Here is a 72,089-nt window from a genome sequence, read left to right on the forward strand (position 1 = left end):
TAGAGTACACTTGTCTGCAGATGATGTTCGTGTTCATTTATATAGGAAGGGTTTTGAACCAAGTTATTGGATTTGGACATGTCACGGTGAGCTTCCACCTTCAATACAACCACACATGAATGAGGGCCCTAGTGAAAATAACCAATATGAACAAATGGTTTTTGATGCATCTGGTCCATCATTTTTTCCATTAAATGTCGAAAATGACCAAGATGAAGAACCACATAGTAGTGCAAAAAACTTCTACGAATTGTTAGATGCTGCGAGACAACCTTTATCAATGAATGTTAATGAAGAAATAGAGCTGGCATATACATTGAGGATGATGAATATCAAGACAACTTTTAATATACCACAGCTAGCAATGGATCAGATATTTCAGTATATTAACCATTTGATGGGTCCCGATAATCGAGTACCTACCAGGTATTATGATGCAAAAAAGTTACTTACAAAGCTTGGTCTTGGACATGAGAAGATTGATTGTTGTGTAAACAATTGTATGTTGTACTATAAGTCTGAAATAAATGACAAGCACTGTAAGTTTTGTGGTGAGACAAGATTTAAACCTTGCCCATCTGGATCTACTCGTGCAAAAGAGGTGCCTCGCAAAAGAATGCATTACCTTCCTCTCATTCCTCGATTGCAACGTTTGTATGCATCACATAGCTCTGCTTCACACATGCGATGACATTATGAAAATCGTCGCGAACCTGGTATTATGTGTCATCCCTCTGATGGTGAAGCATGGAAGCACTTTGATAGAAGGTTCCCTGATTTCTCAGTAGATCCCCGAAATGTAAGACTGGGCTTATGTTCTGATGGATTTACTCCTTTTGGTTTCAATGCAAAGCCGTACTCTTGTTGGCCTGTTATGGTTGTTCCGTATAATCTCCCACCTTCAATGTGTATGACTACACCATACACATTCTTAACCTGTATTATTCCTGGACCGAAGAATCCAAAGGCCAATATTGATGTCTATCTTCAGCCTTTAATTGATGAACTTCAATTGTTATGGGAAACAGGTGTCTTAACTTATGATGCATCACTTAAACAAAATTTTATGATGCGCGCTGCGTTAATGTGGACCATCAATGACTTTCCTGCATACGGTATGTTATCTGGATGGCAGACAGCCGGAAAACTAGCATGTCCTTATTGTCTTCATTATTCTAAATCATTTTATCTGAAGAATGGTCATAAAACATGTTGGTTTGATTGTCATCGTCAATTCCTTCCAATGAATCACTCCTGGAGGAAGAATCGAGATACCTTCGTCAAACAACGAGCTGAGAAATCAAGACCTCAACCAATTTGGACAGGAGATGAGTTGTTTCATAGTTTGGAAATTATCCCAAGGATTATTGATGGTCCAATTGGTCGCATTGAGGGGTTTGGACAAGCACACAACTGGAAAAAAAAAAAGCATATTTTGGGATTTGCCTTATTGGAAGGATAATTTGTTACGTCACAATCTTGATGTGATGCATATAGAGAAAAATGTGTTTGATAACATTTTCCACACAGTTATGGATGTCAAAGGCACAGCTAAAAATAAAGACACGCCTAATGCACGTCTCGATATGAAGGACGTGTGTAATAGGCCCGAACTTGAGTTGGTGGAAAAGAATGGACGTTATCTTATGCCCAAGGCAAGTTACAGTTTGAATCGTACTAATCAATTAGCTGTCTATGAGTGGTTACGAACTTTGAAGTTACCTGATGGGTTTTCTTCTAATTTGGCTACATGTGTTGATTCCACATCTTCTAAATTAATAGGGATGAAAAGTCATGATTGTCATATTTTTATGCAGTTTCTTATGCCTGTAGCCTTCATGTTTTTACCAAGCTGTCACTGGAAGCCTTTGACTGAGTTAAGTGCGTTTTTCAGAAATCTTTGCTCTACATCCCTACGTGTAGACAAAATACAGGAAATGGAAAACTCAATTGTTTTAACATTGTGTAAGTTAGAACGATTTTTCCCTCCAGCACTGTTTGATTGCATGGAACACTTGCCTGTCCATCTTCCCTATGAAGCACGTTTAGGTGGCCCAGTACAATATCGTTGGATGTATCCATTTGAACGCTTCCTCAATAACTTGAAGTCCAAAATGAAAAATAAGAGATATGTTGAAGGTTCAATTGCCGATGCATATATGCTTGAAGAGGCAACACACTTTGCATCATTTTATTTTGAAGATGATGTGCAAAGTAGAAGAACAAGGATAGGTCGGAACCTAAATGATGGCGGCATTGATCAGAACTTGCCAGTTACTTTGTCAATATTCAATCGACCTGGTCGGTCGATGGGCAGGAGAAAGACAAGATATTTGAGTGTAGAAGAACGTTTCACCGCTCATCAATATGTGTTACTGAATTGTGAGGAGGTTCAACCGATTTTAAGGTATGTGTACTCCACTTTTTCCCATTTTGATTTCAAATGTGTGTGTGTGTATATATATATATATATATATATATATATATATATATATATATATATATATATATCTAATATCAGTATTGTAGGATGTATGAAAATGGTTTACGACGTTACAATCCTGGTTGTACTGATGAAGATGTAGACAATGAAGTTGAAAGAAATTTTGCACATTGGTTTAAAGAATATGTAAGAAGTTAATTCACTTTGTCATTTTTGATTCATTATTATCTATATTTTTTTGTTATGTGACATTTTCTTTGTATTTATTATTAGGTATATTGTCCAACGAACAATGTGTGTAACCAATCACTCATTGATTTGGCATCTGGGCCGATAATGGAGGTTAACACATACACTGGGTATGTCGTTAATGGTTTTAAGTTTCAGACTGAAGAATATTGCCGTAGAAAGTCGACTGCTAACTACGGAGTGTCAATCAAGGGAACAGGTTTAACACAATTTGAATCAAATTTTTTTGGCAAATTGCAAGAGGTTGTTGAGGTTGAGTACCCCAATGTTCCAATAAAAAAGGTTGTTATCTTCAAGTGTGAGTGGTTTGACCCAACACCCAATATTGGATCAATATTCAATTCTGAATATGGCATCGCTGAGGTGCATTGCAATAAACGATATAGGAAATATGATCCTTTTATCATTGCACAAAGCGCATGTCAGGTGTGTTATATTCCATACCCACGGGGTATACGGGAGAAAATAAATTGGTGGGTAGTCTTGAATGTACGCCCAAGAGGAACTATTGATAGTGCCTATAGCTCTAGTTACACATATCAACAAGATAACATATCGTTGCCTACATATGGGGGTGATCAAAGTATTCAAGATGACGTGCAAGAGTTAGTGCACGAACCATTACAAATGAATGAAGTGGAATTACCTCACATCGGAAATCAATGGTCCAACCAAGGTGTCCAAATTGAAGATTCAGAAGAAGAAGATACTGAAGAAATTGAAGAAGATGACAGTGATGATTCTGATGAAGATGATAGTGGAGATATTGGTGATGAAGATGATAATGAGGAATCAGAGAATGATGAGGGTGATTTTTAATTTAGAGTTGAAATTTAAATTATTTTAATGTTTATTTTAATTTTAATTAGTGTTTAAGAAAAATTTAAGTAATTGTAAAAAAAAAAAAGAATTAGCCCAAAAAAAAAATAAAAATGGCGGAAATCTAAAATTTTGGAAAATTTCATTAAGTCTGATCTCTCCCTCCACTACTTAGATTTCCCTCTCCCTCCACCACTTCACTTCTCCATCTTCTCTCTCCCACTTCACGCGTACTTCCTCCTTCACACGACCCACTTCCTCCTTCACCGCCTACTTCCTCCTTCACACCTCCAGCACCGGCAGTAGCACAACAATGGCAGTCGACAGTCCCTAATCTCGTATTCTGAAACCCCAGGTACTTTCTAATTCAATGTTTGAGTAACACAGTCCCTAATCGAATTTAGGGTTTTTTTTAATGGATTCTGAAATATTATATTTCTTGTTCGAATTTAGGTCCTTATGTTCTTGATGTTGTTGCTGCTTATCAAGCTTCATTGGACCATCCCTAAAAAAAGCTGTAAGCATTCTTTTCATTCCTCTAAAATTGAAATTTCTGGATGAAATTGTTTTGTATTGAAGGTTAATGGAAGAAACTATGTGAAACCAGAACTCAAAATTTCTGGTTTGTGAAATTTCTATTCTAAATTTTTGAATATAGATTATGTTCTAAATTGCTGATTTTTAATTCTATTTCTTGTTCGAATTTAGGTCCTCATGTTCTTGGTGTTGTTGTTGCTTATCAAGCTTCCATTTGACCATCCCTAAATGACTTGTCATGTGTCCTCACTCCTAGGAAAAACAATGCAGTAGACTAAGCAAGATTAACTTCACGGGAAAAAAACTGTAAGCATTCTATTCATTCCTTTAAAATTGAAATTTCTGGATGAAATTGTTTTGTATTGAAGGTTAATGGAAGAAACTATGTGAATATAGATTATGTTCTAAATTTCTGGTTTGTGCTTTGTTGTATAATTTATGGGGACTTGAGAATGTATTATGTGTAACCAACCCAATGATGGGCTGCTACTCTGGGCAGTCTCTGAGGGTTTACACTTTGTTTGGGTACTGGCAGCATAGATGAGGCTTTGAGCTGATATGCTGTGCAAATGTTGTTGGCAGATCTGCACTTTAGTGCAGGGATGAAGCCTTTCTTTGCAGGTGTTGTTGAATGGAGCTGAAGTAAATTGCAGGCTGGATGCTCATCTGTAATCTCAAAAAAACTGCAGATGTGTAGATAATTTGAGAGTCTGCAGAGCAAAGGATCATTTTGAGTTCTGGTTTCACAAATCAGAACTCAAAAGATCATTTTGAGTTCTGATATGTGAAACCAGAACTCAAAAAATTATTTTGAGTTCTGGTTTCACATACCAGAACTCAAAACATCATTTTGAGTTCTGGTTTGTGAAACCAAAACTCAAAAAATTATTTTGAGTTCTGGTTTCACATACCAGAACTCAAAACATCATTTTGAGTTCTGGTTTGTGAAACCAGAACTCAAAAGATCATTTTGAGTTTTGGTTTGTGAAACCAGAACTCAAAAGATCATTTTGAGTTTTGGTTTCACAAATCAGAACTCAAAATGATCATTTACAAACACAAAATTTAGAAATGGCATTTTACACTACTAACTTTCTTTGAATTTTAAGCAGAAAATGTCTCAACGTGCAAGGCAAAATAGTACAACGTTGATGTCCCAACCACCAATATCTAACTCTGAAAGTCCACCATCAAATACTCTCCCACAGTCCAGCCGAAATAGTGATTCGGAGCAAACTATATCAGCCTTACCAAATGATGTTCCATCACCTCCAACTTCACCAAGCAACAGGCCCATAGTACGCCCCATTGGGAATAATTTGTAAGTCTTATATTGATAACTATAATAATTATAATGTGTTTAACATTTATCTCTAACATTTATAATTTGTTATAGGTTTGAGCCATGGCGTGCGAATAAAGTTATCGATTATGTAACTAAAATATTTCCAGATGCTATAAAATCATACAATGATGCTCCTACACATATGAAGGACGTATGGTTTAATGAATTCAGGGTAACTTATTTTATAACTGCTATTAGTAAATTACTTTATAATTACCATAGGGAACTACTAATATATACATTTGATAATTTATACCTTTACTAATTACTTTATACCTACTTTATGCTCCAGATGCTATAACTATTACTTTATACATTTACTAATTATAATTTGATTTTTTTTAATCTTATCAAAGAAAAAGTATAAGTGGAATCCAGAAGATGAGGCAGTAATTCAGAGTATATTCCACAAAAAGGCTGCTAGAAGATTATCTGACACGTTGGGGCAGGTTCGCATCAATTTGGCAAGAGGCCATGCACCACCAAATTGGATGAATGATCAGGTTTTGGCCCAATACCGCAGCATTTGGAATACAGAGGAGTTTAAGAAGACTGCTGCGAAGAACAAAAGAAATAGAAATTCAGATTGCGGGGGATTGGGACCATCACTGCACACTGCAGGTTCAATCTCCATTTCTGAGCATAGGAGAAGAATAGTAAGTCATTTACTACTATTTAAATACAATTTATAGTTAAACAACAACATTAATATTTGGTTTATTGTCTTGGATAGAAAGAAAAGTCTGGAGAAGAGCCCTCTCATGCAGTGTTGTTCCAAGCAACTCACAAACGCAAAAAGACAAATGAGTTTGTTTGCAAAAAGGCTGATCATGTAAATGTAAGATACTAAAACTTTTCCTAGAATTAAAAGTGTAGGCCTAGTAAAGCAGTTTTACTTGTTTTAAAAAGTATATTCCATAATATACTTGTGCCAACATCCAAATATAGTAGTAAGAATACCCCATATCCTGATATTTAGAATGCAGATTATATTAGAGCAGAAACTATACGGACTTGAGAACTAATTAAAAGTATGCTTAGTTTAGACATGTTAGAGGATGGAACATGCAGATTATATTAGAGCAGAAACATCATTTTGAGTTCTGGTTTGTGAAACCAGAACTCAAAAAAATTATTTTGAGTTCTGGTTTCACATACCAGAACTCAAAACATCATTTTGAGTGCTGGTTTGTGAAACCAGAACTCAAAAAATTATTTGAGTTCTGGTTTCACAAACCAGAACTCAAAATATCATTTTCATTGTAATTAATACATGATTGTCATAACATTTATTAGATTTTGAGATGATAAAATGATTGTGTTTGGTAAAAATTGTTAAATATAGGAGGCTGCAATTCAAAAACAACAAACTCAACCTGAGCTTGGAGAGTCAAATGCATGGTTCTTGGCAGCCGGTGGCCTCAAGAAAAGAGGATCTGTTTATGGATTTGGATCAGATACACCGCGCTACTTCCCTGAGGCTGTGACGCAAAATAATTCAAAATCCGGACAATCATTGGCACATGCAGTTTATGAGGATCAAATCAAGGAACTAAAAGAAGAGAACAAGCAAATGAAGGAAAAAATGGCATGGTTAGAAGCGGAATTTGCTGCAATTCGTGGTGCAAATCAACCTTCTTTTCAGTCTACTAATCCCGCTGTTAGCCATGAAAATAGTGGTGTTGGATTAGATGATCTTGAGCAATAGATCCAACATTCTAACTTTTTTTTTTGGTGATGGGTTAGATGATCTTGAGCAATAGATCCAAGATTCTAACTTTTTTTTTGTGATGGGTTAGATGATCTTCAACAATAGATCCAAGCTTCTAACTTTTTTGTGATTTAGGAAATATTTTGATTGTATTAGCACATTTTGAATGATGGTGGATATTAGAATTGCAACATTATGTATAATTAAATTTGATATTGAAATGTATAATATTTGTGTTATGAAATTACTAGTTTTAAAATTGGTAAAGCAGTGTATAATTTGTAGGAAAAGTAGCAATAGAAATTGTAAATTACAAAATATATATATATATATATATTTATTTATTTATTAGTTTCCGACCACCATGGGTCGGAAATCTGGAACGAACGAAATCTTGGTGGTGGAATTTCCGACCACATGGTGGTCGGAAATATGGATCCGTCCAAGTATCAAACCCGTCGTTTGTTTCCGACGATTAAAAAAATGTGCTCGTTGTTTCCGACCACTCTCTATTGTGGTCGGAATTAGCGACGGGCCTTTTTCCGGATCCCCATTTTGGTCAGAAAAGTGGTCGGAAACACGGTTTCCGACCCAATTTAGGCTGTTTCCGACCACTTTTGGGTGGTCGAAAATCTGATGATTTCCAGCAGTGCATATTACATTCTTATCCGAATTTAATGATTCGGGTCCATCCCGGATGAATTAAATCCATCAGAAAAGATAATCTGTTGGTCATGTCATACATAGAGTGATAAGATACAACACCAGTAAGGCCATTACGTTTGAGTGGGCATCAGTATTGAATTCAATATCCATATCCCATGATACAACAGATTAAAAGATTGTATCAACAAGACATATATTATGCAGTATAATATACCAATGATGGTAATAATTACAGCAATAATTACATCATCATAATGTTGATAAAGTTATACACCATCACTGTATAATAACTTAATATCCCATCTTAATTATTACATGATAGTGTAATACATTGATGACCAATTATTTATGCCATTAATTCAATTGGTATATCCTTGGCGCTGGGTTCAATAACAGAATAAACATGGGTATCATAACAGCAAATTCGCATTCCCCTATATTTGCATTCCCCTATTCCTAATATAGGGGAATGCTACTGTGCTAGTCATGTGCACTAGGATTGGTGATGTAGTGTATATTTTGGTGTGGTGAGTGCACAAAACATTGGGAGTTTACTCAAATGACTCTCATAGGCAACACTCATACCATTACACTAATAATGGTCAAATAAGCTAAAATATCTAATGGGAATTCATATCAATCAGTGAATAATAATTGTCCATGGTTACCCTTGTTGAAATGATCCATAACATAAAGTGTGTCATATTTTACTGGTGCACGGGACTATTTCGTCACTCTCACTACTGTAATTTATCCAGGTACTTATTGTGATGTTCCCGCCCATGGTGTGGCGGGTTTCAAAAATCATCATTATGTTCCGCAACTGGATTTATGGATTTAGCATTAATGCGTTAGGCAATTCAGTCAGGCGAAGAACACAAACCCTATGACTTCGAATTTTGGAAACTGTGTACGTTGGTCAACCAACCAAATAAACCCTCGCGTGATGTTAGGCTGCCACCAGAGGTTCGAGTAATGCTTCTGATTCTTCCACGTGTTCATGGTGACAGATCTAACAATCAGAATGGGTTCCAAGCCTAGTATTTGGTCAGCTTTGTAGTGTTGTGAGTGCCTAAATGTGTTATAAGTGCAAGTAGCTGATGCACCTTTACAAGTAAAAAGTGCAGGTAAAATCTCTTACAAGTGCATGTAATTTTACCGTGTTAACATTCATGCATCTAGGTGCAACTACTTATAACTATATGAGCACCTAGTTATAACCAATTTACACAAAGTCCCAACTCATTTGTAGCATCTATAAACTAAGATCACTATTGGTGATAACTTAGTTGTTATACTCCACTCATGATACAACGTTTCCGTTGGAACAAGCCCTCTGTAGGTCATCATAGTTTGTCAATGACGATATATGATTAGTTGTTTTTGTCAATGACGATATATGATTATTAGTTGTTTTTCTCAATCGCGATATATGATTAGTCATTTATCTCAACGATGATACATGATTAGTCGTCAATGACGATACATGATTAGTCGTTTTGATTCCTTATTGTAAGTATAGCTGTATATGGAGGCAATGGAGATATTAAAATAATGACTCTGTTTGGTAAAACAGTTAACCTATAAGCTAATTTTAGCTTATTTGACCATTATTAGTTTTGACCAGTATGATATGAAATTTTCCTGACCACTAAACATATTTTTGCGTACATTACTAAACATCATATCTTGGAATATATATATATATATATATATATATATATATATATATATATATATATATAGAGAGAGAGAGAGAGAGAGAGAGTTAATACCCAAAATCGTCCTCCACTATAGTGGTTTTTCTCAATTTCGTCCTAAACGACTTTGGTGACCTAATATCGTCCCAGACTTTTGTGTTTCGCTCAATTTAGTCCTCCATTTGTTATTTCGTCAAATTGGTGTTAAATAAAGGGACAATTCAGTAATGTCAATATTGATCTCTCTTTACTTTCAACTTGTGAAATGCGAAATTCCTCTTTCTTGTACGAATTACACCCAGAATTACTCCCGGACCTGCAAATCAAATTTTATATTTGCAGTTTTAGGAGTAATTCTGGGAGTAATTCTTAAAAAAAAAAAAAAGGATTTCGCAGTTCACATGTCTATGAGTAAAGAGATGTCAATATTAAAATTACTGAATTGTCTATTTATTTAACACTAAATGGACAGAATAACAAATGAGGGACTAAATTGAGCAAAAACACAAAAGTCTGGGACTAAATTGAGCGAAACACAAAAGTCTGGGACGATATTAGGTCACCAAAGTCGTTTAGGACGAAATTGAAAAAAACCACTATAGTCGAGGACGATTTTGGGTATTAACTCTCTCTCTCTCTCTCTCTATCTATCTATATATATATATATATATATATATATATATATATATATATATATATATATATATTTCCATCCTCAAGCATATATGTGCGCCCAACATAATCATTTGTGTAAGTATTTAAAGTCAAAGTCAAACCATGGGAACATGGGAGCATACTATGCAGTGATAGCAGCGACCCAAATTCAACAAAGTTGTCAGCAAATCAGTAGACAAAATTGTTGAAAGAAGTTAGGCAGCCACAATTGTTAACAAAGGAATTTATAATTTAGTCCCTAAACTTTTGGCTAGCTACAAAACAACCCCTAATCCTCTACTATAAATAGGGAGTTCATTCTGTCATTTTCATCATCCCATCTCATCCCATCTTGTATCCAATTAGATAGTTTAGCATAGAAATTGCTAGTAGAAAGAAATAGAGAGTATATTGTAACTCCTATTATTTTTCTTTTGCCAATACAAAAATCCTTCTTCAATATTGTCTTATTGTGTGTATGAAAGTTACCATTGTAATTAGGTGTTGTGAACCGTATCGATCCTTGCTCCGCACGCTAGTGCCTTAGTTGCGGACTTATGCGGAACGATGGTGCCTAAGTTGCGGACTTGTGCGGACGATGGTGCCCACTTTCCGAATACTTGAGTTTAGGATCCTTAGTGAGGCTTTTATTATAATCGCTTTACATGGGCGCGCTGGAGATGACCAAGAGTAACGTAGGAACCGCCACCGTCCGGCTAGGATTCTCCAAGGCCGCCGCGGCAAAGCTGAGCGCCGCCATGGCGGCGCAGTTAGTGTGGACCCCCATAAACGTAGTGAGCCAGAGGCTAATGGTTCAGGGTAGTAGTAGTAGTGTGGGGTTGAAGAGCTACAATGGCGGAATAGATGCGTTTAGGAAGATAATTTGCAGCTATGGAGTTAGGGGATTGTACAGAAGGTTTGGGATTTCGATTCTAACTTACGCTCCTTCAAACGCAGTGTGGTGGGCTTCATACTCTGTGGCTCACAGGCTCATCTGCGGCTGCATTGGTTGCCATGGTTGCAAGAAGGAGGACGACGGCAGCCGTTTTCGGCCGGATGGGAAGGCCGTGGTGGCCGTCCAAGGGCTGAGCGCCACCTTGGCCAGCGACGTCTCAGCCTTGGTCACAATGCCACTCGACACAATCAAGATCAGACTGCAAGTGTTGGACAGCGAAGGGACCAAGACGGTTAGGAACTTGGTTAAGGAAGGTGGATTCACGGCATGTTACAGAGGATTGGGTCCGAGGTGGGCTTCCATGTCCATATCTACTACAACCATGTTCACAACCTACGAGTTTCTCAAGCTAGCGCCTGTCTACCAAGAATCAGCTAGGGGATTAGTCAGGATGTCCAAACGCCTGTCTACCAAGAATCAGAGCATCTGTTTATCCAGAATCAGCCAGGAAATTAGTCACGGTACGGTGTTTGAGCGCCTCTCTCCCAAGAATTAGCCAGGAAATTAGTCATTGTGTGGGAGCGAGACTTTAGGCGTCTAATCTTATGAAAAATATAATCCTAAAGTCTCTCTAGTGAAAAATAACTGAGAGAGAAACACGACAAAGCACATCAATAATTAGAGAGAAGCTTGAACTAACGTTTACTACTAGAAATTATGGAATTTTCAACCACCTGAAAATGATAAGTCGAAAGCCTTGTTCCGACTACTTTTGGTATCCGGAAAAACCTTTATTGTTATTTCTGACCACTTTTTGGTATCAACTTGATTTAAGATCACTTCCAGTTGGTCGGAAATTCCATAATTTCCAGTAGTGGTTACTGCTGATTGATACCTTGGTAGAAGTGGTTATGCGCCCCCATATAGATCAGTATATGCATTCCCAAATATTTTGTGTAGGTATGACCATTTAATCCGTGAGCGAGGTAGACATCATGGATAGGTGACAATAGTAAAGGGCTCAAGTATCATAGACTTTAAGATTTGTTTACCAATCTTTTTTTCTAATGCGCGTGGTTATTTTGATGAATGAGGCAATGAGCATCACTCAATTTGACTCATGTATTTATTAATAATGCTGCATTTGGAACATCGAAATTGTTTAGGAAAAGATGGAAATCAATTCTTTGTCTCTGTTAGTTGGGTAAAATAGTAAGGAGAAAGCTTATTGTGTTGAAAATTAAAAAGAAAATCAATTTTCCCATAAATGGGTGTAGAAATTTAGGTTTAAAATCCAAATCCACAAGCCTCAACATTGGCGACTGCTCAAATTTCCCATTCCTTTACATATATTTATTCAGTCTCTCTATCTCTTGAGTATCAAGTGTTCTTCTAGAAGAGGGGGAAGGGGAAAAGAAACATAAATGAGAGCATATATAGCTGAAAATTAAATCAAGAAAATTAAGTAATAATTCCTCGGTGGGTACGGTATTGCTATTTAATTTTATACAACTGGTGGAATATTAGAAAAGGTCTTGAGTACGTGTTTCTTGGATTTTCAGACTTATACCTCCTTGTTGGAGAAAAAAGATAAACAATCGATCTACAACTGAATTGCATATTTGCATTGCATGTTATAGTCTTCCCTCATGCCTTAGTAATTTGTCTCAATATTTTATGATTTTGCTGTTGTCTTCAACTTATGAGTTGCAGAATATTAATTTGATTAATGGGCTAGTTGGTTTCTATTTGATGGTACCTTATTTTCCCACATGGGACATTGGATGAAGCTCCACCAAAAGTTCCAGTGAAACATTACTTATAAAATAATTACCTCTTTGATAATTGTGTACATTGGACAACTACTCTAAACTCTAAATTTTTACTTTGAATCTATGATTATATTTGAACTCTTCTCCCTAAAGGTTGAATCTCCAACCCTATATTTAAGAACAATTAAAGGCATTTTAAAAATAAAATGTATTTGTAAGTACATCAATCTTACATCCAACGTATTATCTTCATATTTGTGCTTTTAACTCGTTATTGCCTTATCCCTGAAAAATCGTACATATATAGATTTGACTTGGTTCCCCTTTAATTTGCCGTTGGCCATGAGGCATTATATTGTGGGTGTAATAAATCCAACATCATCAAAATTGTACCGTGAATCTTGAATTCAATTATACCTTTAAATGTTTTACTTGTTTTATAAGAGATATTACATTATCAATTAATTAGATTATTTAATGAACATAAATAATGAAATATAAAAGCATAAAAATAAAACAAGTACTCAGAGATTGATCACGCAGTTCGGAGCGCTTCTCCTACGTTTGCGGGGCAACTCACGTCTGCCCATCCACTATAGATGTTCACCAAGAAGTATTACAAGAGGTAAATACAAATGGCCCTCAGCCTTTACCACTACAACACCTTCCTAACATCTACTCAGGATTGTACGTGCATGCCTTCATTGACCTCAATTGTTATGCTACTGATCCTGATGCAGTCGAACTGACCCACTACGATCAACACTTCCTTAACAATAGTATAAAGTAATTTGTTGAAGTAGTGATTCTGGAAACTTTCTCTCAAAAATAATAATATTCTAATTCGTGTGAAATAAAGAGGTAAGCATCCCATCCTTTTATATTGAAATTCACTCAACCAATTCCCCAATATGTGCTATCCATACGCCTTTACCAACTCAAAGCCATACTATAGAATAAATTACCACCACAATAAATAAACCATCCTTTGGCTAAATATCAGACCCATACTTTCGACTTCCATTTAATTATTTGCGCCTAATTATTGCTATTGCTGTAGAATGCGTGTGATAGGAGACGGTCCATAGGTTAATTTCCAAAATAAATTTTAATTATTTTATCAATTAAATTAGCCAACATAAAAGGTTTAATGTGTATCATTTGTACACTTACAATCATATCCCTAAAGAACACCCACAACTGTACTAGTATATATTTAGAGTATGTATGTTGTGTAATAACACACAAATCACACAAGAAAGGTAAATCATACTAACAAAACTTTGTGCGAGATCTAACTGTAAAATTTATTCATTTGTGCAGCTGGAGATGACCAAGACCAACATAATCATTTGGTGGTTGCACCGCAACTTAAGGAATACAACTGGGAGCTTAATTTCATGGTTAGATTATGTAATTCATCAATTTGACGTGCCGATTACACATTATGGACGCAACGGGATAGAGGTAATAATTTTTATAAGATGATGTGATAGTGTGACTAATTTTTTTAAAGAGAAGAGATAATTGTATGAGTGGATAGTAATAAATAGTACGTAAATCATGCATAGCTTTTGGTACGTAGTTGTATTGTATTTAAATATTGGGGACTATGCATGCAACGATATTCCCGCCCATACAAATATTAATAACGATTGATGATGAGGGTATAGACTCCGTCCTAAGGTGTAATTATACCTCTCCACATTTGCATAATTAAACTATAACATGTATGTTGGTCAGTGTATAACATATTTTTACGTGTATACACAGAAATATAATAGTGATGCGGCACGTCCACACTGTCATATATAGCAGTGGATACCGGCCTATATTTGGGCGACATATCAAGATGGCACTGTGAATACTTCCAATAACATAATCTAACATTCAATAGGAGTACTATATATACTTAATTGATGACATACGTTGGATCAGATAATTGGGAATGTTAATAACGATTGATGATTTGATCCATGTGCAGTGGTATATATTACTCCTTGGGTAAGGGTTACCAGGATGAATTCACCACACCACGATGCATGTATTATCTTGTCCCAAATCCCAATTCAATGTAACAATTAGTTAATCTGAATTAATTAATAGATATATAGTTAATCCCTTTGCAATGTAATTGAGTGGGAATACCGGCCAACAGTACAGTTGATACTCTATGGATGGGTTGAATATAATGGCTTAACATACACATAATACAATTAGTGTATCAACTACAAGCTAAGATGGTGAGGTAATGTATATTTTGGGTGTGATGAGTTATATCGTATCTAGGATAACTAACGATATTTTCAGATGAATAGAAAACCTTCATTTCGACAAGGGTAATCATGGACAAATAAACTAATGGCAATAGATATTTTGTATTTACATGAGCTTATCATTGACGTTCGTTGGTCACTCAATTACACTACCTCAGGGTAATTAATTACACTCTCATCAAGTAATACCACCGATCAAATTGATCATCCCCAAGTCCTGACCACCACAGTAGCCCATGCAATTAATTACGCGCTTATACTATGATCAAACATGCATATATCTGAAATTGCCAATTATGCGGTACGGTGAATATATATCACATGACAAACCAATAAGTATTTGCCGGGACCACCGTGTAATTGGGTATAGACTCCTATTGTTGCCGATGAATCAATTAAGTTGGAATTATCGTGTAGTGATTCAACTGAATGTTCGGTTAATTTGCAAATGACGTTATTGGTGCCATTTTTGCGTTTCTGCCTTAGCTTGTATATCATATTGGTGCCTATAGTGTCGTCATTTGCATTAGAAGATGCACCTTCACTATTATATACCTTTAATAACTTGTACCGCATTAAACTATTGACTTTTATTTATTTGCACAATTATATACCAAATCAACACTAGGCTTATTAATTTCATTCTTTGTATGCTTGAATTGAAATTATCTCATATGTGAATCTATCCCGCATTTAGTACTTTCCGGTTGTATAGAGCACTACAATAACTTACAATACAATTAATAAAATATAAAATTTAAGGCAAATGAAATGTAATTAGCTCAACAACTGTGAAACATCTACCGGCCATGTAATCCATCACGGTTGATTCAATCAATTTGATTATCTTTCTTCATTCCAACATATCTTTTGGTCTCTTACGTCTATTCACATAAGAAAAATTAAAATAAATATTTATAATATATCTATTTACCAATGTTTCAATGATATTCGTAATTTCATCACATAGTGGATTTCCAGTAGAATTAAAGCAGTAAATTTCATCCCAAGGACAAATATAATCACCATACCAACAACGTAACAGATCAGATCGAGGATGCGCATGAACAGTTTGTAGCTATATGGAATGGTTTTCTCTCGTGCTTTAGACTTAAGGCATGAAGAGACACTTATAGGACTTTTTGATGAAACAAAAGCAGTATGAGAACATCATCTTTGAAACTCACTTTTTAATGCTCCAATAAGCTATTACTAATCTTTCTCTTGATTTATAGATAAGCTAATCATGTAGCTCACTTAGGTCTCGTAAATTCGTAATAGAACTTGAGAACCAGAAAAACAAAGGAAATGCTTGATCACAAACTTTCACAATCATTATTCTCATAATGATTACAATAATTTAAATTATTGTGTAACTGATCAAGAATTCATTATATTAATAAATATGATCTGATATTTACAACATCTGGAAACATATTACGATGTCCCATTACTGATCAACTAAAGAAAATTTTCAATAAACCTTTTGGACTTTAACTCCTGAGAAGTTAATTCACAACAAGTAAACTCACGGGAAGTTAATTCACGAGAAGTCAACTCATCAGTAGAAGTAAATTCAAGAGAAGTAACCCAAGAGAAGTAAATTAAAGAGAAATTAATCTGTTTAACTTCTCTAAACAACTTCTCTCAATTTCTCTACATCATCCAACTTCTCTTAACTTATCTAAAACATGAAAATTTTGCAACATTCTTGATTAATCAAAACATTCAATTCCTATCAAACATAAATAATATTTTCAACTTCAATTCACAACACTAATATAAAATATTATTTATGCTTCCGGTAGACATGTCTGAATTAATATATTTAACATTTACTATATAAATATCCAACATTAACTATCAACTTACACTTTTAGTTATGATAAAACACATTTAATTTGATATCAAAATTAGTCCCAAATCTTCATGCCATCCCATAAAAGCACACTACGTTCCACGTGTTAGTTTGAGCTGATCAACTATGAACAACATAGGCTGATTTATATTCTTTTGATCATTTTCTGGCTAGGGTCACAGGATGAGATTTATGTAATGCACACTCTCAAATAGTGACTGGGGGTGTCGCCACTCAAAAAAAGCATTAAAACAAAAGTAGAGCAAATAAAGCTTTTTTTTTTTTTTTGAAAGCCAGAGCAAATAAAGTTGAATGGATGGGATCAATGAATTGAAGTAACATAGTAGAACAATATTATATTTAGAATTATAATAGTTATAGTAAGAGAGTCTTTGCATAACAGAACTCCAATTCAATCTTAAATTATTACAGCTTATGGTAGTTCTTTATTCTATAAAAACGAAATCGCAGTTTAGCATTGAAATTAAAGTTGGGCAAGATAAAGGAGATGCATGCCACATGTCTTCATGATAGGTTTCAATTGGTTGGTATTTTAGTTGCATCCTTGCGGCGGCACGTCCACGGCTGGCGAACAGTTAAAGAATCCGTGTGGCTGTAGCACCCAAAAATATCTAATTAGAATCTTGTTGTTATAGGTTTAAATTAAGCTTGTGTATGTTATTCCCTTATAATAAAAAAAGAAAAATAAATATATTAAGCTTGTGTTGGACGGAGGCCCGTGATGACACGCCAAGTCCAGCACTAGGTGATTAGGAAATGATTGATCAATTGTTATATCATGGATCAGAGTTCATATTACATTGTGAATCCTGATACAAAAATTTTGTATCTTCAGTTAACATTTTCTGTACATGTAAACAAATAACTTGATAATTACTGACACATAATATGATAGCTATATGTATAGAAACTATCAACTGCATGTATAGAATGTGTATGTCAACTATAGATACAGAATTTGACTTGATAATTGCTGACACATAATATGATAGCTACATGTACAGAAACTATCAGTTGTGTATACAGAATGTATCAACTATAGATACATAATCTGAAAGTTATTTTTGGACCAGGGTCTACAATGCAAGGTAGACCCTGGTCCATGATATAATTTGACATTATTGATTGGAAGTCTGAATTAAGAGTCAAGTTTAGCACCATGCAATTGTTATACCATGGACCAGGGTTCATATTGCTTTGTGAACCCTGGTCCAAAAATTATGTATCAAAAATTAACCCATTATATATCTGCAGTTAACAATTTCTATACCTATAAACAAATTGAATGCACATAACATGGTAATTACATACACATAACATCATCACTACAAACACATCAATTGTTAACTGCAGGTACAAAATATGTTAACTGCAAACATATAAGATGTTGGTTAACATGTTATGTCTCTGCATTTAACATATTCTGTATCTATAGTTAACCGTTTATGTGTCTATAATTATAATGTTATGACTGCCTTCAATTTGTTTATAGGTATAGAATGATTAACTGCATGTACAGAATGTGTCAACTGCATATAAAAAAATCTTAATGTTATTTTTGGACGAGCGTATCCTCTAAAAAGTGCGACAATATATATAAGCAATGTAACAATCCATTTAAGTGAAGAAAAATTTTGCACTAAAAGGAGAGACGAAAACGAACATAATGTTGGATTCTGTTGAGCGAAAGCAGCAACTTTGAGGATGGTTTTTAACGAAGATGGGAACGGAATATGGTTTCTGTGTCGTGTTCTTAGAACACTACCTTAAAAACCTTTACGACCAGGGAATCGCAAGTTTTCGACAGGTTCAACACAGAACTGCAGAGCTCAGGAGTGGTTGCGGGAATTTTCGTTAGTTGCTTCTGGAATGATGGGGAAGGGTGGTTTATATACTGGAAGCTATAACCGCCCATCCCCTCTCATCCATAGAACTATCGCGCAAAGAGGGGAGTGTGGACAAGCCTAGCGCCTTGTGCGCTCACGTTCTGTAGAATAGAAAGAAGAGCGGACAAGGTGACTAGTTATTCCACGAAAATAGGGGTTAAAAATATAGAGGGGGTGCAAAACTTTGACCACACCGCGACGCGCGTGCGAACCGAGCCGGGCGGGCGGCGGCGGCGGCGCGCGCGTGGTTTCCCCCTATTTCCCTCCATAACACTTCAATCCTTGTAAAAGGAGTTGGTGTTTAAAAGGTGAGAAAAGATGGGCTAGCTTTCCAATGTGGGATACTTGTCAAAAGACAATTACAAAGCTTTTGCCTCATAAATGTTCCCAACAATCCCCCACACATTTCATGGGGCAAAGCTATACCCAAGAATACCTGAGCTATCACAAGAGCTAATTTACATGTCAGTGTTCGGAACTTGAACTGCCATGAAGTGACATTTAAGTAACTTGTCATCCGAGAGTGAATTGGATCTTGAACTCGTCGGTTTACTGAGTTTTGAACTTATATGCACTTGTTAACTCTTTAAAGAGTCCCTGTTTGTCTAGCTCAACCTAGACATCAACTCTGTCAAGTCTATCTCGATATAGACCACCCATAACGGGCTACAGAGTACTTACTGTTTTTATAGTTTTTCCTTGTAGTAAGTTTTTCAGTGAGTTTATTTGTCCTCAACGTGGTCCATCACTAATTGCTTACATCATTGGGTTTCAAACCCATCTCCCTTGAAGTATCAAGGATGGCTTTCTTGTTTAAGCCTTTTGTGAAAGGATATGCTATATTCCTTTCAAATCTCACAAACTCCATTGTGATCACCCCATTTAATATTAGTTGCCTTACAGACTCATGTCTGACTCTTATGTGTCTTCTCTTTCCATTATAGACACTATTTTGTGCAACACAAATGGCGGTTTGTGAATCACAATGCATAAGAACAGCCGGTGCTGGACACCCCCACAACGGCACGTCTTCTAGTAGGTTTCTCAGCCACTCGGCTTCTTGGCTTGCCAGGTCCAGAGCTATGAATTCGGCTTCCATAGTTGACCTAGCAATGCACGATTGTTTGGTTGATTTCCATGAGATGGCTGCTCCACACATAGTGAACACATATCCACTAGTTGAGCTTACATCATCACTATCATTTATCCAGTTTGCATCACAGAACCCTTCTAGCACTGCTGGATGTCTTTTATAATTAAGACCCCAGTCCACGGTGCCTCTCAGGTATCGTAGTACTCTTCTCAAAGCATCCCAATGCGAAGTACTAGGGCTATGAGTATAGCGACTGAGTTTGTTCACTGCAAACGCAATATCAGGTCTAGTGTAATTCATTAAAAACATTAGACTCCCAATTATTTTTGCGTACTCATCTTGAGACACACTATCTTCTACATTTTTCGATAGTTTGATACTTGGATCAAAGGGGGTTTTAGCCGGAGTTACCTCATAACTGTCAAACTTCTTCAAAAGTTTCTCAGTATAATGGCTTTGTGACAGCAAATAGCCATTATCAGTCTTTGTGACTTTTATTCCCACAATTGCATCGGCTTCCCCTAAGTCCTTCATATCAAACTTGTTAGAAAGGGTTCTTTTAGTCTCATTTATAGCCTCAAGACTTGAGCTAAAGATCAGCATGTCATCTACATATAGACATATTATCACTGTGCTTGATTCTATCTCTTTAGAGTATAGGCACGCATCTGATCTATTAGTACAATAACCCAAATCTAGCAACGTTTTATGAAATTTTTCATACCATTGTTTCGGGGCTTGTTTTAAGCCGTATAGAGACTTCTTAAGTCTGCATACTTTCCCTTCTTGTCCTGGATCAACACAGCCAGGAGGTTGTTCCATGTAGATTTCTTCTTCCAGTTCACCATTTAAAAAGGCTGTCTTTACATCCATTTGATGAACTATCAACCTGTGAGAAGAAGCCAGAGCAAATAGAACACGAATGGTTGCTATTTTTGTTACTGGTGAGTATGTATAGAAATAATCCTCACCGAATTTTTGTGTATAGCCTTTGGCGACTAGTCTGGCTTTGAATCGTTCAATTGACCCATCTGGTCTCAACTTTCTTTTGAAAATCCATTTACAGCCAATTGGTTTACACCCTTTAGGTCTATTAACCAGTTCCCAAGTGTGGTTAGACTGGATGGAGTCCAACTCACTTTTAACTGCTTCTTTCCACAATGTGGAATCTACTGAGCGCATTGCTTCTTCGAAGCTCTTGGGCTCTTCTTCTAGGACTAATTGACATATGAGTTGATCGCAAAGTTCATTTAGATCTTTCAACTCAGTTACATATGTTAAGAAGTCAGAGCCAAAGTTCTTCTCAACTCTAGGCCTTTTGCTTCTCCTTGGCTCCTCAGAGTTAGTTGGAAAACTGGGAAAGATATTCTGCGTATCTTGAACTCTAACAACAGGTGAATCATTAGCATTCTTTAACGGAAATACGTGTTCAAAGAATATGGCATCTCTAGATTCACACATAGCACGGTTTTCCAAACACATAAATCTGTATGCTGCACTATTCTCGGCATACCCTACAAACACGGCATCTAACGTTTTAGGTCCCAAGTTTGGCCTTTTGAAGGATGGTAATCCTACTTTGGCCAAACATCCCCATACCTTTAGGTATTTGAGATTTGGAGCGTGCCCTTTCCAAAGCTCGTAAGGAGTTTTTTCGAATCCTTTGTGCGGGACCCTGTTTAGGATATGGTTTGCTGTTAGAACAGCTTCTCCCCACAAGGAGTCTGGTGCACCAGAACTGATTAACATTGCGTTTATCATTTCTTTGAGTGTTCTGTTTTTTCTCTCAGCAATGGCATTCTGTTGCGGAGTATAAGGGGCAGTTATTTCATGAATAATGCCCGAGGATTCACACAGAGATCTCAAAGAATTAGATTCATATTCTCCCCCTCTATCGGATCGAAGCCGTTTAATTTTCTTGTCTAACTGATTTTCTACTTCAGTTTTAAAGACTATAAACTTCCCTTCGGCTTCATCTTTTGTTCTTAGTAAATATACTTTTGAGAATCGGGAGAAGTCATCAATGAATGTAATATAATATCGTTTTCCACCTCTACTTTCAGTAGTTTTAAAGTCAGCTAAATCAGTATGAATTAATTCTAATACAGATGTAACACGAGAATTCACATTTGAAAACGATTTCCTGGCAAACTTTGCTTCAGCACAGATTTCACATTGTGTACATGCATCATTAGATATATTTGGCAACAAATTCATGCTTCTCATTCTGTTTAAACATTTTGTGCCAACATGTCCTAACCTACCATGCCACATATCTAAAGAAACAGTAATGTAAGCAGAAGAAGATGCATTCTTATTAACGTTTTGAACATGCGAAGCTGGGATGAGGTTTTCAGAACCAATTACATCAGAGTGCTTTCTAACTACCGTGACATCTAGCACAAAAAGCCCTCCACGTAAATATCCCTTACCCAGAAAGACTCCACGTCTAGTCAAGACCATTCGGTCAGACTCAAAGACTAGTTTAGTTCCGGCCTTATTAAGCAGGCCTGCAGAAATCAAATTTCTATGCAGGGTGGGAACAAAGAGCACATTCTGTAAAATTATATGCTTCCCAGACCCGAGCATTATTTCTACTTTTCCTCTACCACATACCTGGGATACGCTGGAGTTTCCCATGAACACTTGTTCACTTCCATTGATTTGCTCGAACTCCTTGAAGAGATCTTTATTGTTGCAGAAGTGGCGTGACGCTCCTGTGTCTACGACCCACTCGTCTAGATCTTCTACCGTGTTAGCCTCAGTTATTACTGCTGCAAATTTTTCTGAGTTTTCTTCGTCTTCCACTATGTGAGCTTGGCTCTTAGGCCCTTCAGCGGATGGTTTTTGAGTGTTCTGGCTCGTGCCTCCTTTGCGGTGATAGCATTGGGCAGCATGATGACCACGTTTACCACAAACGTAGCATTCCCCAGAACCTTTCCCCTTTTTCTGAATTTGGCCACTTTTGACACGGTTGTTGCTGTTGTTTGATTTGGAATTCTTCCTTTGGTTTCTACTGTTATTACCTGCTTTTGGCTTATTATAGTCTGCATTAGTTTCAACAACATTTGCTTTAAAATTACCTGTAGGAGTTACAGCATTGTGAACCAAACGGTTCTCTTCTTCAATGTTGAGACTGCTGATAAGCTGTTGCAGGGTATAAGTGCGTCGATCGTGCTTCATTTTGTTCTTAAAGTCTACCCAGGACTCAGGCAGCTTGTCAATTAATGAATCACACAGAACAACATCATTGACTTCACCTCCTTCTGCCCTCATATCTGCTACGAGGTTCTCAAATTCATGTACCTGATCAACAATTGGTTTGGTATCTGTCATCATGAAGTGCAACCAACGTCCAACTGCATACTTCCTTCTTCCTGCATCGTCACCGCCATACTTTTCCTTAAGTAAGTCCCAAATTAGCTTTGCTGACTTATGTTTAGCAAACATGTCAAACAAAGGATCCGAGAGGCGCTGAAGTATGGCAGTGCGAGCAGTTTTGTTGTCCTTTTCATATTTCGCACGAACAGCCTGGGATACTGAGGATGGCTCTATTGATGTCGACTTGGGATCTGAGGACACTGCTGACGTTGCATTAGGATCAGTAGAGTCATCAGAAGCCATTACCTGAGTATCCTTCTGGGCAGATGAAGCTGGGGACTGCACATCAGACATGGTGAATTTTGCAGGATCTTCGATTATCACATAATCGACGTCTTTTGACTCTAGCAGCATCATCAGTTTCGCGGACCATCTTCTGTAGTTCAGACCTCCAGTGAGAGGTTGGATGGGCGTGACATCAGAGGCGTGATTTGTCTCTTGAGCCATTGCTGAATTCGCACGTAAAGGTTTTTAACTGTTGGATTCTGTTGAGCGAAAGCAGCAACTTTGAGGATGGTTTTTAACGAAGATGGGAACGGAATATGGTTTCTGTGTCGTGTTCTTAGAACACTACCTTAAAAACCTTTACGACCAGGGAATCGCAAGTTTTCGACAGGTTCAACACAGAACTGCAGAGCTCAGGAGTGGTTGCGGGAATTTTCGTTAGTTGCTTCTGGAATGATGGGGAAGGGTGGTTTATATACTGGAAGCTATAACCGCCCATCCCCTCTCATCCATAGAACTATCGCGCAAAGAGGGGAGTGTGGACAAGACTAGCGCCTTGTGCGCTCACGTTCTGTAGAATAGAAAGAAGAGCGGACAAGGTGACTAGTTATTCCACGAAAATAGGGGTTAAAAATATAGATGGGGTGCTCAACTCAACTCGACGCGCGTGCGAACCGAATCGGGCGGCGGCGGCGCGCGTGGTTTCCCCCTATTTCCCTCCATAACACTTCAATCCTTGTAAAAGGAGTTGGTGTTTAAAAGGTGAGAAAAGATGGGCTAGCTTTCCAATGTGGGATACTTGTCAAAAGACAATTACAAAGCTTTTGCCTCATAAATGTTCCCAACACATAAAACATGCTAGTAAAGAGAAGATAAAGAACACTTGGTGTCATCTCTTTTCACTTGTTGCAGAGTATTGAATTGGCTGACAGATGGTTTGATGGCTTGATCAATAAGGACGTCGAGGTTAGCAATGAAATATATTCTCTGCGTGAGGTCGAGTTTGATCGTCAGGTTAGTTCTTGTCCTATGTAATTCTTATCCTTCAACATTGGTATCAGCCTTGTCATCAAAATAAGGGACGTTATGCCATGGAATCGTGTTCACCATTCATGGTGAACACGGTTCCAACGGTCTTAGTACACTGTTATCTTTTTTTTTTCTTAATTAACTGCGTGACTTTACTTCTTTATTTTCACATTTTGCGGTTTCACTTTAATTTGAGGTGAACAAAGATTTCGGACATTCATAAATTATGAATTCATGCCTGCACATTCACTTTGGAACCATGCCTACACATTCTCGTTCGAAATCACGGACATTCATAAATTATGAATCCATGCCTGCACATTCACTTTGGAACCATGCCTACACATTTACTTTGGAACCATGAGATTATGAATTTTCTGTTAGAACAAATTGCACTTTTGGTCCCGTGAGTATTAGGGTACTGACAATTTGAGTACGTGACTTTCAAAACTCCCAATTTAGATCTTTAACTATGCAAAAATTGGCAGATTTGGTCCTTCGAGCCAAATTGCCGGCCAATTTTGGCCGGAAAAACATAAATTGGTTCGAATTTATTTGTGTTGAGGGCAAAATCGTCATTTCACTCCCTTCTTCTTCATTCTCCCTTTCTTCTTCGTTCTTCTTCTTCTTTCTTTCTTCTTCTTTGCTGCTTTTTTACCGACCCAATACAATGCATGAGCCATGATTAATTAATTTAATAAAAAAAAATCATCTAAATTTCTCTCAAACCAAATTTGGTAAATCCAACAATCACCCATTTTCCATTCTCCTAAATACATAAAAATAATACGGTTGTACATAAAAACATATATGTAATCAATAAATACATAAACATATATTGTTGGCTCATGAACTTTCCTAGCTCTGCCTGGGCAAGCCGCCGCTGAGGTCCCTCTCCGTCTCCGCCACTGTCGGCGACGCCCTGTCCGTTCTTAGAAGCTCGGAAGGCATCTCCATAAGCGTGTGGATATAGTGATTTATATATGAAGATTATTTCATGAAGGGAATTTAAGAAAATTTTGCGAAATGATTAATATATTCTTTAACAATTTAGAAATTCAAAATAAATTATTAATGATAACAAAAGCTACAAGTAATAGATTAAAGAAGCAGCAAAGAAGAAGAAAGAAAGAAGAATAAGAACGAAGAAGAAAAAGAAGAAGAAGAACAAAGAAGAAAGGGAGAATGAAGAAGAAGGGAGTGAAATGACGATTTTGCCCTCAACACAAATAAATTCGAACCAATTTATGTTTTTCCGGCCAAAATTGGCCAGCAATTTGGCCCGGAGGACTAAATCTGCCAATTTTTGCATAGTTAAAGGTTTAAATTGGGAGTTTTGAAAGTCACGTACTCAAATTGTCAATATCCTAATACTCACAGGACCAAAAGTGCAATTTGTTCTTTTCTGTTATAAGATTATGAATTTTCTGTTATGAGATTATGAATTTTCTGTTATGAGATTATGAATTTTCTGTTATGCGATTATGAATTTTCTGTTATGAGATTATGAATTTTCATTACATTCATAATTTCGGACATTCATAAATTATGAATTCATGCCTGCACATTCACTTTGGAACCATGCCTACATATTCTCGTCCGAAATCACGGACATTCATAAATTATGAATCCATGCCTGCACATTCACTTTGGAACCATGCCTACACATTCACTTCGGAACCATGAGATTATGAATTTTCTGTTATAAGATTATGAATTTTCTATTATGAGATTATGAATTTTCAGTTGTGAGATTATGAATTTTCTGTTATGCGATTATGAATTTTCTGTTATGAGATTATGAATTTTCATAAAATTCATAATCTCATAACAGAAAATTCATAATTTGATCAAACGCATGCCGTTAACTCCACATCCGCGAATTTTTATTTTTATTTTTTGCCTAAAAACGACGTCGTTTTGTCTTGTGTTCACCATTCTCGGTGAACACGATTCCATGGCATAATTTGCGTCAAAATAAAGACTTCTCGCATTGCTCCACTCTTATGCATTGGGAAGACACCCTGCAAGCTATATTTAATTTGCTTGCACCTTTGCCTTAAATGTAAAACTTTTACTCTCCTGTAACTTAGGTCTAGTCCATAATATCATTGTTACATGAACTAGTAGTTGCACCCGTGCGATGCAGGCTATATATATAGTATATAGAATATACCGTATAATATAATTAGATGGAAAAATATATAGTTTGAAAACTTAATAAATTTCAAATGATAAACTTTGTAATTTTATTACGCATTGTTGAAGACTTCTTTGTACACAACATTTTTAATCATACTTAAACATGGTACATTTTCGCCACAAATAAAAAATTTTAAATCCATTGAGTTACTAACTCCTAAAACAGCTACGTACATTTGGGCATGGTTAAAGACAGGCCTTATCCAAAACAATCCCACTTTTGATAGTGTTTGTCCTTGGCTATTGTTTTGTTGTGGCATAACATAACATCAAATGAAATCGCTTTCGTTGGAATTTGAAAGGCAATCGTGGATCTGACGGTGTTAGTGACATTCTGGAAATTAAAACCTTTGTTCATGCATTTGTACGACACATGATATGGGCTTCAAACACATGATCAACCAGCCTTGGAACAATCAACCTCGCACCATCACACAGTCCTAAAGTGTGATCAATATTTCTCAAAAAGCATAACACGTGAACCCCCTTTCAAAGTCAAAGCATGATTCGTTACTCCAGATCATCACAAACCATTGAAGAATTATGGGGTGTGCAAATCCGCTAACATATCTACATTTGATTCGGATTTACAAACAGAATCACAACTCAAATAAGTCATACCTTTAGTTGGATTATGATCCTTCATGTATTGATTAATGCTATCTACCACATCCAATGTTGCAGCCAAAATAGCACTATTCTTAAGATAAGACAGATCACATATACCGCGTCGAAACAAAGGGAATGTGCTATCAATAATCGTAGCAATAGGATCATCGTCAGACTTGAGCAATAAGTGATCTGTAATTGTAATATCTGCTTCACCATCAATTGAATTACCAACTACTCTACCTATATTAGCTATCCATTTTACAAACTCTTCAATCTCTTTTGCTTCAACCTCTGATTGTACACCTCTTAGGCGTAGATTCTTAGTTAGCCTAAATATTTTACAGGATCTCTAAAGGTATGAGGAATTTATACTTGCCCCAACAATATCTTGACGTGTGCGCTTTGAAATTACTGGTAGAATTTGTCTGAGATCGCCACAAAAAAAAAAACAATTATTTTACCACCAAAGGTCATATCATAACTATTTGGATTTTTGGAGCGTAACAAAACCCTCATTTTACGGTCTAAAACTTCAAAGCAAACTTTGTGCATCATTGGAGTTTTAATTAGAAGTTATTACAACACACAAAAAAAAAAGCATAATAACTCAAGAAATTGTAATTTTATTTACAAATTGTTAACCCTTAGGATTGCTAACCCTAGACGTAGTAACATACAATTGGTCATGTACAAACATTGGTTTCTTCCGTTGAAATTGACTTTTATTTATTGTCATTGCATATGACAACATCAATGGAAATTGTCTCCTTTGAAATTTGAAAGGCAATCTTGTATATAATGAAGTCATAGACATTCTAGGTATCAATAATGAACTCCAAGTGTTGTCACCCGTCATTATTTTGGCCTCAATCACATGGTCAGACAATCTTGTAATGACCAACCTCATACCATTGCATAAGCCCAAAAAATGATCTATATTTCACAACAACATTACAACTACCATATGAGCGATTTAATCATAATTTATAAAAATCGGTGTGAAAATTATTAAAAAGTATACTATATAATAAATACTCCGTATATAATTAAATTTCATAATTAGCAGTTTTGAAATAAAATGCATAATTATCATAAAAAGTATATCATTAGCATACATATATATATATATATATATATATATATATATATATATATATATATATATATATATATAGATGTATAATAAACATAAAAAAAATATGAAGTCAATTTAAAATTAATTAATAGTAAGTCTGTTACAAAAAAAAAAAAATTGAAAAAAAAAATCCGAGCCCAAAATTGTTTTTTTTTTTTTCCTGAGATTAATGAACAGGCCCAAAATCATAACCAAAAGGCCCATAACCCGACCCAACAAAGGCAATATGAAGACTTTCTTTCCCTAACCCAGGTCTCCGACCCCGACTTTTCAGCTTCTTTCGTCTGTTCTCAGAGTTCTCTCTGCCCATGGCCGAATCACTTTGGCTAGATCTTTAGCTGATAAATACCATATCTGGTATTTTATGAACTCATCCTCGTTTTCAGTTCTTAAATTTCAAGTTTAACGATAACCTGTCAGGGGATTTTAGCTATCGCGGGTGTGAATCTTCAATGAGCTAAGTTGATCTATCCCTTTACTAATTTCATACATTGTACTTAGCATATATTTTTTCATTTGTATAGTTTTTAAGGTCTTTGTTATACACGTCATTTATAAGTTGTAAGAACGATTATTTCAATTAGGGTTTTTCTAAATTCATGAAGTTGTTCGTTATTTAGCGTAATCTATGAAATATTCTGCAATTAAAATAATTTTTATTTAGTTTTATAGCTAAATACTGAACATGCAACAGATTAAAATCCGATCTGATATTTGTTTCGTAATTATTTTGTACACATCAAGTAATTTATTTACATTTTTGTTTCCAGCATGGCAAATAAGATATATATACATGATACAATGGACGATGACTTAGCAAAAAGATGTATATAAGTACTAATACAAAAAAAAAAAAATCACCGCAGTTTTACAAACTTTTGTTGGCAATGATCCGGTGTCCTCTTGCTGCCTATAATTGTAGAACCTATGATTAGTCTTATATCTTTGATTTGACTGCAGAAAAAATTCAAATTTCTGATTGTACAATGATAAAGTTGTAATTTCCAGTTATATGCTGAATATGATAAACTTTCATTATTTAATTAAAAACTTCTTATACTGTTCAATCTTATCAGTTTCAAGCCTTTAATTGGGAAAGTTGGAGAAGCCAGTTGTATCTTGAGCTTACTGCATACCTGAATTATTACACCTAACTAACTGGATACAATTGCGGTACATTGAAGTTCATCATTTTTATTTTTATTAATAAAAATATTTGTGGGCATCCATTGTTTGTTTATTTTTTAGTAGATTTAAGTTTCAAAAGCTGCTCAAACTTATCAGTTTCAAGCTCTTTATTGTTCTGTTCTTATAGTCTGTATTAGTTCTTAACTCAAAAGTGTTTATACCAACACAAATCTTCTTCTCACAGCCTTTTAAGGAAGAATTGTTTGATTACTGAAGGGGTTAAATGACTTAGCTGAAGATCAAAGAGTTAAAACAATCACTAACAGGAAATAATTTATTACTGTTATGTTGTCTTTTTACATTGGGTTTCGCAATGCCTTCAAGTGCATAAATGCAAACTGTTCCTAATCTGTTAGTTTACAGGGAAGTAGTAATATCTGGGTTTCCTTTATAATGGTGTCAAATTTACTGTATTCCGTATTTTCTTTATTTTCATGATTACTTAGCTAACTTATCTTATGTTATATACTTGTATATATAGAAGTAATAATTCTAACTTCTTTTGTCAATAATGTTATAGGAATATGGTTATAAATCACTCGACTTAGACACTTCTAATATTAAGAGTAATTTTTTAATTTTTAACAATCCAGCAGCAGGGAATGTCCTACTTCCTTTCCATCTGATAATCTGATATGTCCTTGCTTCTAGGAGGGTAGAGGTTGCTGCTTCCTTTAAAATAATGTGTAGAACAACCATACAAAATGATCAGAATATTAACAATTTTTGAACTTGCCAAATGTAGAGGATGCTGCTTCATTTCCATCTGTTCAGTGTTCCTGTTTATAGTGAGCTACTGGGACCGATTTCCCTCTATTTTACCTATAAATATTTATAAGAAATATGGCTTAAAATGATTTAATTTTTCCCTTTCTGTTCATAAGAAACATGATTTAAAAAAACTGTTAACCCTTTTACATGAATTCTCTTGCTTGTTGTTCATCAGCACATCTCAGGGTTTCCATAGGTTCTGACCAACCGACCTTTGATTGCTCTTCTTGTGTGGAGATGGCTATCTGACTTGCAAGAAGTCATTTCGGATAAAATTCACAAAATTCTTTCCGCACCTTTCATTAAGTGTGATTGTACATGTATTTATAATGATTTCAGTCTGTATATTTAGTTCAAATCCTATTTGAAGAGAAGACATTAATTGTTTGTTATTGGAAACTGAATATAGTATAATTAGATTTCAGTCTGTATGTTTAGTTCAAATCTTATTTGAAGAGAAGACATTAATTGTTTGTTATTGGAAACTGAATAGTCAGGTAGTATAATTAAATGGTGCGGCCTAGGGATTCTTCCATCAGGCCATCACTATTAATCACGGCTATTAACATACACAAATGTGAGAAAGTTAAATATAAAAATCATTTATTATTTCGGCTAAACCTCTTCAATATCGCCAATGTAATGTTAAAAGCATTTAATTTTTTCGCAATCAACATTACCTCAAAATACTAGGTGCAAGTAAATAAAAGAGAGAATAAAAAAGACAATAGCCTTGGAATGCAAGGCAAAGTGCGATATTGTATCTCCCGTTCCATTCTGCGGCCCCGAATCCTCCGCCGGAGGTCCACTCGCCGAAGATGCTCCTGATCCACTGCAACATTCACACCGCCCACAAATAATTAAATAATTAATTAATGTCACCCAAAAAAAAAAAAAAAGGGCTTGAGCTCATTCGACCGTGGCGCGAATTGAAGTATAGGTTGTGAAAAGAAAAAAAAAAAAAAAAATTCAAGAAGATATTTATATATTATTATGCGCAGTTGTACGTACATTAATCAAAGAAGTAAAAGCTACAAAAGAAAACCCTATAACTCTTATCAGATAAGGTCCAAAGATTCTTCTTGCCCAGCCCAGCTTCATATACTTCCATTCCTACTCATTCAATTTTAAAAAAAATTCTAATAATAATTTTTATATATATTTAATAAAATCTTGAGTATTATTTATAAATTTTATGCGTTAAAATTAAATTAATTAATCTTAATTACCTTGTGGTTGAAGGGCAGAATGTAATTTTATAATCGGCGCCTGAGCACGTAAAAGTACTAGTGGCGTCATCGTAGGCGTAGCTATAAGACGTGGGGCATGCATTTTTGAAGATTTGGGAGTACATCGACGGCTGACATGTCGAAGGTGAACCGTACGCGCCGCTGCAACAGTATTCCGGGTTGCCGAATGCGTCGCACGCGCTTCTGCATGCCAGCCCGTCTCCGGACCGGAGTTCCTTCGGGCAAATCCGGTTCACGTCCGCGGCGCAACCGGTTGACCCGCACGCTCCGATCCTGCCAATGGCTTCCACTTGCATTGGCAAGTTGTATCCGTCCACCAGGCTGACGTCGTAGAAGTCCATATTATTAGCGCCCGATGACGCGATCGTGAACTCCGCCAGCGTTGCCGGAGGTGTTGCGCCGGCGCCATTGCATTCGACCTGATTGGACCGGCAGTCGCCGGTGGCGCAGCTTCCTTGTCCACTTCCGGCGTCGAAATTACAGCCGGTTCTCCCCCAGATCCGACCGGACCAACTCGATGTCACCTCAAAACCCCGCCACGTCCCCGGGGCAAGTTCGAAACCGGTGGTATTCAACCCGGTACTGCTGGCATTGGCCAGAACTCCTGGCCATACCGTGTAACCGCATCTATTGATCAACATAAATGTGGCTCCTCTAGCACCTGCGAAAACCCAAAAACAACATATTTATCATCAGACATCAGTCCAATGAATCCCAGAATGTAACAATCTATTTATGTTTCTGTTTTTGTCCTTTTACCTTCGACAATGAGGATGAAGAACAGCAGACAAGAAGCAAACGTTGGAGACATTTCAAGCTAGATTTCCCACTCAATATGGCGTGGTGAGAAGTTGATTGAAGAAGAAGAAGAAGAAGAAGAAGAAGAAGAAGAAGAAGAAGAAGAAGAGAGAAACGAGACAGAGATCGTTCTTCTGATCTGAGAAGATGAATATGAAGGAAGAAGATATGGAGAAGATCGAAGAATGGAAGAAGAAGAAGAGAGAAACGAGACAGAGAGTACGTTCTGATCTGAGAAGATGAATATGAAGGAAGAAGATATGGAGAAGATCGAAGAATGGAAGAAGAAGAAGAAAATGTGAAGGCTATTTTATAGTGAACAAAATCACAAATATTGTGAAGTAGATTAGTTTAATTTAGATTAGAGGTTTAAGCTAAGCAAATTAAAGGTGTGATAGATAGATACGTGATGAGGTTGTTGGAAGAGTACGTTGCAGAGAGGATCATATCAGTAAGCTTATATATTTGCATGCATGGCACTGGACTTTGGGAAAATAGCAAGTGTGGAGAGAGGCCGGGAAAGCTTTGAGTGTGCCCCATTCCACCGCTACTTTTATCTTTCAATCTACACCTCATGTTGGCCTCCCTGACAAATAATACACCGTAATACACTTATGTAAATAAAATTAATACACTTCCAAATTTAAATGGTGGCTCAAATTTTAGAAGCATTAAATTAAATTTATCAACCAGGACTATGTGGTCCAATGGTATCCGAGTTGGACTTCTATTTGGAAGATTATAAGTTCGAGCCTCAGTGAAGGCGTTATTGGTTCTTTGTGTTTCAGTAGGTTGAGAAAGTATATGAACACATACTACAATGTAATAGAGCCAGTAACTTTCAAAAAAAAAAAAAATTAAGATACTTCCTATCCTAATAAATTTAAACTTAATTAAAATAACATAATATACGTATACCCTTAAAGGTTATTTTACATATAATAAGTTAATAGTAAACATCTAATTTACCAAACACTTTTTTTTTTTTTTATAACCATCTAATACAATCACCTATTAACTATTAGCTAACTCGATCAGCTATCATCAGTAATATATAATTTGTAAAATCAATCCGTTAATTACATAGTGTTATTAATGTCATTCTTAAGTATCTCCTAAAATGATTATTTTTGTCCTCATGTCACAACAAGTATTAAATTTATTTTAAATTTTACATATATTTTGAATTTTTAACTTTAATTTAAGATAGAATGATACATATACATGAAAAATTTAAATTTAAAATTGGACTAACAACTTCAATTCTATGATATGCTTATTCGAAATAATCATTTTATACGATGATCAAGAATATAATAATGTGAATGAGTATGAGAATCTGTGAAAAAAAATTGAAGAAAGAAAAGTGTTGAAATTAGGTTAGGCAATGCAATGAGAAGGGTTGTTTTTGTGTCAGACCCTAACAAATTAAATTAAAATCAACTCACCATTTCACTTAGAATTGTTATAAATTTTAGTTATAATAAAACTTTGCTCTTTAACTAGTAAAAGGTGCATTCTTGGCTTTCTTTCTAATACAAGTAAAAAAAATATGAGTGATGAGATGTAAATCTAAATTTATTACTTGAAAAAAAATGTAAATCATCACAAAACGTTACCCAAAAAAAAGACATTACATATTATTGACTTAATCATTAGGGAATTTAAAATACATGCAGTGAAATACAAATATAATATCACTCAATTCATTCTCTTAATCATCCATCATATGGTACAATAATCTATCAAGTACTAATATTATTATGATTAGTATTAAATAATAGTCGCATGCTGCATGTTTCACTTCTTCACCGAATGTGTTGGATCTTCACTCAGCTGCCTCCCACGTACTCACGTAGCATGTGTTACATTGGATTATCTCCACTTCATGCCATATTTCTCTCCAACTTTTCTTTTAGTATAAATAGCAATTGCTTTTCCTTTCAAAAAAAAAAAAAAAAAAAAAAAAAAAAAAAAAAAAAAAAGAAGCAATTGCTTTTGCTTTGTAATTCATCATCAGTGCATCAATTTAAATTCAATCCTTTCTCTTCTTTATCTTCTTTCAATTCACGCGTGTATGTGTGTGTGTATATATATATATATATATATATATATATATATGTTCCTTGCAAGTGAGGTATGTGCCTTACTACTTGTGGTTTCTCTACATACCTAGCTATTTAATTTAAGTCTTTTTTTCTATTTTCCCTTTAAAAAAAAAGTCATCTTAAAAATAACTGATGAAAATGTTAGGTTGAATACAATGGTAGGGATGTCAATATAATAGAAAACTAATGGGTTGATTAAAACACTAATGGAAATTATGGAATTTTCGACCACCTAAAATTGATCTTAAATTAAGTCGAAAGTCTTGTTCCGATCACTTTTGGTATCCGGAAAAATCTTTGTTGCTATTTCCGACCACTTTTTGGTATTAACTTGATTTAAGATCACTTTCAGGTGGTCGGAAATTTCATAATTTCTAGTAGTGAAAATATTAAAAAATTTGTGGGTTAAAGTTGAAAACTAGTTCAAAATTTAATAATTCTCTTTGGTCAGACCACTCGGTGTCTTGACCTTAATTGTAGGACGCATCTTTAAATTAATAGACATCTCTTACAAAGAGTCAAATTTAGAACTATGTGGTTACCAAGTCAACTATCTAATTTACCTGGCCGAGTCCGCCCCTTGATTGACATATCTATATCATAGAAACAAATTTTAAATAATTGTCATTAATACACAATTTTAAATATTTAAAATCATTTTCAATAATATTGAAATAAATAAAAAAAATACACCGAAATACACTTATGTAAATAAAAATAATACACTTCCAAATCTAAATGGTGGCTCAAATTTTAGAAGTATTTATCAAAATTAAGATTTCATACTTCCTATCCTAATAAATTTAAACTTAAAATAACATAATATACCCATACCCTTAAAGGTCATTTTACATATAATCAGCTAATAGTAAACATGTAAGTTACCAAACACGTTTTTATAACCAGCTAATACAATCAGTTGGTCAAACTAACTAATACAATCAGCTATTAACTATCAGCTAACTCGATCAACTATAACCTGTAATGATTTGTAAAATCAATTCATTAATTACATAGTGTTGTTAATGTCATTCTTAAGTATCTCCTAAAGTGATTATTTTGGTCCTCATGCCACAATAATTATTAAATTTATTTTAAATTTTACATATATTTTGAATTTTTATCTTTATTTTAAGATATAATGATACATATAGAGAATCAAAATGCATGTAAAATTTAAAATAGGACTAATGACTTCAATTCTATAATATGCTTATTCGAAATAATCATTTTATACGATGATCAAGAATAATGTGAATGGGAATGAGAATTTGTGAAAAAAAAATAAAGAAAAAAAAAGTGTTAAAAATTAAGTTAGGCAATGTAATAAGAAGGGTTATTTTTGTGTCACACCCTAACAAATTAAAATCAACTCATCATTTCACTTGAAATTGCTATAAATTAAAAAAATAATAATAATAATAATAATAATAAAAGTGAGACACGTTAAAAGAAAAAAAGAAAAAGAAAAAGAACCCACTCTCTTTCTAGATTAGAGTTGTGTTGCGGACAAGTTTGGTTGTTTTGGTAAGAAGATAGATCGGCTGAATGGCAAAGAAAAAAAAAAGACAAGAAAAAAGAGTAAAAGTGAGAAAAAGAAAAAGCAAAAAGTAAAAGTAAAGCAAAAGTAAAAGTAAAAGTAAAGCAAAAGTAAAAGTAAAACTTTTGTACACATTTTGCCTTATTCTCTCGTTGATATATATTGTATTTTTTTTATATTGTATTTTTTTTTTTATCGTAGTTTTTTATTGTAGTTAGACTAACAAAATTTACATAATAATTATTATTCTTAAAGATCGGACTTAATAAGTTAACAAATATTAGGGATAAAACTCACAAAATCATTTGAGCTGTCAAAAGAAATCTAGATGCCTTGATGTTCCCTATGATGGATAGTCCGGTTGGGGATGGAGCAAATGCAAAGCAAAACGTGCCCCTTTCATCAACTGGTATAAAAATGTTCGTACCTGGAATGGTCAGGATCGGACCATCCATAAGAAAAACCGATACGGTTGGTACCAGAACCGTAACGAACCCGTTTAAGTCGTAGTATGTGTCGAATATTGAGACGCTGGGTGCCCGCAAAACGGATTGTTTAACGTTGAAATGGTGGTGAGTGGGAAAGGGGATGGTGTGGCCGGCTGAGGTATTGGTTTCGGTTGCGGAGGTTGTAAAGAAAAACAGTGAGAGGAGGATATGGATCGGACAAGCATTATGAAGTAGATTAGATGTTTAAGCTTAAGCAAATTAAAGGTCTCATAGATAGATAGTGATGAGGTTGTTGGAAGAGTTGCAGAGAGGATGAGTAAGGGATGAGTGAGAATGAGAGCATTGGAAAGGGATGCAGACTATATATAGAAGGTGATAAAGAGAGATTAATTAAAGAAAGAGACTATAAACAAATTACAAGAATGTCCTTGACAATCCTACCCTTCTACTTCATCTCATATCCCATAGTACCTATAGTAGTTTTTCCTAAATTAATTTTTAACTATAGTGATTCTACTCAATTTAGTCATCAACTACAGTGATTTTTATTGATCTAATCCTTGATTCTAAGAGCTGAGAATTCAATTGGATAAAACCATCGAAATTGAAGACTTAATTAAACACAAAAAATTGTTTATGACTAAATTAAAAAAAAAAAAAAACTCATTATAATAGAAGACTAAATTATGTATTAACTTTTTTTCCTTTAATCGCCTGACTTTCAATATTATATATTTAAACTATTTAGAAGCACCTTAAACGATGTTTTATTAAATATAAAAATTTCAATTAAAAAATACATCTCAAAAAAGAATTGTTAGTTTCGTGAAGTAATTCATAACTTTACAATGAAGTTAATGATAATTTTTTTCAAAAAGTTTGCTTATTGTTTGCCACACATAACTACTTGATAGCGGATTCTTCTTCTTTGCTTGATTCTCCACCTTTCCCTTTTACTTTGCTTGAATACTAAGTTTGTGGCTGAGCATAGATCATTTGTGGTCAATAAGGAAGTATGGGAAGAAGCTAAGCAAGAGATATTTGTATATATGTCAAAAGTAAAGAAGGAAATGGGGCTGCAACAATTTGAGAAAAGAAAAGGGGAAATAGTGGAAAAAACAAAGGCTTTATACTTAGATAAGCTTAAAGAGTTAAGATTAAAGAGTTATCAAAAAATAGGAAAGTTAGACTGATCGAATTGATGCAAGGTAGGGCCTGACCTAGAAAATAGAAAAAAAGAAGAGAGTTTGGAAGCGTGGAATAAGGAGGGCCACCTATTTAGGTGGTCTAGGTTTTTTTTTTTAAAAAAAAAAAACATTTAGGAAACCACAACTAAATTTTACTAGAAAATTTCTAGTCTAGACAAAGCACAATAATTATTATTATTCTTCCAACAATAATAATTATTATTATTATTACTTAATGTTGTTATTATTATTATTATTATTATTGTTATTATTAATTTATTAATTTATTATTATTAGGATAATATCTGTGTGAGATCATTTCATGGGTCTCAATTCGTGAGACAGGCCGAATATTTGACTAATAAATCGAATTTTGACCTCATTAATTAAATATTTGACCCGTCTCACGAATTGAGAGCCGTGAAACGGCCTCAAGTTTTATTATTATTATTATTATTATTATTATTATTATTATTATTATTATTATTATTATTATTATCTTTTTCTTTTTACAATTTTCCCTTTTTCATCATCACGATTTGTTGTTGTTATTATTATTCCCCACCCCCACCCCTTTCATCATCACGATTTGTTGTTGTGAGGAAGAGAACAAGAAATGAGAGGTCCTTTTCAAAAAAAAAAAAAAAAAAAAAGAAAGAAAGAGAGGTCCACCATATCTTTATCTCTCTGCTTTCTCTCGTTTTCATGAACTCAAAAAAAAAAAAAAAAAAAAAAAAAAGAGAGGTCCACCCCCCACCGCAAAAATACAAAGGCAAAGTGAATGAATGACCCCTTTCACTAAAATATAAGCATTTTTCATAACTTCTCACAAAAAGAAACAAGAATACAATGAAAAAAAAACCTCAAGCTATTCAACAAACCTACCTATATGCTGTACAATAATAGCGTACATTGTGCATATCATCTCATTTTAATTACGAACAAATAAGGATCTTTTTTTCCACATTGCAGATAACATATAATGTTCTAAAATTCCCCCCTTCTTTTTAGTGTATATATTACAATATGCATGCAGTGTGAAAATCAAATTTAATATATACAACATCATTACAATACTCTCCCGTTAAGTATTATACTAGGGGTAGGAGTTTTGAGATTCGATTCAATTCTTTTCGGTTTCAGTATTTCAGTTTTAAAAAAATGATACCATTCAGTATAACATTAGTTCGGTTCGGTTTAAGAACCCCAATTTTTAACATTTCTAAATTTTCCAAACATAGTACCAAACAATATATACATATTCACATAATTAAAATCCTAAATGAAGAATTTGCCTCTCGACGGGAACTCCTACTACTTTAACTCTAAACATTATATAACAAAATATCAATTCAAAGTTTAGACACACTACTAAGTACCCAAACATCAGTTGGCTCACTTGGAGTATTTTGTTGACAAGATGAAAAATCATCCATCTGTATAGTTAATATTAGTTTTTTCACGCGCATCGCGCGAATGGGATAATGCCCAATGGTTCATGTTCAGTTGAGTCACCATGATTTACATCCTCCCAAATGCTCTGTCGGGCCGGGGTGTGGGGGGCCCTTAGGGTTGGGGTTCAACCTTTTGGAAGAATATTAGTTTTTTCACGCGCATCGCGCGAATGGGATAATGCCCAATATTTAATTTTAAATAACTACTTCAAAGTATATAAATGCAAGATTATATATGAGATGTTCATGGATAGGTAATTGAATGTTGGATTTGTTTATTTAAATAGTAATTTAAAGTATATGAATGCAAGATAATATATTAGTGATTGATAATAATTATATTGTCACTAAAATAAATGTTTACAACTTTGTAATAACGCTAGATAATTGAAGAGCAAGATTATATTGGAATTGTTCATGCATAGATAATTGAATGTTAAATTGACATATTCAAATAGGCAATTATAAGTTTACAAATGCAAGATAATATAGTCCAGATTTATTATAATTGTCAATAAAATAATTGTATAGGTATGGTTGAAACCAAATACGGGACATAAGGGAGAACAAATAAAAATGTGGGCATAAAATATTAAATATATACTAATATTGAAGAGCTAACTGCTGATTACCAAACAAGGACATTGCAAGATAGTTTCCTACTTCAGTTTGTTGTATGATTTGAATACTCGTTTTGTCAATAAATCCCACCAAGTAGTTGATATGATTGACTTAATTATATATATTTTTTTATTTTTTTAAAACTATTATTATTATTATTATTATTATTATTATTATTATTATTATTATTATTATTATTATTATTATTATTATTATTATTATTATTATTATTATATACCCTTATCTCATTTTACATGTTAATCTAAACAAATAAAATTTTCAAATATCTTTTTACTAACCGTTGATATAATTCGTTGGTCAAATTTGCGAATATAGTCCGCTAATGCTAACCGCTAACTGCTGATTGTTAAACAAGGACATTGCGAGGTAGTTCTCACTTCAATTTGTTGTGTGATTTGCATACTTTTGTCAAAAAATCCCTCAAGTGGTTAATTAATATGATTGACTTAATTATTTTTTTTAATTTTTTCATGGTACTAATAAAATACTTGGTAAATAAATATATAACATTATTTTGTATTATAACTTTGATATTTAATTAAAAAATAGTGCACAAAAAAGATAATAGACAATGTAGTGAATATAATCAATTGATAAATTTGAATGTAAAAAAATTTTACATTGGAGAAATATAAAGACAATATAACTATTAAAATTATTTTTCTTAATTAATTTATTGATAATGAATAATTTTTTAATAAAGACATTGTAGGGACAATGCAGCGAATATAATCAATTGATGAATTTGAATGTAAAGAATTTTTATATTGGGAAAAAATAAATACAATATAACTAATGAAATTATTTCTCTTATTTAATTTATTGATAATGAATATTTTTTTTTGAATAAAGACATTGTAGGCACACAGTTCTAAATTAAAGAAATGCATATGTATTATTTTTTTGTTGTAGCTACTAAATTATTATTGAATTTAATAAGAGTAAAATATAGTACTAATTATGCCAAACTTTAATTGGGATGAGGTTGGAACCTAAAACCTTTGTTATTGAAATCAATGAGGACAAGTATATTATAGAGGACTGTGATGACAGATGTAGTGTGTGCCATTAGCATGTATGTCGTGTGTATGGCCGAATGTAGTCGTGTGCCACAGTTTGTATGTCGCGTGCATAGATTTGTTAATTAATAGAGCCTAGGTTTGAAACCTGATGTTTACATGTATTCTTGTGTCCCATTATGTATTAAATTGGGTGCCTTTTATTAATTTGTTGTGTGCCCATTATATGTATGTATGTATGTATGTATGTATGTATGTATGTATGATGCATGCATGCATGCATGTATGTATGTATGTATGTATGTATGTATCTATGTATGTATGTAAGAAATATTTGGTAAATTAGTTGTTAGTTGTTGGCTGATTACATACAAAATGATTTTCTCTAAAAGTTTATTGAAAAAATTACTTTGAGAAGCTTTTTGAATTTTAGAATTTTGGAGCAAAAAGTTGTTACAAAAAACTAATTAATCAAACACTAATATTGATTGTTTAACAAAGTCAAACAGCCAATAGTGATCAAATAAGTCAAAATTGGTTGGTAGGTTAACTATTTTACATCTGGACCATTGTCTCAGATGTATTATTTAAATAATTAAATGGGATAAATTATATTTGAAAAAAGAATTATGATTGATAATTCAAACAGATGACTTTCTATTTAGTTATCCAATACTAATTGCTGTCAATGAACTTGTGGTCTAGTGACACCTCTTTTATATGAGAGGTTGTGGATTCGAGCTTTCAATAGAGACGGTATTGACTACTTGTGCTTCAGTAGGTTGTGAAAATAATTATGAACAGATACTGCATTGTAACAAAGTCAATAATATTAGAAAAAAAATCAAAGATTAATTGCTTTGTGTTGCAATAATATAAAATGTATATTGCCTAAAAGATAAATAATTTTTAGTTGAATAAAATATATAAAATGATAAAGGTTGTAGTCTCACCTTGAATTTAAAATTTTAGTTAGGAATTAATATATTTTAATATATGAATCTTTCAATTATAGTTATCATTTTTTGTAACATACCATCTATATCCACTAAAACGAGATTAATTTAAATTCAATTTGATCATGTGGTAGAATATAATTAATTAAACCCTTACTTAGAGAAAGTCTAATTTAAAACATTTTAACAAAATACATCCACATAAGAGCTAAACATAAATTTAGTAACTCGGTTACCAATTGCCCAAGCTATTGGGATGGGTTATATCCGGCAATTTATATAGTGCACCACGTCCCACATAGCAATGTGCACCCAGGCACAAAACGCGCGTGTTTCATGCTGGCGTCATGCTGATGTCACTCCGTCCATCCGAACAGACCAAATCTCATTATGTGTATTCAATTAAAATTGCATGTGTATTGTGTTATGAGTTTATGTGTATTATGTTAATCAAACCATTATGTGTATTCAGGTAAAAGTTTATGTTTATTGTGTTATGAGTTTATGTGTATTATGTATTATGTTAGATTATGTGGGTATTCTGTTATGAGTTTATGTGCATTTGAAATTGGAAATTTTTTTTTTAACAACTTAACAAAACGACGTCGTTTTGGGAGGCACTGTGCGGCCCCGTGCACGGTATAATGATTGGGTTATATCCCATCCATATCTTATATATACACTATTGGGTTGAATTTTGGGTATATGGCTAGATTTAGGGCAAATTATGTTGTGGAACCTGTTCACCTTGTAAGATGGACACGGTTCCAAATATGTCATAATTGTGAATATGGAGTTTAAAAATTTTGAACATAGAGTTTTATAATTATGAACATAGCTTTCAAAAAAAAATTAAAGTAATTATGAACATAGAGTTCTATAATTATGAACATAGAGTTCTGTAATTGTGAATATATAGAGTTCAATAATTGTGAATATGAAGTTAAAAAATTATGAACATAGAGTTTTATAATTATGAGCATAGAATTTAGTAATTATGAACATAGAGCTCTGTAATTGTAAATATAGAGTTCAATAATTGTGAATATGAACTTCAAAAATTATGAACATAAAATTCTATAATTATGAACCTAGAGTTCAGTAATTATGAACATAGAACCGTGTCCACATTATTTAGGCAATGGGCATAAAAGTCAAGTTACATTATAGCGGTTTACGGTTCAAAACCGTGTCCACCTTACGGTTTATGGTTCATTTAAAATAAAGACGGTTCAAAATTGCGAACCGGATCCGATGCCACCGGTTTACGGTTCAGGATCCAATTTTTTCATCAATTTGAGATAAATTAACTTCATTTTTAAAGAAATTCACATTCTTTCGGTCCAATCCACCAAACACTTCTTTTTAAAATTAGGAAGCCTAACACACTGTTTTGAGTAATTACACACAATGTCCTATCAAATTGTTACTTATTTACGTAAATACCACCACCGTTTTAAAAGTCTATATATTCATTTGTCCATCTTTTTAAATGAAAAAAAAAAAACGAGATTTATTCTTATTTCTTGGATGAGCAATTATTTTTATATAATTTTTTCAATACACTCGTAATTCCTACACATGATTCACGAACTTCTATACCTAATATTAAAACATGATTTGAAAGGTAAATATATTATTAATTAAACAAGTTACGTAATTGGAGTAATATACTAATATTAGTCGACTAATATCACCTTAAAATGTATTTTAATTTACAAAAAAAAAAGTATAAAAGAAATAGAAGAGGTAGGGAAAAAAAATATTTTCGTTTTGACATCTTGATGAACAATTGGATACATAATCTTTTACGAACTTTTTAGGCTAATAGAAAATGGATTTAATTTACAAATTTTTTTTATAACAATTTAACAAATTGTATGAAATTAACCTGATGAACTTATAAAATTTGCTAAAGAAATATGATATGACAAATATAACATTGAATCTTTTAGATTTAAATTAAATATTAAGTGTGAGAATGTCGCTCAAGTCAAAGGAAAAAAAAAACGAATAAATTCTATTCTTTCTTTCTTGTTTAGTGGTGTTAGAGATTTGTGGATCAATTGCCAAAGATTTTGAGTAAAGGTGACATGACACAATGATGGTGGTTAAATATATATATATAAAAGTTAGCTCAGTTTGATAAAACATATAGGCCCTATTTAGTAAAATAATTAGTCTATTAGTCAATTTTGACTTATTTGACCACTATTAATTGTGTGACTTGGTTAAAAATATAAGTGTTTAGTTAATTAGCTTTTTGTAACTCCAAAATACTAAAATTCAAAAAGGCGGTCAAAGCAACTTTTTCAATTAGCTTTTTGAAAAAAAAAATTATACCTAACAGCTATCATCTAACAGCTAATTTACCAAAAACATTTCTACAATCAGTTAACATCTAACAACCATTTACCAAACAGGACCATAGAGTTTAAAATAATAACTTATTTAGAAATGTTATCCTTGGTAGGGTTTTAAAATAGACTATTGGCTTTCTTTCTTTCTTTCTTATCTTTATTAGTTTACAAAAATGATACAATTTACCCTTTATTGATTAAAATCATAATATCTCAATTTGTCCTTTTATGTCTTTTTTCACTTATAACTTATTGGTTAGTTTATTAACTACTAGTTTTTTATTGTTAACTTTAAGCTTTGAGTTAGATGTGCCAAACAAAACCTATATATAGAAGAGAAATTGAATGCAATCACCGGTACGTACGTCTTTTTATTTTATTTTATTTTATTTTATTTTATTTATTCCTTCTTTTAGTAATTAAAACAAAAATATAATTGTCATTAATGATATGATTCATTCAAACCCATTAAAATAGACAAGTCTATTTAATAGGAGAACCGAGTCTCGATCCATAGTAGGGGTATAAACGAGCCGAGCCCGAGCCTAGGTAGGCTCATGCTCGTGCTCGTTAATGATAGCACTGCTCGAGCTCGAGCTCGAGCTCGTGAACTGATGCTCGAGCTCGAACTCGGCAATTGTCGAGCTGCTCGAGCTCGAGCTCGAATTCGAGCCTGAACTCGAGCTCGATTTCAGGCTCGAATTCCATCTCGAGTTTAGGCTCGAATTTGAGCTCAATTTTGATCTCAAATTTGACCTATTTAATTTAAAATTTAAACTAATTTGTTTTATGACTTTTATCCATACATAATTATTAAAGTATTTTAATTTCCCTCCCCTAATTATTATTTTTATATACTAAATATAATATAATATAATTATATATTATAAGCCTCGCAAGCGGCTCATCGAGCCGCGAGCCTACAATACCTAAGCTCGGCTCGTGCTCGTTTAATCCACGAGTTGCTCGAGCTCGAGCCGAGCTCGATTTTGACCGAGTTCGAGCCGAGTGTTGACCGAACCGCTCACGAACGACTCGCGAGCGGCTCGGCTCATTTACACCCCTAGTCCATAGAGTGATTGGAGCCGAGAGATGAAAGAGGAACATGTGTTGGGCATAAAGGTCATTGCAGGCGGTAGGCTAAGCCGGCCAAAGAAATTTTGCCACTGTATCTAAAGTATAAATTTTATGAATTTACAGTATAAAAATTATGGATATAAAACCGTGCCCACCTTGCAAGGTGGGTACGTGCTCACAACATAACGTTCCAGAAAGTTTGAAGGCCTAGACAAGAGAGTCTAGAAGTTTGGGGATCAAAATGTAAAGAAGTGGAAAGTTTGAGAGTGCAAAGGTGGAGATGAGAGATTGATAGGTATGGTATAGGGTGAAAAGTTGGTAAAGTAGGGTACAAAGTGACAAAAGATGCGGAGAGTTTAGGGGGTTAAAGTGCAAAAGTTAGGAAAATGAAGTACAAAGTTTAGAGAGGTGGAGAGTTTGTGGGTCAAATTGCAAAGATAACAATGTTTGGGGGTAGAGATTAGGAAGGGGGCAAAAGAAGGCAGGCTAGGCACCCAACTTCGAGTCTACGACACACCATACACCATCATCAAGGCGCGCTTCTCTCAATCTTCTTTTTATCTTGGCCATCATTAATAAATGACGGATCCACTAATTTTGTGACAGATTCGTTATTTTTAACGTTTTGACATGATCCAAACATCAAAAATTATATTTAGTAAAATAATAATTTTAGATTTACTCTAAAGTGTTACTTTTGCAAACGCTAAATTCTACAATGTTTACCGTTAACATTTTAAAAAAAATTAAATTTTCTCCAAACCATCCTAATTATAAAAGAAAAAATTAAACTTCTAATTGTGGAGCCTCACCCATCCACTCGAATAGGCAACACATGGCTAATTAAGAAAGGAGTCTTGAGGCTCCTTAAATAGAAACCTCAAGGCTCCATTCCCACTTTTTTTTTTTTTTAAATATATTATTATTATTATTATTATTATTATTATTATTATTATAGGTCATTTTACATGTTAATTGTTAACATAAACAGTCAATTTTATCAAATATTTTTTACAAACCACTAATACCATCCGTTGGTCAAACTCGCTAATACAATCCTCTATCTGATAACTGCTAACACAATATGCTAACCGCTAATTGCCAAACAAGCCCAACTTCTCTTCCTATCAAAGCCAATAACTTGGTAAATTCTATATTATCAGGTCAGCAGTCTGACTAACTTGGCTAAGATTTTTTTCTTTATTCCTTGTTATAGTAATTAAAACAATAAGATAATTGTTGTTAATAATATGCCAACTACTATATAGTTTGATGGCACCTTTGTTACCTTTCCAAATGGATGGTCATAGTATCGAATCAGTGCACTATTCAAAACTATAAAGTGCATTGAATAATACTACAATGTGACACCCAATGATATGTAAAAATGCACACTTTTACATATCATGAGTGCACTTTTAGAATTATAATGTTGAATGCACTTCTACGTATTATCATATGCATTTTGTAGTTTTGCAAAATACTTTAACATTTAATAGTTTCTAATATTTACCAAATTACTACTACAATTTTCTCCTTACTTTAAAGATATTGGTCATTTTAGATTGATGACTAGCACTAGTCTGCATTTTTTACTATAGGTCTTGTTCTTACATTAACTCAACCATACATAATAATATTGATGTGTGTATATTAATTTCACATTGAATGTAAGGAGAATGAGTTTTCTTTCTTCTTCTTCTTCTTCATCTTTTTTTCTTGGTCATTTGGTTCATGTGTTTTAAGTACTACTATGGGATTCAAATTAAATTTAATCACTTTGTTTGATTTACTACCTTTGTGTATTGGAATGAGATTCAAATCCTGAAGGAATGAAACGGATTCGTTCTTAGAGACTGAAGGAGGAGATAAATTGTAAGATGTGTCTCGACTAATCTATAGGTCCCAAATGACTTTTATAAATAGTAAAGAATTTGAGTTTAGTGGCCGTGCACTCTCATTCCTCAAGAGAGGTCGGGAGTTAAAAATTTCTTCTAGTATGAAAAAACCAATATGACCAGTATTTGTCCAGATTGGGTTAGGCCGATGCAAATGGAATTAGTCTGGATATGATACGAGTTTAAAAGTGCATCTTTTTGTTAGAACCTACTCATAACACCTCGTGGTCAAACAAAAAATAAAAATAAAAATTGAATTTGATTGATAGTGAAGTACCAAATTAAATTAGAAGTAGAATAAAAAATTATAATATGATATAAAAATGAAAGGATGCGTACCAGCGGACCCAGCTCGTGGAGAAAAATAGGCGGATGTTTCCATTTCAGTGGTGTGCAAATTACCTGTTCCTGATGAGAATATAGGAAAGAAATTTCATATACTCTTAATAGAGTGAACACAATCCTTAACCTTTAGATGCATGTTAGGATTAATTATTTCTTTTTGTTAGTTAAAAATTGCCCTCCTTATTATATGAAATTAAAAATCTTCACATTCCATAAATTAAATAATATTTAATATCTGGTTTCAAAAAAAAAAAAAATAATATTTCATTATTAAAAATTTCATTTGAATAACTACATATGTACTAAAAAAACTACATATGTGAAATATAATATTTATTCATTATGGATAAAATCTTTATTGGAGTAATAATAAATAAATTATTTTACAAATTGCAATTAGTTAGAACAAAGTTTTACAAAGAACCAATAATGTTGTTAAAATAGATTATTATATTTTTATTTATTACAATTATTATTATCATTATTATATTACTCCGTAATATTTTGCAAGAAGTAGCTTTGTAATACATTTTTGTTATTTTTAAAAATGACATATTATAGAAAAAGATAATGGTCTTTTTGGTAACATAGTTAATTAGTTTATTAGTCAATTTTCATTTATTTAATCACTATTAACTGTTTGACTTAGTTAAACAACCAATGTGTTTGATTAATTAGTTCAAAACGTTAAACATTAACCAATGACTTTGTAACAACTTATTGTTTCAAAACGTTAAAATTTAAAAAACTGTTCAAAATAATTTTTTTCAGTCAGCTTTTTGAGAAAGTCATTTTACATGTAATCAGCTATCAGCTAATTAACATCTAACTTACCAAACATCTTTTTACAATCAACTAAAGTTATAAGCTAGTCAAATCCACTAAACCAATCAGCTAACGGCTAACAACTTTTTACGAAACACCCCAAATGCATACTCTCTAACTCTTTACATTATATGCACTTTACCTTCCAATCATTCTCTATATCTAAACATTTTCTAAAATAATTAAACTTTCAAGTGTGTTTTGGTAACCTTTTCCACTGCAAATGTTTTAAAAGTTTTAAATGTCTTTTAAAACTACTTAAGATTTTAACATTTTCGGTAGTCTAATAATGCTAAGAGATTAACTTGTTTAGTCTACGATTTTAACTAACTATTCGATCTAAACAAGAATTTCGAAAAGTGGTAACTATTAAAAAGTCTATTTATCCCATTCCCCCGTCGGCTTTTTAATTAATCAACTGGGAGTCTGGGATCATCACTGATAATATATATTAATTAATACTTCTCTATATATAGAATACCACAAAATATATATAATGCAGAAGTGAAGGAATGCTTACGAGTTTTAGCTCCGCCAGACAATCTGGAAGCAGTTGAGGGAAAGATGGAGAGAAATGTGAGGAAAAGAAGTATAAAGAAAAGGTAAGTGGGCCTATTAGCCATGGCCAAAAAGGCATATATGCAAATATATATTATTTATTTAAATTGAGGAATGCTTATTTATTATGGAACCTAACCTGCTTTTATAATTAATTCTGTGTTGACGCTTAAATTGCTACACGTACTGCATGCTACGTACTCAACACGAAAACTACTACTTTGTCAAACTTTAAGCATCTTTAATTTGGTCTCATCTATTGTAAAATTTCTATGTATTTGTCATGAGAATTGAAAGATTTAAACGTGTCAAGCTCGGAAGACCCCAACCCATCCACCCCCACCCCTCCCCTCGATAGTCTATATAGATGACTTTGATCAACTTGCATGAAAATTCAATTCTTAAGAATTAGTTTTCATAAATTTATGAAAATGTCATAGTGTTTCACTATTATTATTATTATTATTATTATTATTATTATTATTATTATTATTATTATTATTATTATTATAACAAATAATATGTTCATTTTCAATAAAATGAATCATACAAAAAAATGTAATAATTTTCAATCAAATAGAAAAAGATAATTTTATGACATCCAGCCAAACATTAAAAAAAAAAATTAAATTAAATTATCTTTCAAAAAATACGTCATTTTTTGAAAAATATTTTTCAGGTTTCTAAATAAACCCTAAATACATATGCAACTTCAATGTACTATATTAAAATAAAAATCCTCTTTTCATTCTCATTTTTTTTGTTGTTGTTGTTGTTTCAGCTTCCACAATTGACCAGAAAACAAAGAATTGAATGACAGTTTGTTGTTGTTTTGTAAAAGAAGCTAGATACATACAGGTAGAAAATACTGCAAATTAAATATGTATTCTGTACTACTTAAGTGACGGTACAAAAAGTTGATCAACGTATAGTCAAGTAAACTCAACTTTTACTTTGAAAAATGATAACTTTGAATTAATTTTCATATATCTTATCATATTCCAACCTTGTGAGTTTATTTTTTCTTAAAGATGGAACCTAATCCCGAGAGTCCCACCGTTCTTGTCATAACTAGAGACTTGGTGACGAAGGTAAATTATAGGAAGTGCATCAAGTGGCCTAGTCCAATCTTGAGCGCTGCAAATGCTATCATAATAAATTTCTTAACTTATTTTGGATTGATCAATTAGTTAATATGTACTTTGATAACGAATTGAATTTTTCTTGATTGAGTGGGTAAAAAAAATGTAATCACTGTGCATGCAGATTATTTTAGTGTTAAATCATCCCCTATCCTAATTCGATAAGTTTATCCAAACAATTAATATAGTGTTTTAATATATTATAGTTATATTAAAAATTAATATGGCCAGCACTTTACTACTTGATTGGGCCGGTTCGGTGTAAATGGGGATTAGTCTAAGTATGTATCGGCTTAAAGGTGCCTCTTACAGTTAGGGTCAGCTGAGGACACTTTGCAATCTGACAAAAAAAATATTGGCACTGTTTGGTATAATAGTTAGATTATCAGCCAATTTGGGCTTATTTGACCACTATTAGCTGTTTGACTTGGTTAAAAAATCAATATAAGTGTTTAGTTAATCAGCTTTTTGTAACTCCAAAATGCTAAAATTTAAAAGGCTGATCAAAACAACTTTTTCAATTAGTTTTTTGAGAAAAGAAATTATGCCAAACAATTATTAGCTAACAACTGATTTACCAATCACCTTTCTACAATCAGCTAATGTTGTCAAGCAGTTAGAACAGTCCAAGTTGTTAGAGTTGATCCAGCTTTTAGTTTCCTGTTATTTAGGTTAGTTTCCTATAGTTTGGGTTCTCTCTGTATATATATTTGGTGGTTGCTTTCGTTAATAATACACAGAAAATATTCAACCAAAACAGTGTTGCTTCATCTGGTATCAGAGCCTTCTTTTCGATCCTATAGCCAACAACCAAGAGCCCACTGTTCCACCTTCCCCTACTGATGTTCCGGCCGTTGCCGCCGGTCAGGCTGCGACAGAAACTGCTCCTGAATCCCGATATCCAAACATGCTTCATCAGGCACATCATTATGTGTCAATCAAGCTGACCGCCACAAATTTTCTTTTTTGGAGAGCGCAGCTGGTGCCCTTTTTGAGGGGACAGAATCTTTATGGGTATGTCGACGGCACTACGACATGTCCCCTGCACGCTCAATGGATCCAACAGGATCAGTCTATATTGAGCATGTTGATGTCCTCCTTAGCGAAGGAGGTTCTCTACCTCGCCATTGGCCACTCCACTTCTCGCCAAGTCTGGTTAGCGATTGAGACGGCACTCGGTTCCACATCGCGAGCTCGTTCACTCAGTTTACTTACCCAACTGCAGAACCTCCGTCAAGGCACTTCCTCCACTACAGACTATCTTGGCCGCGCTAAAGTCGTCGTCGAACAACTAGCACAGGCTGGGCGGCCCGTGGGTCTAGATGAGCAGAACTTACACATCTTCCGGGGGCTACGCCCGGAGTATCCCGGAGGACTCTCAGCCAGTGTTGCTACAGCCGCCGTCGGCGTTAGTTGCTCGTCAGCACCAGTCGGTAGATGGCGGGAGAGGACGCGGTCACACTCACCGAGGGCAGCGAGGTCGTGGAGGCATTAGATGTCAAATTTGCGACATTCCTGGACATACGGCACTCACCTGTTTCTGCCGGTTCACAGACATCGCTCCACATCGCCCTACTCCGCCGCAAGGTAATGCTAGGGTTCCGGCCCCACCGCAAGCCCACATGACATATAATCAATCGCAGGATGATTTCGCCAGTGCACCATTCAATAATGTTTGGCTACCTGATACTGGGGCGGATACTCATGCCACTCCAATTGCCGATGGATTACACGACGTTGAACCGTACACCGGTGTAGACACACTACGAGTGGGAGACGGGACCGGTCTAACTGTCAAAAATACAGGTTCTTTATCTATTCCCTCTAAGTTACGGTCACTGTCTCTAAACAACGTCTTACATGTTCCCCAATTACGAGCATCGTTACTTTCTGTTCATAAATTTACTAAGGATAACGATGTATACTTTGAATTTCATCCTTCGTTTTTTACTGTGAAGGATCGTACAACTCATCAAGTCCTGCTTAGGGGTTCCAGCGAAGGAGGAATGTATTCCCTCAATGCGTTTCCTCCGGCTGCGTTTGTATCTGCCCGGGCGTCTCTATAGGTGTGGTACCAACGTCTCGGTCATCCACATGTTAAAGTTCTACGTCAGGTTCTCTCTGAATGTCCAGTTTTAGGATCTCTCAGTTCGTTGAATAATATATGTACTGCTTGCCAAATGGGAAAGTCTGCGTGCTTCCCATTGGCTCGCATCAAGCATTCCAGTAGGTCACCCCTAGAATTAGTCTTTACAGATATCTAGGGGCCATCCTCAGTTGCATCAGATAATAACTATAGGTACTTCGTGTTATTTGTAGATGATTTTTGTGGTACTACCCTATGAAGTAAAAAACTGATATTTATGGTATTTTTAATGAGTTTCGTGCCTCTGCTGAAAAGTTATTATCTTGTCAAATTAAAAGCATTCAGTCCGACCTTGGTGGTGAATACCAGAAATTACACTAGGTATTCACTACTGTAGGCATTACACATCGTCAGTCCTGCCCACACACTCACGAACAAAACGGTGTTGTGGAACGCAAAAACCGCCATGTGGTGGAAACCGGACTATCCTTGTTAGCCCAAAGTGGCGTGCCTAAAAAATATTGGCCTTACGCCTTTGAGGATTCAGTGTACTTAATCAACCGTATGCCCTCGTCAGTTACACAAAACAATAGTCCCTACTCGTGTGTGTTTCACAGGTCCCCGAGTTACTCTCTATTAAAAGTGTTCGGTTGTGAATGTTTTCCGTGCCTAAGGCCATATAATGCTCACAAAATGGATTACGGGTCGGTTCCATGTGTTTTCTTGGGATACCCAAGTTCTTTCAATGGCTACAGGTGTTTGGACGTCGCCACAGGCCGGGAGTACATTGCCAGACACGTAAGGTTTAATGAAACTGTGTTTCCGTTCGCCCGAGGCCCAGAACCATCGACCGGCACTGCCTCCGAAGAGTAGGTTATGCAACCTGTTCCTTGGGCGTGCGCTCCAGTTGGTGGATTGCCGGTGTTGCCTCACGTAGCTCCACCAGTGCCGGCGCAACCGATAGTTACTCCTGCCGTACAGATTGGCGGCCTACCCAAGACGTCATCCAGTGGTGCGCCTGTGTCATCTGATCAGCCAACGTGTCGACAACGTCTACGACCAGGGGTCGTCGAAGTCGGCGTGACAATACCCGGACGCATGTCATGAGGCTACGCACTACAACACACGTCCAACGCCGACCACTGAGAGCGTTGGTTGCGTCAGTAGATGATGACGAGCCGACCTGCCATTCTCAAGCCACGAAGATCCCACATTGGCGGACAGCGATGGACATTGAATTTAATGCACTTATAGATAATCAAACATGGACGCTAGTTCCACCATGTAATGACATGAATGTAATAGGCTGTAAATGGGTTTTCAGGATCAAACGAAAGTTGGATGGGACTATCGAACGGTACAAAGCCCGTCTGGTCGCTAAGGGATTCAATCAGGTCCCGGGCAAGGACTATTCTGAGACGTATAGTCCCGTGGTCAAACTGACCACCATTCGCCTGTTGCTAGCATATGCAGTCTCAAATAACTGGAACATGGGTCAACTCGATGTCCACAATGCCTTTTTGAACGGGCGCATCACTGAGGACATCTACATGCGGCAGCCGCTTGGCTACGCCAACCCTAGTTACCCCAATCACGTGTGCAAACTCCAACGCTCGTTGTATGGCCTCAAGCAAGCCCCACGGGCATGGTTTAGGCGTCTACATGAATTCTTAGTGACTACTGGCTTCCGTCCTTCAAGGACAGACATATCGTTATTTATTTATGACTCTGGACAGGTCCGAGCCTATATACTGGTGTACGTGGACGACATTATCCTCCTGTCAAATGACACTGGCATGGTTCACGACATGGTGTCGAAGCTGTCGACCACATTTAAGATAAGGGACCTGGGGAAACGACGGTTCTTCTTAGGCATTGAGGCCGTGTATGGCCCTACCTCGGTTGTGTTATCCCAGCAACGGTATATGTCTGAACTCTTACGCAGGGCAGACATGGAATCTTGCAAACCTCTTGCTACTCCGATGACGTTAGCTATATCAAACACCGCTGCTGATTCTCCTCATCTGGATGACCCTACACCATACCGCCAACTTGTTGGTTCTCTTATGTATCTCCTCCTGACTGATGAGCATATTTTATACCTTAATTTAAATAAGTTTTTATAGGTTAATTTTATTATTTATATTTTATATTTTATTATTATTAGTATATTTTGTTATATTAGGATTAGATAAGTTAGTTAATAAAATTTAAGAATAATTAGGCTTATTAGTTAGTAACATAATTAAATAAGTTAGTGGGTCCCACTTGCTATTATCTCCCTAATCATACTTTAATTTTCTTTATCTTTATTTTATTTGTTTTGCCGTAGGTAGTAATAAGTACATTAATTTTCTTTCTTTCTTTCTTTTGTTCTGTTTACAAAACCAAGCAGCAAATCCAAGGGTCAGAATAGGAAGCAACGACGACGAAGGCGCAGAGCTTCGGATCAAGCGGCTTCGACGGGTCTTCTTCGTGAAATTGTTGAGGAAATTAACCACTTTTTGAATTTGAAGATGAAGCTGGTGTATGAAGATGCGGTAAGAGCAGTAATTTTAGGGAAGATTGTTGATTTGAAACCCTATAAAAGGAGAGTTATTCTGATGTATTTAGGGAGATTGTTCTTTCATATTCTTAATATTTTAGAATAGTTTGATCTATGTTTAGCTAAATTACCTTATTCTGATTCAAGGGATTTGAAGTTTGAGTTGTGAATTTAGAGAGGTTCTAGTTCAATTAATTTGTTGGATTCATGTACTTCCTGCTCTTTCAGAGTTAATTTTTCAGGAAGACTGATAATAAATTAAATTGACAACTTAGTTTATTATTGTTTATCCTATTGCTATCTATGAGTTTATGATCCGTAATTGTCATAAACGATTTGACCGAGTAGCTTGTATTAATTATATTGCTGTGATTAGTACACAAAGGACAGGAAGACTAAGTTGTAGGTTGTAGCTATCTCAATCTGTTATTTAGGCTTAGTTATTCTCCATTAAAGTGTAATGATGTAATTGGGTGAATATGGAATGCTATCTTCCCAAGTTTATTCAATAATAGTTGTTGGTTCGAAAGCTTGGTTTGAATCAGTTAATTCACGGAGATCAAAGGCTAGTTATGGCTATCCTAATTAGTCTTTGGCTAAGTACTTGAATCTGAACTTTACTTATAAGAGCCAATGATCTGAGTCACATCTTTAACGTTCATTTTCCCTTGAATCAGAATTCAACATCTCTGAACTCGTTATTAATTATTGTCTATTTTATTTATTCTTCTCAAATCCCCCAATTTTCCCTACTTTGAGTCATTTTATTTTAATTAAAGAAACGAAACTCATTAGTTCTCTAGGGATTCGACCTGGTCTTGCCACTACTATAAATTAGTGGAGTGAGCCAGTATTAAATTTGTAGGGCTTCGACAACCCTGCCAAATTTTGGCGCCGTTGCCGGGGAACTAAAATCGTTTCTTGAATTTTTCTTTGTGATTGTTTCTGTTGTCCTTTGTGTTGCATGACTCGTTCCTCTCATTCAGGAGAATTGCAATATATCCCTGAGATTGAGAAAGTCGCAAGGCAACTAAGGAAAGAAACAAAGCAAAGAAATAGCTCCCCGAGTTCTGAAGAGGTAAATTCAACCCGTGATCCAGTAAACGAGGAGGTTGTAAGTAAAATGGCTTAACCAAACAATAGATCACTTAGGGAGTTAGCTGCACCGAATCTAAACCAACAACCTCTATGTATAACAATACCAAATCTTGAGGTTGATTTTGCTTTAAAATCTGGTTTGATTCATTTACTCCATATTTTTCGAGGTTTGGCTGGTGAAGACCCACATAAACACTTGAAAGAGTTTCAAGTAGTTTGTGCAGGTATGAAACCACGTGGGGTGACGGATGAGCATATAAGTCTTAGAGCCTTTCCATTTTCATTAAAAGATAAAGCAAAGGATTGCCTCTATAATCTTCCCCCCGATTCAGTTAACACGTGGAATGATGTGAAAAAACTATTTCTAGAAAAATTCTTCCCTGCATCTAGGGCAACTACTATTAGGAAGGAAATATATGGGATAAGGCAATGTACAGGTGAAACATTGTATGAGTATTGGGAAGGATTCAAGGAGTTGTGTTCTAGCTGTCCACACCATCAAATCTCATACCAACACCTGATACAATACTTTTATGAAGGGCTGTTACCTACAGATAGAAGTATGGTAGATGGAGCTAGTGGTGGTTCTTTGGCTGACAAGACACTCACGGATGCTAGACAATTAATATCAACCATGGCAGAAAATTCTCAACAATATGGGACACATGCGGATGGATCTATTCGTAGAGTTAACGAGGTAAGTACTTCTCAACTTGAAAATAAAATTTTAGATTTGACTACTCTTGTGCGTCAAATGGCTGTAGGACAAATGCAATCTACGGGAGCATGTGGAATATGTTCATTTGTCGGGCATCCCACAAACATGTGCCCAACATTGCAAAATCCAAATCAAGAGTTGAATGCAATAGGGGGATTCCCTGGTCAACCCAACAGAAATTATGATCCCTTTTCAAACCAGTACAATCCTGGATGGAGAGATCATCCAAACTTGAGCTATGGTAACCAAGGAGCGCAACCAAGGTTTCAAAGTCAAAATTTTAGACAATTCCAAGCACCTCAGCAATCTCAACCCCAAGCTTCAAACTCTGGTACGTCTTTAGATGAAATTGTTAAAGCACTTGCTAATAACACTCAACAATTTCAATGAGAAACAAGAGCAAGTATTCAACAATTGGCCAATCAAATTTCCCAATTAGCCACATCTGTTAGCAAGTTGGAAGCCCAAGCTTCGGGGAAACTACCATCACAAACGGAGGTGAACCCCAAAGAGAATGTGAATGCAATCACATTGAGGAGTGGTAAGCAACTTCAGCCTGAATCTCCATTATTAGTGGAAGAGGAAAAAGAGAAAAAATCAAAGGATGAAAGTGAGTCTATCATCAATGAAAAATCTAAGGTAAGTTCTGAATCCTTTTTTGGTCAATATGATACGTCTCTACCCCCTTTTCCTTCAAGGTTAGCAAAATCAAAAGAAGAAACATGAAAATAAAATTCTGAAAACCTTTAGAAAGGTGGAAATCAACATCTCCTTACTAGAAGCCATAAAGCAAATTCCTAAGTATGCAAAGTTTCTAAAGGAACTTTGTACCAATAAGAGGAAGTTGAAGAGCAAGGAGAAAATCATATTGTGTAAGAATGTTTCAGCCATGATAAGTAATGATCTACCTAAAAAGTGCAAGGATCCAGGTATGTCCACCCTACCTTGTATAATTGGTAATAAAGAGATTAAGCGTGCCATGTTAGATTTAGGAGCATCATAAATGTCATGCCATTTTCCATTTATCAAGCTTTAAACATTAATTCTTTGCAAGAAACTAAAATAGTTGTTCAATTAGCTGATCGTTCTTGTGTGCATCCAGTTGGAGTCGTAGAGGATGTTTTAGTGCAAGTTAATGGGCTGTTTTTTCCTGTTGATTTCTATGTTTTGAAAATGAATGATGATGCAATAGATCAATCAACTCCAATTTTGTTAGGTAGACCATTTATGAAAACGGCTAAAACTAAGATAGATGTTGATAAGGGTATTCTTTCTGTTGAGTTTAATGGAGAAATTGCTAAATTTAATATTTCTGATGCAATGAAGTACTCTGATGATTATCATTCTCTGTATCATGTGGATTCATTAGTGCATGATGTTTTTGAAGATGTTTTTGTGATCCATTCAGGGTTACGTCGGGCATAACGACGTTAAACAAATGCGCTTTTGGGAGGCAACCCAATTCAATAATCCGTCTTTTTCTTTATTTGTTTACTTATTTTTATTTTTCAAATAAGTCATCTTAGAATATGCTCAAATTCTTTGTGAATATGTGAAGTTTTTATGTGTGCATACATTGAGAACAATGCATGAATTAAGTGTGTGGGAGAGTATTGCACACTGATGATGGGTAAACAATGGTAGTATTGGACTTGATGACTTGTTTTGATTACTTTCTTGTTATTTAGGAATATGTCTCTTAAGTTAGGATATATTTTTGGTTTAGAGTTTTAACACATGAGAGAAGCAAGCGTGATTTTATTTAATTTTTCTTTTTCTTTTATACAAAAAACCTATATTTTAAAAATTCTTGTTAGTTTTATTGAATGAAAATGAGCAAGACTTGATGCAATTTGACACTTTTGGTGAGCTTTTGAGCCTAAAGAGCGACACTTTGCTCAATTTTCTTTGTTGTGTGATATCAAGCATGGTGATGGATATATTGGACCCGGAACGAACCGACCCGGAGAGACGGACCCGAGAAGACTCGGCCCAAGCCCTTGGACCGTGGCTGGGTCGGCCCAAAGCATCTCGGCCTTGGGCCGAGCCCGGCCACAAATGGGCTCGGTATACCCGAGCCGGGCACCATAGACTCGGCCACTGCCGAGCCGGTCCATGGTGGACTCGGCTAGGCCGAAACCGGCACGTGTCGAGCTCGGTCATGCCGAGTCGGCCCGGCTTGGACCCGGTCCCGGGGGGGACGCGGTCAAAGCGGGCCGATCCAACTAACCCCGATCCTAGGGGTGCGGTTGGGGAGTTTGAGTTGATATAAAAAGCCTCCCTCTTGTCCTAAACAGGGACACGACACAACACACTTATTCCTGAATTACTATCTTCTAGCATTATTGTCATAATCGAGCCTTGTAATAGCTTATTAGCGACAATTAATACAATATACGGTCCCTGCGACCTACGGTCCCCGCGACCTTATTATATCTCTGCGTCGTATTATTTATTTCGTACGTATTCTTATCTGGGTTTAATAATTCGGGCTACCCCGGGTGAATTAAATCCATCATTGGTGCTCTTGTTGAGAGCTGTTGTCACAGCTCAAGCGTATTCTACTTTTAGTGGTCTACCACGATCAGCTACCATGACAAGGTCGAGATCCAACTCTTGACCACACCAACGGTTCCCGTGGCACCCAGCTCGCCGCAACCGGGAACGGCCCCAACGGGGCCCCCAGCCTCCAACCGGCCGCCTCCACCAGGTCGGGGGGACTGGAGAGATCACCTCACCCACCATCGCAGCGGTGGGGTGCCAGCTTCCATCGCCCCTCCTCCAAATCTCGCCCCGCTACAGGAGGGGGCGGTTACCCTTTTTGCAATCCTCTACGACTTTGGCTCACCTTACAGAGGGTCCCCAAGGAGGTGCGCACGATAGTCCGGAGGCCTCACAAAGGACGCCGACCCTGCCTCCACCTCCCTCAAGGGGGCGCACTGGTCCAAGCACCCGGTTACCTCGGGCACTCAACACTTAAATTGAAGAGGATTTCAACTCATCCCGACCATCGGACACGCGGGGAGGGGGTGACATCCGCCAAGATCACCATCGAGAGGGTGATAGAGGGAGGTCGACCCATGTTAAGCCCGCCTTTAAGAGGCTGGGCATGCGCGTGTCGGCCCGAGATAGGTTGGGCCCAAGGCCAACCCCTAACGCACTACAAGCGGAGGAATCATGTCCCTGAAGGTCGCTAAGCCGCGGGCCCCGAGCTCCGCCGCGACGCGAGTAGGCCTCCCGAGATGAGAGGTCGGGAAACAAATGGTCGAGCTCCAAGCACCAATCGTGATGAGGTCGAGCAGCTCCGTAAGTGAATGAACGAGCTCCCAGAGGGGATGGGTCGCCCCAACAAGCTACCACCTTGTCGACCCACCCCGTTGAGGGGCTCCAAACAGGTGTCAGAGCCCTCTTGCTTGGCCCCGACGTCTCTCGAGGGGTGCCTACATTTACCCCACCCCTCTCAAGGGGGCGTGATAGGTCGAGCACCCGGCTCCCCCGAACCCCAGGAGCTCAAATATTGACATATGTTCTTATTAACCCATGGTTGCAGTCGTGCGTGCCGCCCAGACCTTGTCATTTACCTAACGGTAATACATGGGGGACGCCCCACTCACTACCTAACAGAAGAACATGTTATGGGTTGCTTGCCCCTTGACAAGGTCGAAGCCAAGTCGGTGGGGAGAACCTACATAGTCCCCCGTGATATACACTATAAGAAGTCCTCCAATGACACCTTGCTACATTAGGTGTCAGTCATAGAGGAGGTCCACAAAGGGACCTGCCCGATCCACCGGGGGATCCGTCCACCATCCGTCATCTCCAATGATATTTCAAGAGGTCATCCGTCCTCTCCAATGATGTTTCAAGAGGTGGAGGATTCCCTCCAAAGATGTTGCAAGAGGTGATCCGTCCTCTCCAATGATGTTTCAAGAGGTCATCCGTCCTCTCCAATGATGTTTCAAGAGATCATCCGTCCTCTCCAATGATGTTTCAAGAGGTCGTCCATCCTCCCCAATGATGTTTCAAGAGGGGGAACTTCTCATCCTACAACGTTTTAAGAGGTGGAGCGTCCCCTCCAACGACGTTTCAAGTCCCTCCAACGATGTTGTAAGGATCGAGTACTCACACGACCTCCCCAAGCGTACCCTAAGGGGCACGAGGTTCGGCCGAGTCCACCATGGACCGGCTCGGCTCGGCAGTAGCTGGGTCCATGGTCACGAGCTCGGGTGTACCGAGCTCGTCCGTGGCCGGCCTCGGCCCATGTCCGAGTTGCTTTGGGTCGACCCCTCCAAAGATGTGGCAAAAGGTGATCCATCCTCTCCAATGATCTTCCAAGAGGTGGGACGTCTCATCTTACAACGTTTTAAGAGGTGGAGCGTCCCCTCCAACGACGCTTCAAGTCCCTCCAACGATGTTGTAAGAATCGAGTACTCACCCGACCTCCCCAAGCGTACCCTAAGGGGGCACGAGGTCCGACCTCGCGTACCAACCCCGACGGGAGAGCCCTATGGCTTAGTCCGGCAGGACTTGGCTCATGCGGGTAGCATACCCTAAGGGGGCACGAGGTCCGACCTCGTGTACCAACCCCGACGGAAGAGCTCGGTGGCTTAGTCCGGCAGGACTCGGCCCAAGCGGCTTGCGCACCCTAAGGGGGCACGAGGTCCGACCTCGCGTACCAACCCCGACGGGAGAGTCCGATGGCTTAGTCTGGCAGGACTTGGCTCATGCGGGTAGCGTACCCTAAGGGGGCACAAGGTCCGACCTCGCGTACCAACCCCGACGAAAGAGCTCGGTGGCTTAGTCCGGCAGGACTCGGCCCAAACGGCTTGCGCACCCTAAGGGGGCACGAGGTCCGTCCTCGCGTACCAACCCCGACGGGAGGGTCCGATGACTTAGTCCAGCAGGACTTAGCTCATGCGGGTAGCGCACCCTAAGGGGGCACGAGGTCCGACCTCGCGTACCAACCCCGACGAAAGAGCCCGGTGGCTTAGTCCGGTAGGACTAGGCTAAAGCGGCTAACGTACCCTAGGGGGGCACGAGGTCTGACCTCGCGTACCAACCCCGACGGAAGAGCCCGGTGGCTTAGTCCGGTAGGACTAGGCTCAAGCGGCTAACGTACCCTAAGGGGGCACAAGGTCCGACCTCGCGTACCAACCCCGACGGAGGTGCCCGGCGGTTTAGTCCAGGGGGACTAGGCTCAAACGGGTAACATAAGGCATTGTGCTAAAAAAACCGAATCAATAAGGGAGAGCTGATTGTCCATTCAAAACGCCAAGTCAATAGAATGTGCCCACCTCCCAGAGGGGAAACATAAAATGTGCCCACCTCCGGGAGGGGAAGCATGTTTAACGAAGCAAAGACAAAAGGAAGTATCTCCCGGAGGGGAGACATAAAAGGTGCCCACCTCCGGGAGGGGGAACATGTTTAACAAAGCAAAGACAAAAGGAAGTACCTCCCGGAGGGAGACATAAAATGTGCCCACCTCCGGGAGGGGAAGCATGCTTATCGAAGCAAGGTACAAAAGGACACACCTCCTGGAGGGGGCCATAAGATATGCCCACCTCCCGGAGGGGAGACATAAAATATGCCCACCTCCCGGAGGGGAGACATAAAATGTGCCCACCTCCCGGAGGAGAGACACAAATGTGCCTACCTCCGAGGGGAGAGGCATGTTAGGAAAAGTACAAAGTAGTGGAGTGGAAGACGGAACCCATATGATAAAGAAGGGATGACGCTAATCAAGCCGCTATCAAGTCTAACCCTTGAGGTTGGGGTCGGCCACGTTGGGGTCGGCCGTGTGGGGCTCGGACCCATGGAGTGCGACTCATGTTTACTCTCCTTCATTAACGAACCTCGGCCCAAGACGCCTCGACACAAGGCACCTCACCCAAGAGGAGGACGACTACCTCATGAACTCGCCCAAAAGTGAACTCAGAAATCAAAGTGTCATACACTATGCCAGGGAGTCCAAGACTTGTTAGTGTTCTTGCGGAAGAGAAGAAGTCCCGATTGCGATGGAATCACACCAAAGTCGGCCAAAGAGGAATGCGGAAGAGAAGAAGTCTCGCTCATGATGGATATATTACGATTGGAGCAAATCGACCCGGGAAAGCAGAACAAGGAAGTATGGAATAGACCCGGGGCATAGTGGTGGGGCCCCGTGCTCGGCCCAAGGTGCCCCGGTCATGGTGAGCTCGGTCACAGGAGGTCGGCTAATTATCAACTCGGGGCAATCGCGCGGAAGTCGGCTCGTAAGGTGTCTACTCTCTATCGTTGTCGACTTATCACAACGAAGAGAGTGGGGGACTCGTGATGGATATATTGGACCCGGAACGAACCGACACGGAGAGACGGACCCGAGAAGACTCGGCCCAAGCCCTTGGGCCGTGGCTGGGTCGGCCCAAAGCATCTCGGCCTTGGGCCGAGCCCGGCCACAAATGGGCTCGGTATACCCGAGCCGGGCACCATGGACTCGGCCACTGCCGAGCCGGTCCATAGTGGACTCGGCTAGGCCGAGTCCGGCACGTGCCGAGCTCGGCCATGCCGAGTCGGCCCGGCTTGGACCCGGTCCCGGGGGGGACGCGGTCAAAGCGGGCCGATCCAACTAACCCCGATCCTAGGGGTGCGGTTGGGGGGTTTGAGTTGATATAAAAAGCCTCCCTCTTGTCCTAAACAGGGACACGACACAACACACTTATTCCTGAATTACTATCTTCTAGCATTATTGTCCTAATCGAGCCTTGTAATAGCTTATTAGCGACAATTAATACAATATACGGTTCCTGCGACCTACGGTCCCCGCGACCTTATTATATCTCTGCGTCATATTATTTATTTCGTACGTATTCTTATCTGGGTTTAATAATTCGGGCTACCCTGGGTGAATTAAATCCATCACATGGCTTGTTTATGCTAGAACTTGCTCTTAAATGCATTTTAAGACCACATTCAAGTGGGTTAGAACATGAAGATGGAAAGGGCACTTAGGTTGAGTCACTTTTAGCCAAAAAGCTTACCTTGCATTTTAACCCTTAGTGAGCCACTTTGAGCTTTTAGCCTTTCTTTTCTTTTAATCAACACATTACAAGTCAATTTTTCCTTTTCTCTGTTAATTTCCCCCAATAAATTTTGAACCCTTGAGTTGAAGGAATCATATTTGTCTATCTACACAAAATTTTACTTGTTCTTATGGTCAATAAATTGGTTACTGTGAGTTCAGGATGCAATTGGAAACTGAAAATTATAGCTCTTATTGGGAGTTGGATTAATTTATCCAAGTGATGATTCTTTTTATGTGAAAGTATTGTTCCATCTTTGAGAAATAAAGTTGGGAAGTTTGCAAAAGGGAAAGAATGAGGAGGATTGAGGAAAAGTGTTGAGAGAAAAAACTTTGAAAAAAAAACAAAAAACAAGAAAAGAAGGAGAGTTTGAATAAAGCTGTATAATAAAGGCAGCAAAATGGTTTGAATGATGAAGAAAGTAGAAAAACATGAAAATGAAATGGGAAGGCAATGGAGGAATGAAGGTTTGTTCAGAGCTTTGTGATTTGCTTAGGGTGAAATTTTGTGTTAAAAGGCTTATGTGATTCCTTCAACTTGACAAGCCTAAAAATTCCTTTTACCATATCCCTTGTCCCTAGCCAAATTACAACCTTCAATAAAGACCCTTTGATTCATGGTTTAACTCATGTTTGTTAGTGGTGGAGATTTGATTTACTTTCAAGCTTATGGGATTACTTGCTATGTTTTGAATGGAGAGTTTGATACACTACACCTTAAACACTATGAGTGCAATGAGTGAATTTTGAATCATTGTGAGAGTGTTAAGTCTTGTTCATTGACTTTTGATAAAACTAGTGAGTTATTTTATTTATTTTCAGGTGTTATCAATAAACCATGTTTGTTCTCTTGAGTGTGTTTCACTTCTAGCCCTTAAATATATAATAATTTCTGAGATATTTCTAGGTAGCTTCGAAAGGAGTTGGAGAAGTTTATGTTAGAAGGATGAGGTTATGCTTGAGGGCAAGCATAGTTTTAGTGTGGGGGAATTTTGATGAGCATATTTTATACCTTAATTTAAATAAGTTTTTATAGGTTAATTTTATTATTTATATTTTATATTTTATTATTATTAGTATATTTTGTTATATTAGGATTAGATAAGTTAGTTAATAAAATTTAAGTATAATTAGGCTTATTAGTTAGTAACATAATTAAATAAGTTAGTGGGTCCCACTTGCTATTATCTCCCTAATCATACTTTAATTTTCTTTATCTTTATTTTATTTGTTTTTCCGTAGGTAGTAATAAGTACATTAATTTATTTTCTTTCTTTCTTTTGTTCTGTTTACGAAACCAAGCAGCAAATCCAAGGGTCAGAATAGTTTCAGGAAGCAGCGACGACGAAGGCGCAGAGCTTCGGATCAAGCGGCTTCGACGGGTCTTCTTCGTGAAATTGTTGAGGAAATTAACCACTTTTTGAATTTGAAGATGAAGCTGGTGGAGGAAGATGCGGTAAGAGCAGTAATTTTATGGAAGATTGTTGATTTGAAACCCTATAAAAGGAGAGTTATTCTGATGTATTTAGGGAGATTGTCCTTTCATATTCTTAATATTTTAGAATAGTTTGATCTATGTTTAGCTAAATTACCTTATTCTGATTCAAGGAATTTGAAGTTTGAGTTGTGAATTTTGGGAGGTTCTAGTTCAATTAATTTGTTGGATTCATGTACTTCCTGCTCTTTCAGAGTTAATTTTTCAGGAAGACTGATAATAAATTAAATTGACAACTTAGTTTATTATTGTTTATCCTATTGCTATCTATGAGTTTATGATCCATAATTGTCATAAACGATTTGACCGAGTAGCTTGTATTAATTATATTACTGTGATTAGTACACAAAGGACAGGAAGACTAAGTTGCAGGTTGTAGCTATCTCAATCTGTTATTTAGGCTTAGTTCTTCTCAAATGCCCCAATTTTCCCTACTTTGAGTCATTTTATTTTAATTAAAGAAACGAAACTCATTAGTTCTCTAAGGATTCGACCTGGTCTTGCCACTACTATAAATTAGTAGAGTGAGCCAGTATTAAATTTGTAGGGCTTCGACAACCCTGCCACTGACTCGCCTGAATTTCGCATTTTCTGTGAACATGTTATATCAATTCATGCACAGTCCAACAGAAGAACACTGGGCGACACTCAAACGTGTGCTGTAGTATATCAAAGGCACGATATCTTTAGGTCTGCGACTTACAGCTTCAGAATCATCCCCGACATTGCATGCATTTTCCGACTTTGACTGGGCTGGGTGCTCGATTGACAGAAAGTCTACAGCTGGTTATGCGGTCTTTCTTGGCCCAAATTTAATATCTTGGACCTCGAAGAAGCAACAAACGGTAGCCCGATCCTCGACTGAAGCTGAATATAAGGGTCTTGCCGACGTAGCTGCTGAAGTGGTTTGGGTCCAGTCTCTTCTTCCGGACCTTGGTCTTTCCCGCCCTGTCGTTCCGGTTCTTTGGTGTGACAACCTCGGGGCCACATATCTATGCTCCAATCCAGTATTTCACGCCAGGACGAAGCATGTTGAAGTCGACTATCACTTTGTCCGTGACAAAGTCACTTCCGGGGATCTTAGGGTCAATTTCGTCTCTACTCATAATCAGTTGGTGGGCATCTTCACCAATGCTTTGTCAACTGCTCGGTTTGGTGATCTCAGAGTCAAGCTTGGCATTGTCCCGTGTCCACAGTCAGCTTGCGGGGGTGTGTCAAGCAGTTAGAATAGTCCAGGTTGTTAGAGTTGATCCAGCTTTTAGTTTCCTGTTATTTAGGTTAATTTTCTATAGTTTGGGTTCTCTCTGTATATATATTTGGTGGTTGCTTTCGTTAATAATACACAGAAAATATTCAACCAAAACAGTGTTGCTTCATCAATGTTATCAACTAGTCATACCCTCTAACTCCATCAGCTAACAGCTATCAGCTAACAATCATTTACCAAACAGGGTATAGTTATAACTTTTAGTTTGTTAAAAAGTAATTACACTTAACAAATTGAGTATGTGATATATAGGGATTTTTCAAACTTATCTTGACCAATAGTTATAAGGATAAAATTTTGACCTATACTCTTTAGTTGCAATTGCATATTAATTAATAAATAAATAGTTAATTCCATTTTTAGTCATAGATTTATAGGTGGCAGTCCACTTTTAGTCATTCTTTTTCATAACATTCCCTTTTGGATATAGTATTATTGTGGTATGACCATTTTTGGTCATTTGTTAACAAAATCGTTGAAATATCGTTAAATACATGAACATTTTGATCTTTTTATACAAAGTGGGTTGACCCACTATTATTTTTATTTTTATTTTTATTTTTTTTTTAAAAATTCATAATTGTAGAACTAAATACCTTTGGATTTTACGAAATTTAAACAATTTTGTTAATGAAGGACCAAAAATGGTCATGCCACAATAATACTAGGATCAAATGAGGATGTTTTGAAAAAAAAAAAAAAGAATTAAAAGTGAATTATCACCTATAAATCTAGGACCAAAAATAGAAGGGAAAATTACACTTTTCCCCCCTGAATTATAGGTTTATAGCACTTTTCCCGCTGAGTTATTCATGTATCCACATTTGCCTCCTCAATTATTTTAAAAGTGGTGGTTCTTCCCCCTGATATATTATATAGACATTTCTACCCTTAAAATAAACATTTTATTTATTTTTCTTCTCTAACAAATTATTGTTTATACGTAGGGATGACCATGGTTCAGCTTGAACTGAACCAGACACTATAGCAATCGAATCGAAAGTTTCCGGTTATGATTCAGAACCAAAACCCAATATATAGTTGAATTTCAGTTTATTAAAATCATGAACCTAAAAAATTAGATCATGAACCTTGAACTTGCGGTTCGAATCAGAACAACCACTAGCATTAGCTTAAAATTAGAATTACAATATTTGCAAATAGTGTATGTTCTTTTTCGCATTTATTCTGGTTCTCATATATACGTATATATGATCGTGATTTGGTTTTGATTTTGAACCACCAGTTAATGGTTTTGGATCCAGTTTGAATTGCTGGTTCAAACTTTCTTTTAAAGTTTTATTTTAATTTTTAAAATAGTCTAAATCAACAAATAATGTATTTTATTTTTTAGTTCGAAACATGAACTGGCCGTACCGGTTCGCTATTTTAATACACTCAGGTTTTGGTTCTAAATTGTAATCGGAACCTTTCGATTTGGTTGCTATAGTGTCAGTTCGGTTTGAACCAAATCGTGACCATAATTTGTTGGAGAAGAAAAATAAATAAAATATTTATTTTAAGGATAAATATGTCCATTTAACATATCAAGGGGAAAAACGACCACTTAAATAATTCAGAAAAAAAAAGTGCTATAAGTATATAATTCAGGGAGAAAAATGTTATTTTCCCAAAATAGAATTAATTCATTAATAAAACTTAAACTCAAATAATTCAATTGAATGTAGGTAATTAAGTGCTTGCAAAAGGGAGGCCCCAACCCCCAATATAGGTTCAACTCCCACCCAATATACAAGTGAAAGTTAAATGAAGATGCCCGCTTGAGTTTAGCTCAGTGGTTCAGTAGGTATGTAGTATTAGGATATAAGAGACGAAGGTTCGAATCTCGACAGTACAGCAGGAGATAATAGACTAAGGTTCGAATCTCGACAGTACAGTAGGACTGTGGATATTATGTTTAAAGTGGACAGATTTGTTGGGTATGAGATTGAGAATTCAACCTTTTAGGAGAAGAGAATTAAATTAAAAGATTTATTCACATTACTATATTTAGTGATTTATTAATTATTATTGGACATTTATCAATTACAATAATTATAATTTAGCTATAAATATGAAGAAATTTCAAGAGGGAACAATAAGAGACATAAGAAATTATATCAACCATACTTGCAAGCTTTCAAAAAAGACACTCAAGTATTATCATCCAGTCATCTAAAAGACTCAAAGAGCTCTAAAAATAATCTAGATTTTTAAATTAAAGTCTCAACTAATTGGGGAATTCTTTCAACATTTGTATTGAAGTTTATTGATCTGTACCGTTCTTATAGATAGTGGAAGAGTAGCAAGCTTCGAAAGCATTAATTGTGGAAACTAAGCAAATAGTATTGACTTTGTGATCAAAGCACTTGTAAATTGTTGAGTGAACAAGTTTACTATTGAAATTCCTTTGTGATCAAAGCATGGACATATATTATTAGTAACCCAAGCTCTAAAGTTTCAAGCCAATTCAATTTACTAGAATCCTTTTTGGGTGATTGTATCTCACATATTGTTTATGTCTTCAACAGATTGCCCTCAGTAACCCAACAAAATAAAATTTCATATCAAGCTCTATTTGGCAAGCTAAGGTACCTCAGTATCAACACGACAACACCTATGGGTATTTGGTTGTCTGGCCTATGCAACAATACATGCATGGTTATTGTATGTTACGTTGGGGTCATAGGATTAATTTATACCAAGAATGCATGTATAACATATATATATATATATATATATATATATGTATGTATTATTGGATATGAAATAAGTGTCTAATTCATCATTCTCATGTAGATTACATGGTAGTGCCCTATTCAATTACATGAAATAATGCACTACTAGCCATTAACTAAGTTACATTTATTAAAAAAAATTAGAGTTAATTCCATTTTTGGTCCTATTGTTATAGGGGTCATTCCAATTTTAGTCCATCATAATTATTTTTGCCACATTGCGTCCACTATTATTAAAAGTGTTCCAATTTTAGTTCACTTTAAAAATTTTCGTGGACTAAAATTGGAACACTTTTAATAATAGTGGACGCAATATGACAAAAATAATTATGGTGGACTAAAATTGGAATGACCCCTATAACAATAGGACCAAAAATGGAATTCACTCAAAAAATTATATATTTTGAAACCAAAATCCAACATTTTGTGCAAGGCACTGTTTACTAGCTAGCTTTTGATTTCAGACAATATATCATGAGCTGTAGATGGGAGTATCATGTCTCATAAAATGGCAATGGAACCTCCTTAACTGCTCTGAACTTCCCAACGTTGTTCAAATGCTCAATCTCCAGTCTATTAAAACACATTTATTATTTGCAACTTTGATAAATCATCCACTCTTAATTATAATAGTATTTTACCCGTGCGAAGACTTATACAGTGTAAAGTAAAGTTATTTAAAAATTAACATAGACAATAAATTTTCCGTAAAGATATTGATTTTTAAAGGTAATTAAAAAGTTATAAAAAGTTTTTATTTAAGATAATAAATGAATTAGTTGTTTTCGAAATTCACGGTAACACACTTTATTATAAGAATTAATGCATGACAGAATTTATTAATCATTGATTGAAAATTGCAAATTATTAAATATTTTATAGTACACACAATATTCGACAAATAGACTATATCCACGTTATTTTCGCTCGAAGACGATCAAACAATAGAAATCAAAATTACATGTATTATAAAAATCCAAAACAATACTCTTACTAATAAATATTATTACTAATAAAAATTCACTGAAAATAGAAAGTGGTTTATATAATTTCCCCTTTTATGTGGTGTAAGATTTTTCCTTTGTATTGTGTTCCACCAATATAAAATGGGGAGTGAATAAACAAAAGCTTCTTTCCCAAAAGATGAGTCATTTCTACCGCTTTTTATATTTCTGTTGAAGATAATGGCTGAGACTCCTACAAAGACGACGACTTCTACAGCGGCGGCGGATGCGGAGGCATCGAAGACTCCGGCGACGATGACGTCATAATAATATAAGTATGCCGTTCATCCCTTTGCCATATCTGGCTCTTCAATCCATCGATCCATTTCCAGAAGCTTCACTCGAGAATCTTCGCCTCTGCGCTTTCCATTTTGCCTGTTCGACTCTCAAGTCTCAACGATTATTCTCATGAATCGCAAGAACGTATGGTCTTATGGGTTAGTCTCATGCAATTTTTTCAATACCCATCTGAGATTTGCAGATCGTAGCATTTCCCTTAAATTTCTAGGTTAAATCTTGCATAAATCCGATACAAAGTATATATCCCCCTAAATAGTTAATTTGAAAGCACATCCATTAGACTTTGTCTAAGAATTTCATACTGAGGTGTATCTTAATCGGTATTTGTTACCTGTTTTAATCAGTATTTGTTAACTGTCTAAGAATGTCATTCAATTTCTAGCTTGAATTGTGCAGTAAAGCTCATTTCTAGATATACAAACAATTATACCCTAATTTTTAAAGTAACCATTTTTGCTTCCAAACGGACAGAGAATGAGGTAATTTTATAACCTGCTCTTGTTCTCACATAATGAATCAACTTGTATGTCTAATGCACTTATGTGTCATGTTTTGCAAAAGTAACGATTTTTCTTCCAAAAAGTAAAGAGAAATCAACTTGTGTTTAGATTATTGAGCTTTGAATTATACACACTTATATTTCACTGCTTGGTTTGCTAATTGTTCTCAAATAGTATCTTTTTCAGGTTTTACTCATTGCTTTTGCCCTAGGATTTGAGGCAGGGACAGAAAAGCATTATGGTTCCCTCTGGTGCGCTAGTTAACCTTGAATTGGAAACAAATTTGAATAATGTATGCTAAACTTTTTCCATGTTTGTTGACAGATAATGACCAAGTGTGCAGGATGATGCAGACTTTCATGAAGATTTTCAGTGAATAGGAATAATATACCAGAAGGGATAAAACATTCTGGGAATAGAAAACCAAACCAAAAGAAAAAATAGGTAAATTCCCTTTCACTTCTAGTCTATTTTGCAATAATTTCTTTGCCATAATACTATAATTTCTTTCTTCCAATAGCAATGAATTATTTTATTATTGCATTTAGGATTGATACATTTTGAAGAATTGACACAATTAGAGCCCATCATGTCAAGGATGAAAGACTGCCTTCAGTAGAAAGCCTTCAAACAAACTATACAATGTCCATTATCACTGAAACTATGAAGGTCTTAGTATCTGTTTGGCCATTTTCTCTTTCCAACAATATGCTGATGACATCATCATTTACTTCTAGTTTGATTCTCATGCAGGAAGCAAGTCAAAAGTTGTACATTTGAATCTATTGAATATGGTATCCTCTAAACTCTACCTTTATTTGCATCAATATGCTTCCTCGTGCAACCTATGGTAACTGATCCATTAAACTTCTTCATGGTTGTGTCCTGCCTTAACCTTTTGACTTTCCCAGCCTCATCCAAGAATGCATTCTGCATTCCCAGCCTCATCCCAGAATGCATTCTGCATTCTGGATTCTCAAAAACATGAAAAACATTGAAAACAACATACCTCTTGATAATAGAAGAATACTTCTTTACATTTGTTGGTTCCCCCACTATTCGTTCCACGATTTCACTTACCATATTGCTCTTCTTGTATTCAATGTAGAGATATCACCTTGCTTCTCATGGTTGTGAAGCAATGACTTGATCTCAGATGACCCTTTCCTTTCCATCACCACATATGTATGTATCACCCTTACCTT

The 72,089-nt window shown here is 36.0% G+C and overlaps 3 protein-coding genes and 4 long non-coding RNA genes across 10 annotated transcripts in view; 5 read left to right on the forward strand and 2 right to left on the reverse strand.

Annotated features, from left to right (window-relative positions):
* Window positions 1-2,382: 2,382 nt before the first annotated feature.
* Window positions 2,383-2,851, forward strand: LOC109188568. The gene is made up of 3 exons (XR_002055439.1): window positions 2,383-2,407; window positions 2,530-2,629; window positions 2,717-2,851. It is a non-coding gene; the product is annotated as an uncharacterized LOC109188568 (long non-coding RNA).
* A 2,312-nt stretch (window positions 2,852-5,163) lies between these two features.
* On the forward strand, window positions 5,164-6,085 carry LOC109188552. Its single transcript, XM_019339198.1, has 3 exons — window positions 5,164-5,369; window positions 5,445-5,565; window positions 5,750-6,085. Exons 1-3 carry the CDS (start codon window positions 5,164-5,166, stop codon window positions 6,083-6,085), a joined length of 663 nt encoding a protein of 220 aa, XP_019194743.1.
* Window positions 6,086-10,780: 4,695 nt separating this feature from the next.
* LOC109188554 (solute carrier family 25 member 44-like) lies at window positions 10,781-11,575 on the forward strand (the record flags this gene model as incomplete). The annotated part of the gene is made up of 1 exon (XM_019339199.1): window positions 10,781-11,575. A coding segment is annotated over one exon (795 nt), but the record flags the coding sequence as incomplete, so codon positions are not given.
* A 17,201-nt stretch (window positions 11,576-28,776) lies between these two features.
* On the forward strand, window positions 28,777-30,860 carry LOC109188547. Its single transcript, XR_002055435.1, has 2 exons — window positions 28,777-29,682; window positions 30,644-30,860. It is a non-coding gene; the product is annotated as an uncharacterized LOC109188547 (long non-coding RNA).
* A 161-nt stretch (window positions 30,861-31,021) lies between these two features.
* Window positions 31,022-32,555, reverse strand: LOC109188555 (thaumatin-like protein 1b). The gene is made up of 4 exons (XM_019339200.1): window positions 32,478-32,555; window positions 31,698-32,379; window positions 31,195-31,300; window positions 31,022-31,027 (listed from the first exon to the last, which is right to left on the reverse strand). The coding sequence occupies exons 1-4, from the start codon at window positions 32,527-32,529 to the stop codon at window positions 31,022-31,024; spliced, it is 846 nt and encodes a 281-aa protein (XP_019194745.1). The 5' UTR covers window positions 32,530-32,555.
* A 1,521-nt stretch (window positions 32,556-34,076) lies between these two features.
* Window positions 34,077-36,956, reverse strand: LOC109188546. Of its 2 annotated transcripts, XR_002055433.1 has the most exons (4): window positions 36,462-36,956; window positions 36,105-36,168; window positions 35,188-35,217; window positions 34,077-34,456 (listed from the first exon to the last, which is right to left on the reverse strand). It is a non-coding gene; the product is annotated as an uncharacterized LOC109188546 (long non-coding RNA). The 2 variants fall into 2 exon arrangements; XR_002055434.1 differs by lacking the exon at window positions 36,105-36,168 and having other exon boundaries at window positions 36,462-36,955.
* A 33,262-nt stretch (window positions 36,957-70,218) lies between these two features.
* Window positions 70,219-72,089, forward strand: part of LOC109188567 — a 2,114-nt gene continuing 243 nt past the window's right edge. The window contains exons 1-5 of one of the 3 annotated variants that reach the window (XR_002055436.1): window positions 70,219-70,521; window positions 71,071-71,135; window positions 71,209-71,328; window positions 71,433-71,553; window positions 71,638-72,089. The exon at window positions 71,638-72,089 is cut by the window's right edge and continues 243 nt beyond it. This is a non-coding gene — a long non-coding RNA (uncharacterized LOC109188567). Of the gene's footprint in view, window positions 70,522-71,058; window positions 71,136-71,208; window positions 71,329-71,432; window positions 71,554-71,637 lie in introns of all 3 variants that reach the window. The other 2 variants (XR_002055437.1, XR_002055438.1) reach the window with 2 other exon arrangements.

This window comes from Ipomoea nil, unplaced genomic scaffold (assembly GCF_001879475.1).
Source record: "Ipomoea nil cultivar Tokyo-kokei standard unplaced genomic scaffold, Asagao_1.1 scaffold1436, whole genome shotgun sequence".
Taxonomy (NCBI): domain Eukaryota; kingdom Viridiplantae; phylum Streptophyta; class Magnoliopsida; order Solanales; family Convolvulaceae; genus Ipomoea; species Ipomoea nil.

Bases quoted from the DNA above. Each gene is read 5' to 3' on its own strand.
- LOC109188552 (XM_019339198.1), top strand. From the start codon at position 5,164: ATGTCTCAACGTGCAAGGCAAAATAGTACAACGTTGATGTCCCAACCA. The intron at 5,370-5,444 runs GTAAGTCTTATA...AATTTGTTATAG, and splicing joins CGCCCCATTGGGAATAATTT to GTTTGAGCCATGGCGTGCGA. The intron at 5,566-5,749 runs GTAACTTATTTT...ATCTTATCAAAG, and splicing joins TATGGTTTAATGAATTCAGG to AAAAAGTATAAGTGGAATCC.
- LOC109188555 (XM_019339200.1), bottom strand. From the start codon at position 32,529: ATGTCTCCAACGTTTGCTTCTTGTCTGCTGTTCTTCATCCTCATTGTC. The intron at 32,380-32,477 runs GTAAAAGGACAA...GGGTTTTCGCAG, and splicing joins CTTCATCCTCATTGTCGAAG to GTGCTAGAGGAGCCACATTT. The intron at 31,301-31,697 runs GTAATTAAGATT...TGAATGTTGCAG, and splicing joins TTCTGCCCTTCAACCACAAG to TGGATCAGGAGCATCTTCGG.